General features: G+C 34.5%; 1 long non-coding RNA gene across 1 annotated transcript; it reads left to right on the top strand.

Moving 5' to 3' along the window:
- The first annotated feature begins 23,905 nt into the window (after positions 1–23,905).
- LOC145688314 (uncharacterized) lies at positions 23,906–60,745 on the top strand. Its single transcript, XR_014131870.1, has 3 exons — positions 23,906–24,103; positions 58,647–58,805; positions 59,943–60,745. It is a non-coding gene; the product is annotated as an uncharacterized LOC145688314 (long non-coding RNA).
- The last annotated feature ends 3,594 nt before the right edge of the window (positions 60,746–64,339 follow it).

The following is a 64,339-nucleotide window of genomic DNA, read 5'->3' as shown; positions in this document are numbered from 1 at the left end:
ATCAGGCATATCAAATTGTCTAGAATTAAATTGAGTAGTAACATCAAACTCCAAGAAAGAACATACAACAGTCTTCTGAACACATTGATAAGTATGGAATGAAAACATGATTTTAGGCTCTTTAAGAATATTCAACTTTAACTTGTTTTCATAATTAGATTCGTATTCAACAATAGGCATTCTTATCTCCATACTTTTTATTGTTATTTTTCCAACATGAGGAGCTGCTGCACCTGCTCCTGATCCAGTCCATTTGTACAAGACATCGTTATTGTTGTTAGCTTTTGTAAATGTTATTTTCAATCCGCCTTTCCACATAACCTCTTTATAATCACTTAAAAAGCCTGGAATTAATCTTAATGGAAACAAAACACTAAAGTCCTTTCTTAGACCAAGTTTATCATCTGTTTCAAATCCTGCTTGTTTTAGATATGCAACTTCTGGTTTGGAAATCTTTAATGTTCCAATAGCTTTAGATGTTATTCCAGGTAGTTCAATCTTATCTATAACAACTCCATGCTTTCTAACCTCAATTTGAGAAAAGAAGAATGGTAAGAAGTTATCTTCAAGTTTTATAGTATCATTTGCACCAAATGTTCCTCCAACTGATACACCAACAACTTCAAAAGTCATATGACAATCTGCTTTGTGTGGATGTATGAAGCCATCCCCCACATTGAAATCAAACTCAATATCTTTGTTAGCTTCATTCAAATTATTAAATATTCTTGTGTTAGCTTTAAAACTCTGTAACTCATAACTCTCAACACTATCCATTTATTATAAAGAAAATCTTGAAACAACGCTTTTATGGGATATACCCATAAAAGAATCATATATAATAACAATTAAAAACTTATAATCCCTATCCTAACTTAACCTTAGCATTCATAGCAGTACCAACCCCAAAAGCAGCTAATCGTTCACCAATTGACGCATCACTACCAAATGCTCTTTTCCATGCTTTAGTTTCTAGTTCCTTATCTGTAATATGTCTTGACTCTGTATGTTTATTGTCTCTGTAGTATATATCGTGTTCTTTACAAGCTTCATCTAATGGGTTAATACCTTTATCACCTCTTTCTAATCTTTCTTGTAGCTTAGTTCCCGGAACACAATACGAAAATCCTGGAATGTGTAATTCAAATGGAAGTTTATTAATCAAATCATTTACTAATCCTTTTCCAAGCTTCTCATCATTCCAGAATCGTGGTGGTAATGTATTTAAGATCATAATCAAATAACCTATACCTTTTGGATCATTAGGAATAAATTGTGAAAGCTTATTATTAATCATACTCACTATACCTACTTTCTCATTGTAAAAGTTACGATTACCGGCCTTTTCTTCTCCATCTATAACAATTAGCCTATCTATAAGCTTTCTCACATCATCCATCCATATATATTCTTTAGGTATCTCTGTATATTGTTTAATTTCTTTTCCAGACATTGGTGTTTTCTTTCTTGGTGGTGTTGGAGGTAAAGATGGTTTAATATAATTATCCCAAATAGGCTTGATAATATTAATGTACTTAGAACTTCTACTAGATGCTACTTTTTATCTCGATTATATTTTTGGAAGGCAGCATCTGATTCTATTATTATTTCCTTGTACTGTTCAAAATCGTCATCATCATAATCTTCAATGGTTTTATTAGTATTCATCGTTAACAATTCCCATAGACCTTCTGTTCCTTTATAAGTTTTACCATTAATTATCAAATCATCACCATTCACTTTAACTTCAGAATTTCCTACCTTATTTATTATTTTTCCATCTTCTTCTACAGTTCTTATTCCAAATACACTATCATTTCTTTTACTATAATATTTCGTTGCAATCTTACCAAATGATTGGGCTGTTCTTAAAGGCTCTACTCCTTCCACTTTGTCTCTAATTTGTTTTCTCATTTGTTTTATTTCTCCCGTTATAGGTGTATTACTACTACTTGGAGAACTATCATAAGTTATCTTTTTAGGTGTTTCTAGTAGACTAGGATCTATTGAAGCCGACTTATGTACAACTTGAACAAGTTCAGTTATTAGATTTTTATTTTGTTCTGCTACTTCTTTGATCTCACTTCCCAAGTTTTGAATAGCATCAATTACAGGTTGTTCTTGTGTCTTAAATTTATCATATATACCTGCTCTTTCTTTCTTCCAAGATTTGAAGCCCTTTATCAAGAACTCCTTTAACTTGATATTCTTATTAATTTCTTTCTCATCCATTTATTATATAGAAAACGAACAAACGTCAATAAACGTCAAACGTTAAAACGACAATAAACGTGAAAAAACGTCAATAAACGTCAATAAACGTCAAACGTTAAAACGAACAAACGTGAAAAAACATCAAACGTTTATAAAGTGTTTAATCTTGTTCCTATACTTACCATTGTTTACCTTCCTTGTCATATCAATTACTATAAAACCATAATCTTCTTGCCAACATTTTGAACATATCTCTTTAAATTTATCATAAGACATATCTCCTCCAACAAACTCATTATACACATGTTTAAGATTAGTATCATCTTGTCTGAATATGCATAGGAAGTTAACGTAATCTCTTATAAGCTGTTTAGGTACTTTCGAATATGTTTGTGCAAGATAGAAACAGTCTAAATGTCTATGCCTACCTCTTGTAAAGTAATTTCTAACAGTATCTTGATTCTCTAAAATGTAATCATCAAACACAACGACAGAGTATTTTTCACATTCATCAATAGGTACAATAGAATCATTACCGCTTAAGAACGTTGCTATTTGCTTCTTAAACTTTAGTTCTGCTTTTTCAAACCGATCTTTTAATTGCTCATACTTTGGCTGATTCATGCTTTTAGAATATATATAGAAGTAATTATTGTTTAACCAACCTGGCTGTAATAAAAAATTAAATAGCAAAAACGTCTTACCACATCCAGATGAACCCACTATAAGACATCGAATATCATCAGGTATAAGCTCTCCATTTCTTTTCTTAACTGTTGTTTCTTTTATCATCTCTTTTACATCCCAATTAATAGTTTTCTTACTCATTTATTATAGAGAAAATCGTCTCTTTTATGATCTTATATCTTTAAGTTGTTCTCTGATCTTAAGCAACATATCCTTTATATATTCGTTATCCATTTCACCATTTTATGTTATTATCATCTCTAACTGTTCTTTAAATGAGTTAATACAAGTGACAATGGTTTTATATTTATCTTTTCTTTTGCTTATGTTTAACTTAGAAGACAAACCTGTTATTATAGCACTTCCAGTTGCAAGAGACGTTGTAAATATTGAGTAAATTGTTACAGGTATAAAAATATTAATAAATCCAGTTGTTGCAGAAAGTATAACTGATAACGTGATCAAAGTGTAGTATGCATATCTAACAATTCGTAGTTTTCTCTTTTTCTTCTTTAAACTGTATTCTAACTTTTGAATGACATCTTCTATTAACTTGATTACTTTCTCTCTTGGAATATCTCTAGGTAAATCAAACTCGCTCATTTATTATATAATAAATGGCTAAGGTATTTAAGTTAACGAGTGATACTTCTGTTTTAAAGAAGAAACTCCATTACGAATTAGACAACAGTAGCAACTATTTAAGTATAGGACTAGTTGGGTTTTACACAACATACTTAACTCCAAACATTACAGAAAAAAATAATAAATTAACATTTTGTAGTAACCTTCATTCTAGTCTTACAAAACAACTCATAGTTCAACCTGGTCAATATAATTTAAAAGAATTAGAGGAATACATTAAATCAAATCTTCCATACACTGGTGATGCTTTTAAAAATTTTAAATTTACTGAGGACAGAGAGAAAAATAGAGTTAAAATATTTAGCAAGCATTGTGATATAACCTTAGACACCATTAACACTGTATTAGGTTTTAGTGAGAAGAAGTTAGTTAGAAACACAGAACATGTTGGAGATAAGATACCAAAGTTTCACCCATTCGATACAATTAATGTTCACTGTAATATAGCGGATGGTATGTTTGTTAAAGATACGGAGTACACACATAGAGAAACAGGGATTATAGCATCATTTAAAACAGACGCTGAGTTTAAACATAGTATTATTTATGAGCCTACTTATCCATTATTTTTCCCTATATCCAAAGACAAGGTTGACAATTTTGAGATAAGGATAACAGATGAGAATGATTCCTTAATTGATTTTGGTGGAGCAACAACAACGATACTTTTACAAACTAAGATTTTCTCTTAAATAAATAGGAAGATGTGTTCTATTAAAGGTTGTATGTTTAGTGTTCCTTATAACGAACTAAAGGATTTAAATATCGATCATGTATTAACAAAGAAACAACTTAGTGATAAATCTAAAAAAAATTAAAGAAGGTAAAGGAATGGATTTAACTTTAACTACTGCACAAATGAAAAAGATTAAGAAAGAGCATATGGGTGGTTTTATTTTTACAATTCCAGCCATTTTAGCAGCTTTAGGAGCAGTTGGCTCATTAGCAGGTGGTGCAGCAGCGATTACTAAAACTGTACTGGATGCTAAGAAGAATAAACAAGAACTTGAAGAACAAAAGAGACACAATATGGCTATGGAAGAAAAGCAGGGGACAGGTAAACCAAAGAAGTCAAAAAACTAAAACCATTGACCAACTTCGATATAGAGAGGTTGGTTAAAGAATTAAAGATAAGACTATTTAGAGGTGTATTTATGAGTGATGAACTTCCACAAAAACCCTATGTAAATGAGTGTGGTGTAGTTAACCTCGATAAATCAGAAAACATTGGTACTCATTGGATATGCTATTGGAAAGATAACAACATAAAGTACGTGTTCGATTCTTATGGTGGTGTTCCTCCTAAGCAGCTAGTACAATATCTTGGTACCAAAAACTTATTTTACAATGATGAAAGAATACAAGACTTTAATTCAGTTATATGTGGTCATCTTTGTGTTAAGGTTTTAAATCTTCTAAATCAAGGGTATTCTTCTAGTGATGTTATGTATATGATTAAAAATGATTAATATTATTAAGTTTAAGTACTTTTATGGCTTATATCCAAAAAAGTTTTGTTTTAAGATAAATATGGAAGCTATACACAATAGATTTTTAGATTATTTTGAGAAGCATGAGGATGAACTAGATCCACTAGTTAGTTATAATTTTTATCAGTATTTTGAACAAGTTAGTGAGATAGACTTAAAAGATAAAAACAACGTATATAATGTTACTGGTTTATGGAAAATGTTAATACCTAAATTTTTGTATACGGAAGAAGAGTTGAAAAAGTTACGACCAATAATTACCTTAGAGGAGTTGTTGTCAAATTATAGTTCTAGACCATTAGAATGCAGTAATTGTGCTAGTAAGCCATTAACAAAAGGTATGAGTAGGTACATTTGTGATGATTGTTCTGTAGAGAATGGTTTTGTTTACAGTACTTGTGAAGGAATGAGAGCTGCTTGCGTAAGAAAACCATGGTATGATACTACAAAAAGTTTTAAGTTACAGTTATCTCGTTTGCAAGCTTTACAGGATAGAATTATTTCTGAAGAGGTGTTCAAGGTGTTAAATGATGAATTTAGAGATATATCAAAAGATTTAATATCAACAAAAGATGTTTTAGAAGTACTAAAGAAAAACAAATACACAAAATATTATGATGATGTCTATTTAATACACTATCACCTTACCGATCAAAAACCATTAAACTTACGACATATGGAAGAAACACTTATAAACGACTTCGAAAACTTATACAAAACCTTTAAAGAACTGTACCCGAAAAGAGTATTGTTTATTAACTTAAAATGTGTTTTGTACCATCTGTTGAAAAAGCACGATGTTCATGTTGATATTGATTTTAAACACTCATCTAAACAAATAGAGATGTTAAAGAAATGTTTTGAAAAATTAGGATGGACATTTTCTGTATAATAAATGAGTATGGATATATTTGGTAATGTTAAAGATAGAAAAGATAATGTTGATATTAGTGAAGAAAAATTAAAATTGTTGGAGAATTTAAATGATGTTGTTAGCGTAAGTCAACTTAGGTCAATAGAAACCCAATTAGAGAACGATAGAAAACGATTTGAAGATGTATTAGAAACGTTACAAGACACATACGTCAAGAAAGAAGATTTTCAAAAGCTTAGGATGGATACTACTAAATTGATTATGCAGAAAGAAACTATACCCTTTTTATGTCGATTGAGAATTAAGAATGTTAAGGAGCCAATCTTTAAAATATTCAATCTTTCTAATGGTCACACATTTCTTTATAATGGGAAAATAATGCACATGGAATTAAGTTTGGATAAATACTTTTTAGACATATATTTAGGTGATACTTTGATTGAAAATATACCTTTTGGTTTTAAGAAGAATGATATAATAACGATTAAACCAAATAAAAATTCAGCTATGGAAGAAGGGCAATTTTTGTTTGCTATAATGTACATAGAAAGAGAGCTTTCCTAAGGACGTTTGCTATATAATAAATATGAATATTTTTGGTAATGTTAAAAGTATAATGGACAAACCTAGAAACGTTCTGTAAGGGGGGGGGTAAAACTCCCCCTTGTCCATATTAGTAAACTTGATAATCAAGAGTTATTAACACTATTAGACGTAGAAGGCAATGTATGGTTCAAAGGTAAAGACGTTGCCACAATTTTAGAGTATTCACAACCCAGAAACGCCATCCAAGATCATGTAGACAAAGAAGATAAGAAAAAATTTTCAGAAGTTAGGAGCGACAATTCACCGCCCCGCGTTAATCCACAACCTCATACAATCTTCATTAACGAGTCTGGCCTATATTCACTTGTGCTCTAGTATTAGGTAATGATAATTTTTAATTTTTTTGTTGATTTTCTATACAATAAATAATGATGATGTATTGTGTTAAGTGTAAGAAATTGACAGATACGGAGAAAGATACCATTAGAATTGAACAAACAAAGAGTGGAAGATATCTAAAGAAAGGTATTTGTTCTGTATGTGGTGTTACTAAAACTCAATTCGTTAAAAAGCCAGATTGACTAGAAAAAGATAAAGGTATAAGAGAAAACATTATAGAAGAAATTCACAAACCATCTAGAAAAAACTTTGACATATTAAGTGTAGTTATAAAAGGTATCGTTGATCTTTGGCAAGCTGATCTTGTTGAAATGGATAGTGGAGTATTAAAAGGTGTTTCCAAATTAAATAAAGGCTATAAGTATCTGCTAACGATTATAGATGTGTTCTCGAAATATGCGTTTGCTGTTCCTGTTAAAGATAAGAGTGGTAAGAATGTTACAGAAGCATTCGAATCCATATTAAGAACGAGAAAACCTAGTAACTTACAAACTGATCAAGGTAAAGAGTTTTACAATAAAGAGTTTAAGAAGTTAATGGATGAAAATAAGATTAATCATTATTCAACCTATAGTGGTAAGAAAGCTTCTGTTGTTGAAAGATTCAATAGAATACTTAAACAAAACATGTGGAAAAGGTTCACAACACAAGGAAATTATAAATGGATAGAGATATTACCAACATTGGTTAGTGAGTATAATAATAAAGTGCATAGAACAATTGGTTTAAAGCCTATAGAAGTTAATAAGAAGAATGAGCGAGCAATATTGGAGAAAGTGTATAAGAAAGAATATAGGCGTGTTAAACCCATATACAAATTAGGTGATCATGTTCGTATAAGTAAATCGAAAGGGTTATTTGAGAAAGGATATACACCTAATTGGTCAACAGAAGTATTTGTTATTAGTGAAGTTATTCCATCTAATCCACCTACATATAGAATTAAAGATTTAGAAGAAAAGGATGTACAAGGTAGATTTTACGAACCAGAACTATTAAAGACGAAACATAAAGATGAATACTTGGTAGAAAAGGTGTTGAGAAAGAAAGGTGATAAAGTATGTGTTAAATGGTTAGGATTTGATGATTCACATAATAGCTGGATAGATAAAAGTAATGTTGTAGCGTAAATATATAATGTCTTTTATGGAATAATAACCATAAAAGGCTGGTTTGACAAAATTCGAAGTTCCTGGGATTCTAGGAACTTCAAAAACTCATCTTACACAGTAAAACTAGCTGGTAACGAAATAAAGTTAAAAATAAATTTTTTCTATATAATAAATATGAGTACTATGGATAGTTCTCTTAGTTTAAACGATATTTGCTATGAACAGATTAAAGACAATTATTGGTATGGTATTTTTGGTGATTTCAAGTTGATTATAGATAAGAGTACAGGATACTTCAATGCTACTAAGCTGTGTCAAGATGGCGGGAAAAGATTTGATAATTGGTTAAGGAACAAAGAATCAAAGGAATTGATAAGATACTACGATCAAAAAATAAGCAACTCCTCATATACGAGGAATTGCTCTACATATCTAATTAAAGGAGGAGACCAAGAAACAACATCAATCATCTCAGGAACATATGTCTTCAGGAAAATATTTCTTGCTATTGCTTTTTGGATTACACAGGACTTTTATGATAAGTGTTACGATATTATTGAAGACTATTTCTCTAAAGACTTTAAACGATATAAGGATGATAAAGAACGACTCGAAACAAAGGTACAAGAGATAGAACAACAAATGAATCAATTACGTATAAACAATGAGAAATTAGAAACTGAAAATCAACACCTTAAATCAATCGCAGCTGAACATACAGAAGATCCAGGGAAAGTACACAAACTAGTTATTATTAAAAAGAATCTCTCCCCTATTCAACTACAAAAGATATTAGAAAAGTATGAAACAGGCAAAAGAGAACAAGTAAAGAGCTATGAGAGTTACAGGTATTGGGTTGGAAGAATTCAAGAGTGTAACATAAAGACAAGATTACAATGTTTACAAGAAAAATATCCAGACATGACTATATTGTCTAAAACCAAAGACCCAAACTCTATTAACCTTCTAAATAAAGTAAAAGAAAAGTATGATTGTGTTATTTCGCATGGTTGTCATGTAGACCTAAAGAATGCGGATGGAGAAGAAGATGATGAGTTTGTTATTGATTTGTTTTTAAGTATAAGAGATAATTAACATTAAGTTTCGTATTTAGATATCGTCAAGGTAAGGATAATGAGTTTTGGACATCCCTATCAGAAGAAGATTTGGTTAATATCTAATAATTAAGGCTACAACTTTTATGATATAATAATCATAAAAGTTAATTAGTTAAACATTAAACAAACCATCTGTTATAACATCGAATGCTAAATTCAATATACTACCTAAATCGGGATTATTATATTTTCTTATTATAACTCTCCAATCTACGTAATGTCTAAATAAATATATAAACTCTACAGAGAGGTGTTGATAAATTGAGATGTTTTGCCAATGAACTCTGTCTTTGAACTCTGCAATAAATCCTTCTGTTAAATTTTGAAACAATGAAATTGCTTCCCAATCTACTTTGTCAGCGTAATCTCTTATAAGATTTTCTGATAATTGTTGAGTTTCAGATAAGCACCTCCAAGAAACTTTATCTGCATGTTCTCGTATAAAGGCCTCAGAGAGTTTGTTTCCATAAGATATAGCATCAAAATCAACTTTATCTATAAACTCACTAATAAATTCTTCAGATAGGTTTTGATTATAGGATACTTCTCCCCAATCAACTCTATCTGCAAATTCTCTTATAAAGTTTTCTGATAAGTCTTGGCTTCCTTAAATAATCTCCCAATCAACTTTATCAGCTAATTCTCTTATAAACTCTTCTGATAACTTTTCCATAAACATATTTCGCTCAAATTAACTTTCTTCTGATATTTACGTATGAAGTCTTCTGTAATGTGATCATAGTTATATTCCTCCTCATAATCATCATAACCTATAGATAACCATTGTTCATCAGTCAGTGAATCTAATATCTCATCAGACAAGTCCATAACGTTTGCATAGAGAATGTTTTGTATGAGAAATGAGTTGTTTTCTTTAGTAGCTTTCTTGAACAAATGATCTAACATACCTATGGACACGCTAAAATTTATTTTGTCTTCATCATTATAACCACCAATGGTGTCACGTCAGAAGGGCCCGGACAAAAGGGCGAGGACAAAAAGGCCCGAGTCAAAACGGCCCCGCGTCAAAAGGGCCCCGGTCATAAGGGCCCGAGTCAAAAAGGCCCCACGTCAAATGGGCCCCGCGTCAAAAGGGCCCGGGTCAAAAGGGCCCCGGTCATAAGGGCCCCACGTCAAAAGGGCCCGGGTCAAAAGGGCCCCGCGACAAAAGGGCCCGAGTAAAAAAGGCCCCGCGACAAAAGGGCCCCGGTCATAAGGGCCCGAGTCAAAAGGGCCCCGCGTCAAAAGGGCCCCGCGACAAAAGGGCCCGAGTCAAAAGGGCCCCACGTCAAAAGGGCCCCGGTTATAAGGGCCCCACGTCAAAAGGGCCCGGGTCAAAAGGGCCCCGCGACAAAAGGGCCCGAGTAAAAACGGCCCCGCGACAAAAGGGCCCCGGTCATAAGGGCCCGAGTCAAAAGGGCCCCGCGTCAAAAGGGCCCGGGTCAAAAGGGCCCCGCGACAAAAGGGCCCGAGTCAAAAGGGCCCCGCGTCAAAAGGGCCCCGGTCATAAGGGCTCGAGTCAAAAGGGCCCTGCGTCCAAAGATGCCGGGTGAAAAGGGTCCCCGGCAAAAGGGCGCGAGTCAAAAAGGCCCTGAGCCAAAAGGGGCCCCGAGTCAAAAGGACCCCGCGATCAAAGGGCCTCACATCAAAAAAGCCTGAGATATAGCGTTTTATTAGATTAAAAGTATTCAGTGGACACCACCTGCTTTGTGTTGAAAGAACGTACATGTATATCTGTATACAGTGTTAGTCAAAGTTATTACAACAGCCCAGTTACGATTCATGTGAACAGAGAAAACTGTTGCAGGTAGGTATTGATCAGTGCCGTGTCATGGTGCGGGTGAGCGGGGCAACGACCCTGGCTGCCGAAGTAAGGTGGCGCAAAATTCGGGAGTAAGAAATAAAATGAAAGAAGGAAAGAAAGAGAAAGAGGAAAAAATACTTGGAATATTTTAGGTCAACAACAGATTGTGTTACTCGTGTTAGGAAAATCTATGTACACCCAACAACAAAAGTCTCTCCACCCTAAGTGCTCTAATTCCATAACTTGGGGTCCAGGTAATTTGCAGTTGATAGAACGCCTGGACAGATGCAACCCAATTTACACGTAACTTTTCTCGGCACTGACAACAGTTGGTAGCACTGAATCCAGTCTTTATGCAAGTAAAATTGTGAGTAGATGACGCACGAAACATTTCTCCATTCTGAGATGAACCTCTCTGGTTTAGAGCGTGTTGTCCAATGAACATCATATGTTAATCTCAATATTGTTGTGTATGTAATGTATTATTTCACTATATACTGTATATTCAAAGAAATAAAAACACTGATCACACATAAATCAGAAAATGCTTGAAAGTAGACGAAAATATCAAATCTAGAACAACTGCTGGAAATAAGTTAGTAAATGATTGCCTTCATTGAGAGACCTTCTCCAATTCTCCTCATTCCAATATTTTTTTTCTTTCTGGAGGAGAGAAAATCTTGGTTGTCACACTGAGTATGTATTGAAATTGAAATTGAAACATTTAAAAAAGTTAGAAAATGACCGGGATTTGAACGCGGGTCCGCCGAATATAAGTTCAATGCGTTAAAAACTTACCCACCTCGTCACTTCATCTTCCGCCTAAACTATTAGCTAGTTAAAAGCATTGCATGTAAGACTATACACAAAATACCCGTACTAATACTCGTATAAGAAGGTGTTCCTTATGAATGTCACAATGACTTACTCGAGGTTTCCTTCTTTAACTCAAAAACAAGTGATATAGACCTTCGTCAATGAGGAAAATATCGCGAAGCGTTCTTCAAGATGAGGCTACCTCATTGTTTTTAACTGGTCCCGATTTATATTACTGCAATTCTTCCTCACCGTGATTTCTAATTTCTAAAGAAGAAAAGCCGGCAGACATTATTTTCGCATTCTTTGAATTGCATCAACACGTGTAGAAATAGTGGGTGCTATGTTTATGTAACATAGCTACTAGTTTATTTTCTTATCTTTGTATCAAGTGTGAAAGCAGAGAACTGCCATTTCAGTGACTCGGGTTCGAATCCCAGCGTGACAGTTATTTTTTCTTTATTCGAAGGTATTGTTTATGTAATTGATATTGTAATTCTGTTATTATTATTATTATTTATTATTATTATTATTATTATTATTATTATTATTATTATTATTATTATTATTATTATTATTATTTTGCGTATAACTGTATGAATTTCGATGGCAACTGTCGCCGAATATTAAAAAGTGAATATGATAGAACTATGAAATAAAGTAAAGAGATGCGCGTAATTTTATCATAAAATTATATGGCGCAACGAATTTTATCTTATCGTAAACGGTTATCGTCGAATATACACGGTTAAAGGAGCACCCTGTTGATCAAATTAATAGAAGTTGCTAGACAAATCTTGACCACCGGCAGAAAAAAATACAGAGTAACTGCAAGTCGAGTACGTACTGTTGTACAGGAGTATACTCAAAGACCTTTAGAGAAATACCTTCGTGGCTTGGTTCACAATTTTAATTTGCAATCCACGCAAGCAGTTTGAGACAAATGTCAATCATATTTGGCATTTGGAAAGTTAAGCAAAAATGATAATAAACTTATGTCCAATATAAGTTGGAAGAATTTCAAAACATTAAAGTAGCCAGAATTTTTCAATGTAAGTTCACATACTTTATATATCTGCGACTTGGGACTAAAAGGGCTAATGTCAACACGAAGTAGTTTGGAGTATATATACTATTCATATTAACATTTGCTTTTCTTGCAAAAGAAAATATCCATTTATAGGCGTTAAAATTTGACGAACATCTCATTTTTTTGCCAACAAGTGACACTGGCCCTTTTAGACCCAATTTAATCGACAAGATATGAAGATTTTTTTTCTAAGGATTCATGTTAAGTAAGTACTTTTCAAATATAATAAATGTAATATGTTTATCTCAAAAATACTTTTTGTTAGTAATGTCTTTTTTCACTCTTTTTATCTTACTGTAAGGCTTTATGCAAGATTGGTACTTCTAAAATATAATGATCATAGTGTAATGTTAATCAAAGTCAAGTTGTTCAAAAAATATACTGTAATGTAAAATAATTATATACGTATTAAATCTGATCAGATGCAACAGAAAATACAAACAAATGCTATTTGTTTGTAATGTTTGTCATTTGTCTTTCAGCTGTTTTTAAATCCTTATTATAAGGCTTCGTGTTAGGTTAGCACCGTTAATATATAATAAGAATAATGTAATGTTCACCGAAGTCAAGTTGTTAATATTATATATATCTATATATATAATTTGATGAGATTTAGTGGAGAAAATATATATAATAGTTTTTTGTTTATAATATACTTCTTGTTTCATTATTTTTTATTTGATTCCATGTCAGTAAGGCCTAGACAAAGAACGACGTGTACAGAGTACGTCCTCAATGCAATATCGTATATCAGTGGCTCCCAATGATGTTTACCTGGCACCCTCAATGCAAGCCCTTAATACTTCACACATTTCTTACCGCTTGTTGGCTACACGTACTTTTTCTGATCTTTTACCTGATTTTAGATACACCATTGAATTTTCAATTCGATAATAATAATAATAATAATAATAATAATAATAATAATAATAATAATAATAATAATAATAATAATAATCTCAATATATTTATATTTCCTCTAGCAAGACTTCTGAATACCTTTGTAGTCCAATATTATTATTTACCAGCTGTATTCCTAATTAAACCACAGTTCGTATTCAAAAAATATTTTGCATTCCTACTTCTAATTTAACATATCTCTTATATCATTCGTAATATTTCTAATTAAGAATGTAGTTTATTTCTGTCAGTAGCTTCTGCACTTCTGTTCTTCGAAATAACATCCCATCAATGTGGGTTTTCATCGCTCCAATAGTGATAATTTTTTCGGTTCACCAGACCATATAAGGTAAATATCACTTCATCAAAGAATACCGGAGGGAGGGGCACGGTGGTTCAGTGGTAGAACGCTTAGCTCTGGTGTGTAGGACTACTGGTTCGATTCCCGACCAAGTAAGGTTGTGGTGGACAATATTGTATAGGTGAGTTTTCCCGGGGTACCCTCGTTTCCTTTTGATTTCACCCGTTCTTTCATCATCATTCACTTGCTTTAATCATAGTCATCCTAAAGGGCATAATGTGGGACGTTAAACTGACAGTCTGAAAGTTACCAGAGAATACCATGTCATTTACGACAATATTGCTGTCATCGATATTTCATATCATTACTTCGCAAAACTCAATGCGGTGATCAAAGTCGTCTTCCGTTATTTCATGCACTAAACGCATTCTCCTAGGGTTTCAATTTATACCGCCTTATGCAGAGTCGTTTTGACGTATGATTAGCGTCATACTAAAGGTTTGACTACTGCAATTAACATATGTTAATCGAACTCTTTAGTATGGTACTAATCATACTTCAGAATGACTTTACATAAAGAGCATAGTGTACAAAAATTCATTGCGCTGAACTCTGGGAAACACCTAGCTTGTTAGCAACTCTGGTTATCAATGAATGCGGAATTTCCACAAAAGATTGTAAATGAAAAGAAACTGCCAAATTGCTACATTGTTTCGGCCTTCCTGATCGCATGCGGTACCTTTCTGCAAAACATTTAATGGTCTCTTAGGCAGTTGACTTCGAAATTGGGTTATGGTCGGAAAATGTAGCATTAAATAACTGTTGTACCTCTGTATATGATCTCTTCCTATCCTATAACCGGTGTCACGTCAGAAGGGCCCGAACAAAAGGGCGAGGACAGAAAGGCCTTAGTCAAAAGGGCTCCAGTCATAAGGGCCTGAGTCAAAAGGACCCTGGTCAAAAGGGCCCCCTAACAAAAAGGCCTTATGTCAAGAAATCTGAGATATAGCCTGCAAAACTTCAGAAGTATAAAAATACTTATTAGATGAAAAATATTACGTGGACATACCTGTTTATTTGTGTTGAAAGAACATACATGTGGAAAAAATATAGGGTTAGTAAAAATGTTACGACAGACCAGTAATAACGATACGCGTGGACGGAGGTAAAGTAAATATTGCAGATGGTGGATTCTGCGATATTTGATATCACTCAATATCTTTTGAATGGAAAGAGGTGGGTTTGACACATCAATTTAGGCTAGAATGTTCCCACGGATGAGAAGAAGAACTCATTTTTTAAAATCTATCTTCATTCGTTTGCGAGATAGGGTGCTACGTTTGACATTTGTATCTAGTAGACCAAAGTATCTCGACAGGCAAAGAGACACGTAGACGTAGAAAAGTAAAAGGTTGCAGGTTGATGCGAAAACTACACTGAGTGAGGGCGTGGACATAATGACAGCCATCCTAGATTCGCCATATTGGATATCACATAATATTTTTAAATGGAAATTAGTATGTTTAGCACATCAATTTAGGATTGAATTTTCCTACAAACGAGAATATGATTCATTCTTTACCAATCCTCATTCTTTTATGAGGAAAGTGTGCTATGTTTGACATTAGTGTGTAGTAGACAAAAGTATCAGGACAATAAAATAATAATGTGGCGGAGGAAAAGCAAATGTTGCAAGTGTGTGTTGTTGCAAAAACTACATTGAATGGGGATGTGGACACTGTTGATCACATAAATATTCAGATATTATTAAAAAACTACTAAAAAATGTCCTCTAAAATTATTTTATTCCTCCAAGTTAATACAGTTAGTATTTAATAGCAAATACACAATGATTTATAACTTTCTTTAAGCATTTCTGCATCGTTGTTACAATTTTCTTGGTGTAGTGTGGGGTAATATTGTTCCAATCTGTATGTAATGCTTTTCTCAAACCTTCTTTCACCGTAACTCGTATATATTGACCTTACGTTGCAATTCGCTCCAAAGATTCTCAATGGGATTAAAGCCGGTACTGTGTGGTGATGTTTAGCGAACTTTTGGGCAGTTTTAAAGCAATCTTTTCTTTACAACATATACTTTGTTTGGGATCAATATCTTGATAAAATTAGAAGTCCTTCTAAGAACGTTAAGATATATATTTCTTCTGTATTTTAAAGCAGGCTGGAAGTTCTTGACATTTATTTCTGTATTTACTTGTCGAAACACTATTATTCTACCATCATATTCATGCAGGTTTAACTTAAATTCGCCGATAAAAACATTCCCACCAGTTTTTGAGTTTATTTTCAAAAGCTCTAGAAAATTTAAGTATCTTATATTTCTTAATTTGGGTATACATGGTTTCTTTCTAGCAATTCTACCATTATATCCTTCCCGTATTAACTCTGCATGGTACAACACACTGACCAGAAGAAACATCGTTATCACCCACTACTATTTGAACGACGTTGTTGAGCTCTACCAAATATTCGAAACTGCACATTAAAAGCATTCTATTGCTTTATAGTCGTAAAGTAACAATTAATCACAAATATACTTACTATTAAAATATGTTATACATACGTGGTAACTTCTCAATATTTTACAAACGTAAGCAAACGAACAGAAACGTTAAGAACACAATGAAGTACTATTTATTAGTTACCTGTCTAAATACTTTCTTCTACTAGAAACAAATGTCAAACTTAGCACACACTATCGCGTAAATGAATAGAGATCTGTCAAAAGTCGACTCAGTAAGGAATGCGCAAGAGACGAGTCGAGACAGAATTTTCCTGAGAATATCCGAGTCGAGACAGCTCTTCCAATAGAAAAATGCACATTTTTCGAGTCAAGACATCACATTTACAGTACATTTTTGAGACGAGACAGCCTCAAATCTTGTCTCGTGCGCATCCCTAATTCAGATTATCCTTTGTAGCCAGATTCTAGCCTAAATTTATGTGACACAAGTACCTTTGTCTATTTGAAAATATTTTATGGTATATAATATGCGGAATTCAAGTTGGGTGCCATGATCATTTAACGCAGTTTTAACACCAATACCAACCTGTAACATTTACTTTTCCTTTGTCCATTTGTCTCTTTGTTACTGCCCTGTCATGATACTTTTTTTTCTATTAGATACATATGTCACCCTGTCTCATAAACAAATGGTAATGTGTCAAAAATGAGTTCACCTTCACATTTGTGGAAATATAAAGCCTAAACTGAAGTGTAAGATCATAGCCTTTTCCATTAAAAAATTGACGATCCGCAATATAGTGTAATTCAAAATGGCTTCCACGGTGACCACACTCCAAGCCAATGCAGTTTTTGCAATAACACCAATTGCAACATTTGATTTTCCCCCGTCCACGCGTGTCGTTATTATTGTTCTGTCCCAATACTTTTGACTAACCCTGTATGGAGATCCACATGTATGTTCTTACACCAAAATTAAAGAAACGTTTTCAAGATAATATTATTCATATAATACGTATTTTTCTACTTTGATTCAGTGGCAGAAATTGAATTTTAGAACTAAGGGAACAGTCATTAATAGATAGTCTGATTGGGCTAGGTCTCGAGAATACAAACTTAGAGATATGATATGATATGATTTTCACTTTAGCATCCCTTTCAGCAGCGAGGCTGTATGAGATGTGGACCTACTGATTAACGTGGAATTCGAACCACATGAGATCCCGCCGGGAATCGAACCCGGGTCTTCCACGTCTACAAACTCAGAGAGACGCGGTTGAAAGCAAACTTTCATCGAGAAACGACTTAAGCGATAGGGATTGTTGCAGAACAAACAGCAACCAAACAAAATTAAGATCACCATTCAAGTTTCCTTTTTGTCTCTAATAACCACTGATATTCTCCCTTCTATTAGACAATCACTTCTACTTACTAAGGTGGCACTATCCACTCGTGCATCTTTGATTTCCACTTCTGTTTTGATTTCAGGCTTTCTGGCCGTGGAACTATTTCTACCCGGGCTCTTTCCACTCAAGCCCTTTTTGGCGGGACCCTTTTGACATGAGGCTCTTTTGACTCGGGCCCTTTTCTCGCGGGACCGTTTTGAGGGAGAGGCCCTTTAGACTCAGGCCCTTTTGTTGCGGTGCCCTTTTGACCCGGGCCCTTTTGTCGCAGGGCCCTTTTGACCCGGGCAGTTTTGACGCAAGGCCCTTTTGACGCGGCGCCCTTTTGACCCGGGCCCTTTTGACGCGGGGCCCTTTTGACCCGGGCCCTTTTGACCCGGGCCCTTTTGACGCGGGGCCCTTTTGACCCGGGCCCTTTTGACGCGGGGCCGTTTTGACGCGGGGCCCTTTTGACCGGGGCCCTTTTGACCCGGGCCCTTTTGACCGGGGCCCTTTTGACCCGGGCCCTTTTGACCGGGGCCCTTTTGACGCGGGGCCCTTTTGACCGGGGCCCTTTTGACGCAGGGCCTTTTTGACCGGGGCCCTTTTGACCCGGGCCCTTTTGACGCGGGGCCGTTTTGACTCGGGCCTTTCTGTCCTCGCCCTTTTGTCCGGGCCCTTCTGACATGGAATCACCACCAATATCTAAATGTTTACATACACAATCAAATATAGGTTTGTAAGATAATATTTCCTTAGCACTAGTCATGTTCGTTTTTATTCTTAGATTTTTTAAATTTATCTCATTTTTGTTGGTTTTCTATATAACAAATATGGAGAAAGAATTTGATTTATTACATAATAGACTTAAACTAATTCATCATGATCTTAAACTCTTAGCGGCACTACTAGAGAAGCAAATACTGTTAAAAGAAAAAGAATTATTAATAATGCAACAAAAAACATCTGATTTGAGTAGTGATGATGAATATAAATATGGTAGTGATGATGATGATGATGATGATGATGAGTAAGTTTACAAAAATGATTTAATTTTAATATGTGTATATGTGACTTTGATGGGTTATTCCCATGAAAGTCGTGTTCTAATACAACGCGTAATATGTAGACAATGGCAGGAGTGTACAATGTTAAGTGTTGTATTAGGATATATGGGAGTAAAAATAGTATGAAAATGAACTGAAATAATCCAGCGAAGATAAAAATTGAGCATAGTAAGATTTTCTATATAATAAATAAGATGAGTAATTATAGCAGATTTACTCTATTAGAGTTAAGGCGACAATGTAAAGAGAGGGGAATCAGAAGATATTCCCGATTAAGAAAAGCAGAACTGATAGACCTTCTTAAACAATATGATGATGAACAAAGCAGAAGACAGATTAGAAATATATTCCAATTTAAACAAGAAGTATTTGAAGAACCAAAAATCAAAGTTGAATTAATACCAATCGATGTAAAACGCCAGAACATTGCATTAAAATCAAGATTAGAAACATGGAGATTTACAACAGATTATAAGTCACAAGATCCACTTGAGCAATATATTACTACAACATCTAAAGCCATATTAAACAGATTACAAATTAGCTTAAGTAAACATAGTTCATTGAAAGCTAATCTTTATATAAGTTGTACATATAAGAAAGGTAAAGAAACTGAAAACTTCTATTTTAACACTGAAAACCAAGAAATATATCAATCAAGTAATTTAAAAGAAGAAATAACTAAAATGAAACAAAGATTAAGAACAAAAATGGATGAGTTCCAAGCTAGAGGTTCTGGCTGGGCTCTTATAAACATTACTTTTTACAACTAGCAATCGTCAAATATACGCCATATAGAGGATCAACATACATAGAATTACCTAAACAAATTCAAAACAAAAAGGCAGTAATTAATGTAAAGAATGAAGATGAAAAATGTTTCTTATATTCAATCGCTTCTGCATTACATCCTGTTAAAAAAGATCCACAACGACCACCGAAGTATAAGCATATTGTTATAGACTTAGAAAAAAATTAAAAGGCATCAATTATCCTGTAAAACTAAGTGACATGTCAAAAGCTGAAAAATTGCTTAATATTTCTATAAATGTTTATGCATATGATAAAGACTATTCAATCTATATACTACATCACACACAAAACAAGCAAGAAAATCATGTCAATTTATTATATATAAAAGAACAAAATGAAGACCAAGTTAAAACACACTATTGTTGGATTAAGGATTTAAGCAGACTAGTATGTACACAGTTAACTAAAAAGAGAGCTCGAAAATATTTATGTGATAGATGTTTGTTATACTTTTACTCACAAGGCGCATTAAACATGAGCAAGATTGTTCGTTAAATGAACCAGTAAAAATAATAATGCCTGAAGAAGGTAAATGTGTTGAATTTAAAAACTACCAATACATAATGAAAATGCCATTTGTGATTTATGCTGATTTTGAATGTTTGTTACATAAAGTTATGGGTTGTAAAGAATGTTATCCGGATAACGAGCCATATACGAAAAAATATCAGCAACATAAGCCATCTGGATTTTGTTATTATGTAGTAAAGAGCGATGGAAGTAAAACTAATCCTGTTTTGTATAGAGGTAAGAACGCTGCTAATAAATTTATAAGACTGTTAGCAAAAGAAGCTAAACATATATCGAACATATACAAACAAAATAACGAATTACCATTAACAAAAAGTCAGAGAAAAGAGTTCAATGAATCTAAATGTTGTTATTACTGTAAGCAGGGGTATACTAAAGAAAATCATAAAGTTAAGCATCACGATCATATAACAGGAAAATTTGTAGGGCCTCTATGTAATAACTGCAATTTAAAAGTCAAAGTACCAAAGTTTGTACCAGTGATCATACATAACTTGACAGGATATGACTCACACTTGTTTATAAAAGAACTTGGATGTAATAAAGAAGAAATAGATCTAATACCCAATAACGAGGAAAGATACATATCATTCAGTAAAAAGGTTGGAACTATTAAATTGAAATTTATAGATTCATTTAGATTTATGGCTTCTAGTTTAGACAAATTGTCATCGAACTTGAAACCTGAGCAAATGATACATACCCAACACTTTTATCCTAATCAAGAACAGTTTCAACTTGTAATAAGAAAAGGTGTTTACCCATATGATTATGTTAACAATTGGGATAGGTTTAGAGAAAGAAAATTACCGTTAAAGGAAGCATTCTTCAACAAGCTTATGAACACACATATAAGTGATGAAGATTATGAACATGCAAAGAAAGTATGGAAAACATTTGACATTAAGAATCTCGGACAATACCATGATTTATATTTGAAAACAGATGTATTATTGTTAGCAGATGTGTTTGAGAACTTTAGGGAGACATGTCTTAAAGCTTATGATCTTGATCCAGCTTGGTATATGACAGCACCAGGGATGCAATATTAAAGATGACAAATATAAAATTAGAATTGTTGTGGGATTATGATATGGTATTAATGGTAGAGAAAGGTATAAGAGGTGGGATTAGTCAATGCTCAAAAAGATATGTTAAAGCAAATAATAAGTATATGGAAGATTATGATAAGAATAAAGAAGATTCTTACTTAATGTATCTAGATGCTAATAACTTGTATGGGTGGGCAATGAGTCAATATCTACCGTATAAGGGATTTAGATGGTTAAGTGAAGATGAGATTGAAGAAATAGATTTCACAAATATACCTGATGATTCTGATACTGGTTATATATTAGAAGTTGATCTTGAATATCCTAAAGAACTACATGACTATCACAAAGACTACCCATTAGCTCCTCAAAATATATGTCCGCCTGGTTCAAAACAATCGAAGCTATTAACAACCCTATATGACAAAGAAAAATATGTAATTCACTATCGAAACCTAAAACAATGTCTTTCACTTGGATTAAAACTTAAGAAGATACATCGAGTAATAGAGTTCAAACAATCAGATTGGTTAAAGAAATATATTGATTTAAACACACAAATGAGAACGAAAGCAACAAATGATTTTGAAAAAGACTTCTATAAGCTCATGAATAATTCAGTATTCGGGAAAACTATGGAAAATATTAGAAAGAGAATTAATATTAAACTTGTAAGTGATGAGAAAAAATACGAGAAGCTTGTAGCAAAACCAAATTATAAGAGTACTACAGTTTTTACGGAAAATTTAGTAGCAGTTCACATGAACAAGGTTAAAGTGCAATTTAACAAACCGATTTATGTTGGTATGTCAATTCTAGATTTATCAAAATATTTAATGTGCGATTTCCATTATAATGTGATGAAACCAAAATATCAAGACAAAATAGAGGTATGTTATACAGATACCGATAGTTATATATACCATATCCAAACAGAAGATGTGTACGAGGACATGAAGAATTACATTGATTACTTCGACACGAGTGATTACCCTAAAGATAACAAATATAAGATACCACAAATCAATAAGAAAATACTTGGTAAGATGAAGGATGAGATTAAAGGCACAATCATAGAAGAGTTTGTGGGTTTAAGAAGTAAGATGTACAGTATAAAAGCACCTCAAATAGATTTAACAGATAAAGACTTTAAAGGTAAGTTCGATAAAGAAAAGTGTTGTAAGAAAGCTAAAGCTGTTAAGAAGAGTGTCGTGTATAAAGAACTTACATTTAACGAATATAAGGACTGTTTGATTAGCCAAAGAGAATATTATAAGAAGATGAATTTGATTAGAAGTTATAAGCACGATTTGTACAGTATAGAAGTAAATAAGTTAGCTTTAAGTTGTGTGGATGATAAGAGATGTGTTTTAAAGGATGGGATCAATACCCTACCATGGGGTCATTATAAGTTAGAAGAGTTGTAGATGTAAGTTAGTTTTTAGATGTAATTATATATAGTGTAGTTTTAGATGTAAGTTTTTATGATTTTAAATGTCATAAAAGCCTATTCAATCTCACTTTAACATTGTAGTTATGGGAATACTTTGCGCCGTGTAACTTTGTATAATTAGTTGGTTCCTTCTGCGCTGGTTAAAAATATTGGGAGGGGGAAATGCGCCAGAAGTAACCATGTCCTACTACTGAAGAGATTAGTGGAAGACTGAGAAGCGTAGAAGCTTCTCAGCTGCGGCAAACGACCTGCCAAAAATGGCAGAATATGTATGATGATGATGAATGGAAACCATTAATTTCAGCATAGTCACTTCGTGGCTCTAGGTTACATATGTAATTTCAAATCACTTAGCTATTATTACTATTATGATTAACAATGTTCCTAGTGAAACAAAAAAAAATGCAACGGGTTAAAATCCAAAATGTGAAAGTTTTAAAAGGAGAGTTTTTAAAGTTTTATGCCCTGTAGGCTATAAGAAAGAGACGAGTAAGGAAAGTGAATTATTATGAAAGAAGTGGAGGAAAGAGAATGTGGGAGTAAACGGGACAACCTCGAGAAAATCCACAGACACGATGTTGTTCACTACAAACTCACTTGACCTGAGATCGAACAAGGGATTCTTCACACCGAAGATGAACACTGTATCACTGCATTACATAGGGCATCAATAATTATATGTATATTATCTGCCAGACTAGAATATTTCTTTAATTGCGAACAATAATCATGTTTGTTTTAGAAATAAAAATATCAAAGTAATTTTTAAAAGCACATTATTAGAAAGTATTCCTTTGACAGTGAGATTCACTGACAGACCATACGTTCAGTTTGAACGTCTTTACTGAACGCCTTCTGAGATACATATGGACAGCATATAAATGCAGTTCATGGCAAATTGAGAGAATGATCAGAGGGATGGGATGTACATGGATGTATATGCGCGGAAAACTTTTACGCATTTACAGTTCAACAAGCAAAAACAAAACAAATTGCAAAATATGGATGGTTGCAGAAAGAAAAGGAGAAAAAATCCCAAGTGATAGTTGTTTTCTATCTTATCATCGTGGATTATAAATTGTTTTATAGTTCGTGATGGAGCTAATAAACGAAAACCGGAAAGAGCCTCCAGAGGTCACGAGGCAAATCGAATAATTAACTATATAGTCGCGTTTTTAACAGTATCCGTTTCAATTTTGTTGAGCAAAGCGCGCAGAAAAGTGGTGGTGCTTACACGTGTTGTGAGCAACTGGTGTTCCACGCTTCAGAGACACAATTTAACAGCTGCAAAATGAATCGGACTTTCGTAATATTATTCTTCGTTGGTAAGTATTTTATAGTTTAATGAGCAAGAAACGACAGATTTTTGCTAATTCGTCATAAAAATAATATTGCAGTTATTAACTCCTGGGCGTGCACAGAATGAACACGACACTTGCAGCGTCGAATGAATTTAAGTCTCTTTTCCGCTTTTTCAACTTTAATCAATAGTAGTTAAGATCAAAGAACTAAAAAAAAAAAAAAACTACTTGCTAACTTTGCATATACTAGGAAAGAGGCATGCTTTCAAAATCACTCATTTCGGAAAGTACATTAAATAAATTCTTCAATATATTTAGACCCTATTTATTTTGAGGAAAACATACTAGATGCAGTGGCGAGATTTGGGGATGGGAGAAATACACTCTGTAAAGAAAAAATAGCGACACTTGCTCGGATATGGTTTTCACAACATACATTAACCAATATGAGTTTTTACATGAATTGCTGATAATATTACAATGTATATTCTTAATGAGCAGTTCATTCTTAATACTTGCGCCGCAGTTTCAGGTTTTTTTATGTGCATATAATGAATTTATATGCATATATTAGTAGCTATATGTGTTTTCAGCAAAAACGGCTGTGGGAAGAATTATACATAAAAGTATGAAAGATCAACAATAATAGCACAAACCAAAAAATGTAATTTCTTAAGAATAAGGTATATTGTGTACGAACATTGAGAGGTACAATACATCAAACTAGATTTCGTATGTGGACCATGGGTTTTAGGACTTGCAGGGGAATCGTCGAGGCCTTTTGGTGACAAGGCTATTGCAAAATGCAACCTTGATTTCATGAAATCACGTCCGGATTATCTGTTCCGTGAGTTCCATTCTATCCGAGATAGTTGTCTATTGAGTCTTCTGCTCATATCGACCCAAACTTCACAATTGGATTCATGTCAGGTGAGTTTGGAGGCCACATGAGTCTTTGAATAGTCATATTCTTGCACCACGTATTAACGATTTTCGTTCATTGACATGAAACATTTACGTCCTGGAAAATGAAATAGTCCATATCTTCTTCAGGAAAGTTATCTTTAGCTGTTTGAAGAATTTTACGTACCAGAATTTGAAGACATTTTTATACATCAAATGACTCTTCACATATATCCATTGTTCTGACGTCTTTGACAGTGAAGCAAGCCCATACCATCACTCAGTAACTGAATATTTGCATCTCTTAAACAAAATCCGTATCAAGTTTCTCGCTCATTCGTATCCACAACTTCACACCACTATCGTTTCCAACTATTATAAACCTTTTTCAACGGAGAAAACAACATGCTTCCAGTTGTCATAAGTCCAAGTAGCATATCGCCTCACAAACGTACGTGTTGAAGTCTTCAGTGTTTTTGTTAGTTTCGACTTTCCAGGCGTTTTTTCTTCGTAATATCCTCCTCATACAGTTAAGACAATACAGTCGTACGACTGACTGTAGTTCCAAGATCAAAACGATTTTTGGAGAAGTCATTCCTTAATTCTGCAGTGCCATTGATTTTATTTGGCGATCAGCTCTGGGTGATGCTTTCTTTTTTCTATTACACTGCTGACGAAGGGATGATTTCTTATACTATTTTTGCTTGTGAATTACTCTTTCTGCCGTCGAATGGTAAATTCTGAGTATTCCAGCCATCTCCCTTAGAGATGTAACTTAGCTGAGCAAAGCAAGAAGTATGTCTTGTTCACGTGACGACAAGTCACATTTCTTACCAATCATACTTGTTTACAGTTCACATGTAGCAACAATTTCATACAAAAACAACACTGCACAACAACAATATTGCCACTTGACACTGTTCAAACAATTACAAAGCATAGAACAATCACAAAACGCTAATTACCTGGGCTTACACATCACAAATGCAATACAAAATTCTCACCCCAATAATTTACGAGACGCTCTCGGGTGCCATCTGGAGAGAATATTACTGATACATAAATAATTAGTAAGCGTCATTGTACACCATAGGTGTCACAGATAATGGAAATGAATTATCACACTCATAATTTCCTTCTATTCCTCTTCTAGCCGGCTGCAACTATGGTTTTCTGTGTAAGTTACCTTGAGAATTGAGGTGTCGCTATTTTTTCTTTACAGAGTGTATTTGCTCTCCCTCCTGAGATCAGCGCGTAATTATAGATTTTTTTCTGGGGGAAAAAAACATTAACACAATATTTGGGCCCCTTAGAACAAGTTGTTTTTCTAATTCTTGGGCCCTCTCTTTCCATCTTTCTCTTACTTTTTATGGACCTCCGGAGCCTGTGAGCCCTTCTGCACAGCAAGATCTGCGGGACCGTAAATTATGCCCCTGGGCCTGTTCCATACATGGAAAAATAATTAAAAGGGACAATATTGTCAAATCTGAAAGCCATACGAATAAATATTATTTCTAGGGCCCCTAATAATAGACATTTATACTGAAATGGGCCCACGAGTCATTTTTGTCATATTTACTTTGTGCACTGTTTTGTTTGTGTAATGTAGTGAACGTGTTTGATATTTCGTTTATAATTTCATGTTCGTATCGTATATGGAGTAAGAAAATTTTGTCTTAAAGTGGACCTCCCTCGAACGACGGGGAGTTGGGTCAGTTGCCCCCCTTCCCCCACAAGTTACATATAAGGACTCTATAAGAGTTACTGAATAGCTAGTTGGAAACTTCCTTCATAAATCCACAATGAGAACATCCATGGATTTGGTATCGCCTTAAGCTTTGAAGACTGCTTATGATAGTCTGATTCTGAAAAGAGGCTCCAAGCACACAAAAATCAAGTTTGCTCAAAAATAAAAATATTTGTTGCTGAGCATAATATTTTATGCAAAAAAAAAAAAAAAAACAGTCTCAACGTTATAGCAATTACAAAAAAAAAAAATAGGTTTTGCATATTAACATACTATGTCTGGAAGAGGACTAGCACTAAACTGGCAAAAATGCTTCCTTGTGCACAAAAATACTAGTTTCACCCCATATCATGAAAATCATTACACTATCTTGTAACAAAGCAATCTAGATGCACTAAAACTTTGAAAATACTAATCTTTATACATAAAAAAAAGTCTTGAGTGGTTGATAAACGCTCAGGCCAAACAGCTTAAGCTAGAAAATGGATAGGAAATGAAATGAAATGAAATCTTTGAATTTTACGCCCCACGTTTTGTTGGTTATTCTAAAGGAGATGGCGATTATGAGAAATGAATGAAATTGTGGAAGGAAACGGGAGAATCCCGAGGAAACCTTCGAGCATGGTGTTTGTCGAGGGACAGAATTTGTGACGTAAGGTCGAACTAAGGAAGGATCTTTGGAAGTTCAATGGGGAAGAGGGGAAACAGAAAGAGGGATGGCAATTATAATCTTCAAATGTCCATTATCTCGGAATCTCTGAATATTAGAAACGTGAAATATGGTATAAGAACTTCTCATTTAAAACGATTAGACGCGCCTTTCAGCGTTTTTGATAGTTGCCCTAGAAGGGAAGAAAAAAGACGGTTGGAAAAAATGAGTGTGGGCTGCAATTGTTAAAATAAGCTGACCATATCTCGAAATTCTTAAGGGTTAGAGCAATGGTCACTGAACTTATGAAGCTTCTGAGCTATCATGCTGTTTTTAAATTCTACTATGACCTATCAACCAAAAGAACTATCAGCTTTATTTTTTTTTTTTAATCTTACATTTGTTTATTGCCTATAAACTTACATAATCAAGGTTAGCCAACCAGAACGTTAACGCGATCTACTGAAAATGTCTTCTAGAGTTACTAGTAGCTCGCGATCGACGGTTTGGCGATTACTGGGTTAGAGACATGAAACTTGATATTTAGAATTTTCATTTGATGAGTTGCAGCGTTTTATGATATTTTCCCTACAAGGGATAAAAAAAAAAGGCGAGAAGAAAAAATAATGTTTACAGTTGTTAAAATAAGGTAATCATATCTCGAAATCCATTACGATTAGAGGCATGAAAATTTGTGTTTAGGCTCTTATTTCAAAATAAAGACGTGTTTCACCGTTTTTCTATGTTTTGCTTAGAAGGGAAGAAAACGGGTGGGGTTTGAAATTGTTATAACAACATGACCATATCTCCAAATCCCTTAAGATTAGATTTACATTAGGGATATGGGAATTGCAAGACCATAGGCCGAGCAAATATTAGAGTTTGGGGCGAAGTCCCCAGCTAGCTGAAGACTAGTTTCATTATATATTCCCGAAACGAATTTCAAAGAAAATTTACTACTGAGATTTTTAGCACACTATTCATTTCCAAGTGCAGTGATGTAATAAATAAAGTATCCATGATGAAATTTCACTTTTCTTTAATATCTAACTTGAATTCCTTATAATGATGAATGCTATAAAATATTTCCTCCTTTTCTCCTCCCTCGAGGCTATATGATTAGCGTACGCGCCCTTGGCGTGGGTGTCGAGAGTTCGATTCCCGGTGAGAGCTTATATAGATCCCACGTTAAGCTATAGGTACACGGTTCATATTAGTCTGGAGCTGAATAGAACGCTAAACTCAATATTAACTACTCATCCTAGGACCCCTTCGTAGTTATACGATTAACACAAGCGTTTACGTCACGAAAGATCCAGGTTCGATTCACGTTTGAGCTCATGCAGTTTGGTCTTTAAATTAAGATTCTTTCCTATATATATAGATTGATTGGTGTTTTATGCTTTTTTTTCCGGCACTGATTCTTTATGAAATGGAACTAGTGTTGCCGATGAGAAGAGAAATAATGTCGCAAATGATGTAAAAGTTTCATCTCGTCTCGGTTTTAGAAAAGCTTTTCTTGTCTCGTTTCGTAAGTTTACGTACAAAATGTATGCCAAGATTTTTCTTAATTTTATCTAGAAGTTATCAGAATCCCTCTGTGTCATGGAAGATCCACGAAGGATGTGATATAACAACATTTAAACAATATATATTATTCTAATCTATTTTCAAATGTCTTGCGTATCTTTAAATTTTGATAAATGCTCTTTGTTATGTTCGTATTATCATTTTATCAATTTTAGTTTTTATGCTGTGAATCATGTAGCACTGGATTGGTGTTTGAGATCTCTATGACTTGAGTGAACTACTGTTGCCCTCACAAAGACTCGTCAAATTTCTCTCACAATGAATAGAAAAAATACTGTACGTACATAACTTATTTTTTCTAATAGTCAAGGAGAGTTCTCTGTACACGCCACTGCTTGGCTGCTCAACTTTCCACGAACACTTTAGCTTGAGAAATCACATTAAGCATGTCAGTGTTTCGATGTAAGGCAAATTGTTGCAGTGCCTTTTGGTTTTTGACAGCATCTTGATACACAGAGGAAAAAATGTATGTGGTGTACGTAAAAGCGTAGGTTACATGGGTAAATCCTATAGTTTTTGGACTTTACATACAGCAGACGTATAACTGAAAACAATATTTTACATATTTTCTGTACAAGTGTTCCGAATAAACGTACGGTACTTTCCGTACGAACGAAAGAACTGTATATAGACGGTCAAGGTTTCACATACAAATAGACGTATGTAACATACGTATATATATATATATATATATATATATATATATACAGACTGTTCCATAATTCGTGTAATTTTCTACAGCACTGGGAGAAGATGGAGTTTTCACACTATTAATATGAAATTTGACACTCTTATTGAGAAATATCTGAATTTTTCGAATTTCTAAAGGAAATAGGAGAAAATTGCTGTTTAGCCCCCTTTTGGGGGTGTAAACATAAAAGTTCATTTTCCTTATGGGAAATTCAATGTTAAATTTTGGAAGCAGTTTTCTCCAATAATTATTCGTAAAGATTTTGGGGCAAATGAGTTGTATTTGTAACGAAATGTCAAAACACTCATTCACAAAGCTAGTAAAGCCGTCTCAAACATTATTTTGGGAACGCCCCCCCCCTTTTGGGGGGCAAGGGGCGTAAAAAGGTGGTGGGTGATGTGTTACCAAAATCCCAAAATTTATTTTCGGAGTGCCATTAAACGTCAGATTAATCACGAATGTCACAGAATTAATGCTCCAATGCTCCTTACATGTAAGAGTGACTGATAATGGGGCTAGAACCCCCTTTCAAAAATAAGAAAATCACCATAAATATCCTTAGTAGGGATATACGAGATAAAGGTATTTTTTGTCAATTAATGTGAAATTTGGCGTCGTTGTAGCAAAAAAGTATGCTTTTTTCATATCTGGAATGTTATTTTGGTATCCACCTTAGGAGGCACAGGGGGCGAAGCATCAGATGATGGATTTTTATAAAAATTCAAAATTTTGTTCCGGAAATGCCAGTGAGCGTCAGATTATTCACGAATGTCACAGAATTAATATTCCAATGCTCCTTGCATGTACCAGTGACTTATGTGGGGCTATAGCCACCTTTCAAAAATTAAAAAATCATCATAAATATCCTTAGTATTGACATACGAGAAGAATGATTTTTTCTCAATTAATGTGAAATCGTCGAGTTAGCAAAAAGCTATCCGTTTACCAAAGCTGGAGTATTATTTTGGTAATGTACCGCCTTAGGGGGTACAGGGGGTGAAGCATAAGTTATTGGATCTTTTTAAAGTTTCAAATGTTATCCAGTGTGTGTCGGATTGATCACAAATAATGCAAAATTAATATTCCAATGCTCCTTGCATTTGCCAGTGACTGGTATTGAGCTACAGCCTCCTTTCAACAACTACATTAAAAATTTATGATAAATATCCTTAGCAAGGACATACGGAAGAAGCTATAATTTGTCAATTAATGTGAAATTAGGCGTTGTGTTAGTAAAAATCTGGAATATTATTTTGGCAATAGGAGCCGCAGGGCACGGAGGGTAATTTGGTACCTTTGGGGGTCATAGGGGGAGGACTGATAAAAATTTCAAATTTTATTTTGGGAGTGCTCATGAGTGCCAAATTAGTTGGAAGATGCACAGAATTAATACTCCATACTGCTTTTATGTACCAGTGACTAATATGTTACTACAGCTATCTTTGAAAAGCATCATAAATTCAATATGATTATTCTTACGCAAAGACCTACTGTCAGAAGCTATTTTTTTTACAATGTGAAATTTGGCATTGTTTTTTAAAAAAAAACATTTGTGATAGTAAGATAATACCCATATGTGGATTTCTTTTAGGAGCGTAGACTCAGAATTTCTTTTGTCTAATGGAGTGTGATATGGGTAAATTCGCATTTTTAGTTAGAAAATACAATAACACTCTTTCGCTTGTACCTATGATGGTGCATGCGCCTGGAATTTTATTACGACCATTCCTCCTTATTGGGCAACATAAAACAAAGAATTGTCCAGAGCGTAATCATCCAGATATGTTGGAGAAGGTGTTCACAGTGGCTCTAGTAAATCGCATTAATTCATTCATGTCTTGCTCGTTCACGAGGGCATGCTGAATAAAGTAAGTTCATTTTATCTGTCTTACACTTAGATTAATGAAATCTTTAAGCAATTTAGTTAATGACAACTAAGCCAAAAGAAAAGTGTTGTTTTTAGAAAGGGATAATATGTTTTCTTGGGTTTATGGTATAGCCTGACTAAACCTGATCCTTATTCCTCGCGAGACATTTGTTTTTATACAACCATGTGTCCATAGTGTACGATTTCCTGATGTGCTTACATGTGCAGTATACGAGTAGGCTACTGCGTGGAAAGTGGGATCATGCAGTTATTGCGGAAGAAATAGGGAAAAGATACGCTTTTTTATGAATAAAGAAAACAATATTTTAATTTTTAAAATATTACTTCTCATTAAAATCTTTTCGTTTTTAGTACTTGCGGCATTTTCCATTGTCATTTTGTGTTCTATTTCGGGCTGTTTTGCTTAAGTGTACAAAAAATATGCTGGTGACTTTATGTGTGATTTTATGCTATAAGAAGAGACCAATTTGGTTTTTAAAAACGCAAAATTCTTTGATTATATTCCAGTGATGCGAAGCTATATCCTCAATCTGTTACACTGACAGACGATATTCATTTACAATAGATTCGAAATTTTTAAAAAATCAAAATATTCTTCTACAATAATAACAAATTGCACATTAATTGTAAAGTATATTTACCTCCTTCCTGTACGTCCCTGCTAAGGATATTTACCGTAAATTATGTGATTTTTGGAAGAGTGGCTGTAGCCCAATATCAGTCATTGGCACATGCAAGGAGCATCGGAATATTCATTTTGTATTATTTGTGATCAATCTGACACACATTGGAATTTCCAAAATAAAATTTGAAATTTTTATAAAGCTCCAATAACTTATGCTTCACCTCCTGTGCCCCCCTAAGGCGGTACATTACCAAAACAAATATTCCAGATTTGATAAATGCATAACTTTTTGCTAACTCGACACCGAGTTTCACATTAATTGAGAAAAAATCACTCTTCTCGTCACTGGTACATGCAAGGAGCATTGGAATATTAATTCTGTGACATTCGTGAATAATCTGACGCCCACTTGCATTTCAGGAACAAAATTTTGAATTTTTATAAAAATCCATCATCTGATGCTTCGCCCCCTGTGCCTCCTAAGGCGGTGGATACCAAAATAACATTCCAGATATGAAAAACGCATACTCTTTTGCTACAACGACGCCAAATTTCACATTAATTGACAAAAAATACCTTTATCTCGTCCCTACTAAGGATATTTATGGTGATTTTTTTTTTTTATTTCTGAAAGGGGGCTATAGCTCCACATAAGTCACTAGGCATGAAACGAGCATTAAAATATTAATTCCGTGACATTTGTGAATAATCTGATGCTCACTGGCATTTCCGGAACAAAATTTTGAATTTTTACAAAGATCCCTAAGGCGGTGCGTTACCAAAATAGTATTCCAGATTTCAAAAACGCATACTCTTTTGCTAGGTATATATATATATATATATATATATATATATATATATATATATATATATATATATATATATATATATATATATATATATATATATATATATATATATATATATATATATAATACAGGAAAACTGTTAGATGTCATATATTCTGCAACGGCATGATATAATAACTTAGCGGGAAAAGTATGTAGCATATGGATACCGTATGTTTCGTATTGATTTCCGTAGTAAACATAAAGATTTCGTATATTTGTACAATATACCACCGTCCGGATAACGGATTTTTCTCAGTATAAATCTTCGGATAAAGGCATGTCGAAGACACCTCGCTGTCAAAAAAGTCGCGGTCACTACCTCGATGTCTAGGTCGCGATGGATGTAGACCACACATAGCGAGGAGGTCGCGTCCTCGATATAAGTTCTTAGTTTGAGGAGAAACATTGCTGTGACGCATGTGAAATTATTACGTCAGTGTTTAAAAATCACTTCGAAAACACATTTTGAAATTGGAACGATCAGAGTTTATAAATAGTAATAGACGCGAGACGAGACATGAGAAATGCCAAAGCCTTGTCTCGTGTTTCGCAAAACTATTTCAGTCTCATGCCTTATCTATTCCTATCAATAAATCAAAGACTTTTACCTTATTTTATTTTTCCATGAAGAATTGCCCTCTTTCAGCACCAGGGGGAGAAAATCATTTCCCAGTAAAATCATAAATAGGCATGTCTTCAGGTTTCGGGGTGGAGGCTGTATTAACTTCACCAAGTGAAATTTTGCCATTGCAAGTCCATTATTCGACATTGCTTCCCTATGGTTACGTGCTTGTCATTGCAACTACTTATTTATCTTATATTAGTAAGAAATTTAGAAGAAATTCTTTTTTATTAGATTCGGAATTGGAGGTGGGGGTGGAATTGAAGTTTTTAAGCATAGATTTGATTAACACTAGCTTCTTTTTTCTTTAGAAATTCCGGAATTTAAGGGTTTCAGCCCGAAAGGCCCCCTCCCGCAACCGCCACTACCCTATATAATAATAAGTTATAGAAATATTTCTCAAATAAATATGAATAGCTTACATCACACTCTCATTAGAGTGGCTATTTCCTTCCATTCTCTTTTTAAATTGTGCTGATTATGATGTTTGTCCCTTTTATTCCATATTGGTAGAACATTTCTCACTACTTCTATTAATATGTATTTCATAACCGTGCAGCAAAACTTCTAGAGCACAGACATACACAATCCTCTGCAGACAAAATTCTTAACAAATGAAGATTTTATTCCGTGCAGCTCTTCGGGGAGAAGTAATGAGAACACGAGTCGCAGCGATGCTTCCACTGAGCATCGATGTAAAAACGAACTCGGGTGTTTATCATCGCAACTACTAATTCGCAACTACTAATACGGTCGATCCCTAGATCACGATGTAGTGTATATCTCCGGCATGAGCTTACCCATTTGAATTCATATGTTTGTGACATCATCGAGGCAGCGACAACGATTTAAACCTCGACCGCGAGGTATCTTCGGTATGTCTTTATTCATAGACTACTATTCTTCCAACTCAACGCCACAGTTCTCTTCTTCCTCTGTTTCCTCTTCTCCTTTCCAACTTTCTGTGTAACTGTCTTTTAAAGCACATATATCAGTTGTGTCTGTTTTGGTTTGCACATCACTGTCTATTTTGCTCACAACGCAACGTAGTGTATATTGTATTTACATCTAACATCCTCTAACATCTAACCATCTAATCTCTAGGATGTCTAAAAATTTTCTAAATCCTACTCGGAAACCTTAAATTTTCCGATAAAAGGCATATTTTGATTTCCGTTGTCCGCGTAACACAGTTTCCGAGTAATGAAGGCAATTTAACACGATTTTTGCCAGTAAATTCATGGGACCGTGAAATATTTTCGTTTAAGACAAGTTTCTGTTTAATAAAGGATCCGTTAAGACTGTAATTAAAATGGAATAAAAAGCAAAATTCTTGTTATCTACAAGTGAATATAGTGCGTTGGAACAATGAAGAAATTCCCAGATCCTGAAGTATGCAGTCTGAGATACGATACATTTGTCAGTGATTCAAGAGTTGCTGCTGTTCTCTCTAATGCAATTGTGATGTATGTATTAATTTCGTATATACCTTGGTAATTTCAATGGAGGTGCATATATTGTAGAGTGCATGGATTAACTGCCAATAGAATGAAAAAGTAAAGAATTAATGTTTATTGATTCACTAACTTTAATTTTTAGTCAAGAAAGATATTTTATGTAGGATATTCCAACTTTATTATCTTTTGCCGACCCTAACCACATTGCTCTCTCGGTCAACTCCTACAGAACTTGCCCAAAAACGCGTCGTGCTCTCCGTCTCGAACGGAATAAAACGCATGGTATTAAATACTTGCTTGAAAATAGTGTAATTTTAATTATAAAGCAACCGTAAAAAGTCTCATGTTGTGAAACAAAAGTTTTCTTTGGGGCCTAAGTGGCTAACATGAGTATTTTTTGCGCGCGTAGTTCTCAAGTTCGATTTGTAGGAAATACTTCCCTCGGACATACTTCTGAGGAGTGGTTCAAATCTCAGTTAAAACAGTAGATCCCATCTCATACGACCTCGGTACTAAAAAGGGAGGATTAATTAGGATCACACAATTGAACCTGTAAGATTGTACTGTTGGTACGACTGTCCGTTACACAATACGATATTCTTGAAGGCAAGTGAATTATTTAGTTTTATTAATTAATTTATTTATTTATTAATTAAATTTGCAGCAGATGCTAGAGCCATTCTCTCGACCGAGCTTTCTAATGGAATCCTCACGCTTACTTGTCACTATCCATATCTCGTTTCAAATATATGTTCCTAGCTTATATGCAACTTGCATTGTTGTAAAGACATGCTGGTTGCCCATGATAAAACGATATATAGAAACTACTTCAAATCCCATATATGGAATAGTAGGATCGTCCTTATTATTCATCCTCAGAAGCTTACGTAATTATTTAAGGGTTCCAAAGACATAATTTCGTTAACCACTCAAGGGATTGTGACGTGTTGACGTTTTCAGGAGCTAGCCTTCAGGTGAGAGAAATTCTTCCCGGGGCTACGAAGTCCCCCGGAGAGCATATCCTCGATTTTGCTCAATAATAAAATAAAACAAAAATAATAATAAACGAGAAAATTATATTAAGTGTTTGTAAATACCGCTTAGTACAATATGAACAATGAAGTGTATACTTAAGCATTACTTCAAAATGGCAGAGCTTATTTTAATTTCCTTTCATCCTAGTTTTAAGACGAATATGTTTTTCACCTAAATATAAGTGTATGTAAATGAAAACGGATACATGCATATGCATAAGAATCACACTAGATCCGACCCAGGCGACCCAAATTAAATACCCAAGTTAAGCTTTAGGCCTCTTCAGTATCAAAGTTAGAAGGTTGGATTAAATATTAAATATATTTTGAATCACTTCGCTAAGTGTGCTCTAGATTTAAAAATATCAAACATAGGACCACTGACAATTGTGCTATACAGACAGGATATTCTATAGGAACGTCTCCCATTTCCGCCATTTCAACTTATTCTTTTCAGGATTACATATATTTGCTTTGGGTGTGGTTGAAGATTCAATTTCCGGTAGGAAAATTATATTATTGAAGTTGTAGACGTAGAGCCAGCTCTTAAATAACGTAGTATTCACTGTGGTTCAGCAGACAATTAATACTTTCTAGTGCTATTTTGTTAGCAGAAAATTAACACTACCGGATATTGTTATTATATGAGAAATTAATGCATACCTTAAGATGTTAGAAAAACACTAATTTTAATATCTAAAATATATTATAAAATGAAACACATACCTTGTTAGATTCAAGTAACACTATGCAGATACAGCACAATCCGACTTAGTAAGTGAATGATTAATCAAATGAATTGAAATAAAATTTCTAATTTTAGTCCCATGGTTATCTTCCTTATGCTAGAGTGAATGGTTAATGAAGTGAATGATTGTGAAAAGATTGGCGAAATGAGAATGCAAGAAGAAACGAGAGCATCTCGAAAAAGTCCACAGAAAGAATGTTCTTCACCTAAAACTCACATGCTCTAGGATAGAACCAGAAGTGATTGCTCTACCACTGAACCATTATGCAGCTTCAATGTATTATATTTCAATATTGTTATAGTACGGAAGGTATAACATAATGAAGAAACTCCATGGCTCTGGATAAGTAGAGTAACAAATAAAACACAGTTCTGATCAGAGCAGAATGAAATATATTAAAAACTATACTTACAATGTGTTACAGTTTCAATGGATAATATGGATAGGAAAGAAGAGGAAGACAAGAAGTGGTATGGAATTCAGAGCATAGGCGAAAAAACCGAAGTGCTGAAGAAGTTATTAAGAAAAGGTGGTGTGAAGACTTATAGAAAAGGAGGAGAAACTTTGTTGAAATGCATAAGGAAGAAAAGGAAAAGGAAGGAAAATCATATAGAGGAGCAGGAAGAAGGAGTGATATATGAAGTGAAGTGTAGCGAGTGTGACATGAAATACATAGGGGAGACGGGAAAAAGGCTTATGGTCAGATTAAAACAACATAAGGATAATGTTAGACTGAAAAGAGACAATAACGCTATATACAAACATGTGAAGGAAACGGGACATAGAATAGACTGGGAGGGGGCTAGGGGTTTAGAGAGAGAGAAAAGGAAGATTATTGGAAAGTGGAAAGAGGCTAGAAGAATAAAGAGAGAACAAGAGGAGAACTTAATGAATTGGACAAGCGGTATGAATATACACGAGCAATGGGAGAAATTGTTGGATGTGATAGAAAAGGAACAAGAAAAGTGCATATAGGCTAATATTTATTTATTTATTTAAATTTTTATATATATATAGCTATTTATTTTTCTTATTTAATATTTTCTATTTGTTATTTACTTTTCTTTGTATGTCATCTGATTAAAGAACTGTTAGAAAAAGTGAAAGGGTTCATTATATTTTTCTGTTGGCGCGGAATTGCCTTTATCCTCATTGATTCCCTCCGACCAATGAGAGAGAAGAAAAGGGCGTGGCCTTTCACTTTCTCGTGTATATAAGATCTGCTGTCACCTGTGTTTTCTTCACCAGTCTTTTCTCAGTGTTTGGGTCTGATGAAGAGGACGTTAGGTCCTTGAAACTGTAACACATTGTAAGTATAGTTTTTAATATATTTCAGTCTGCTCTGGTCAGAACTGTGTTTTATTTGTTAAGGTATAACATCGTTGGCTTCCCGCGAAAAGTTGTAGTGATGTTTATGGGGAGTGGCCAGCTTGGTTACTCGTGGCTCGCTGAGAGCAGTAGACGGTTGGTGGTGATTGGCTACTCTTTTACCACACCCCCAGTGACGAGCAGGTGCAAGCGCGGGAAGTCAATGACGTTATATCTTCTGGACTATAATACATATATACAATCACACACTATCACACACACACGCACACACACACACACACACACACATATATATATATATATATATATATATATATATATATATATATATATATATATATATATATATATAGTATATAATATTTAAATGGTATCTATTGACTCATTAGGTCTTCACGTTCTGCAGTTTGCGATCTGAACCAGGCTTAGACTGACCAAGGCAGGAGGGCAGGGATCTCTAAATATAATAATAATAATAAATATTGAATAACATGGAAAATAAGATAAAACATTTACTCGTAGTTTGTTCCGTTCCCAGAGTTCAGTAGACTCAGGCATTGAATGTAATCTTGGGGTCCCATTATTGGAATGAAACTAACAATATTATAAAGTCCTGTTTGGGGCCTAGCAAGAAAATATATATCAACAATATGAAGAATGGGGCTCCAGCATCATATTGTCTAAAAGTGTATTGGGGCTCCATAAATGCCGTAATGAGATTGACTATTGTTTTTTAACCCACTGTTAGGCTTTTGACAGGTTATTGCAATACCATAAAGAAACAGTACAGATTCCCATCATTACAACTTGTGACAGCTTTATAAAGAAAAAAATGCCACCCCAACATGCTACATGGGAACGGAAGAAGGGCCCTCCAAGTGAGGCTCCTGCCGGAGCCCTATATTCCCTAGACCGAGACTGATCAGCAGGGCCCGGATTTTGTTGACAAGTTAACTTTTTTCTGTTACGGATAAGCTCATGCAAATTCTAATAAAAATGTTATCCATCAACTCTAGGTTCTAAAAATATATTTTTTTAGGGTCAACTTTTGGTCACTTTTTGCCGTTTTGAAGTTTCAGGTCATTTTTTTAATATTTTAAGGTAACTTTTAGGTCATTTATGGTCTTTTAAGGTAAATGAACACTGTTTACGGATGTGAAAAAGACGAAGATAAATAATCTCTTTTCATGCTTCCAGACTATTGGGGTGAAAAAACTGCAATCTTAACAGGCTAATGAAAACTAAGCTGTAGCTGGTTGACGAAAGGTGGAAGTTGGTAGGTGGCCAAACAGATAGTTTTGGGTTGTTGACCACAAAAGATGTGATCATATGAATAACTAAAAATGGATTAGAAGGCGTACAAGGATTTTAAACAAGCTTTTATCTATTATTCTCATGTAATCTACACTTGCGAACTTTATTGTTTAAAAGTGCTTTCTAGTTTCAATTCGGGAGTGAATTGACTCTTTCAGTACGTACAATGCAGTACAATGGACTGATCAACGGACATGAATGATCAATGGACTGCAACTAACTGAAACAAAACTTTTTGAATATGAGTGACAAACGTTAATTAAAATCCAATGGATATTTAAAAAATGTCAATGTTTTACGAAATAAACATTTAAGAAAACGCAAGTTTTAAGGTCAATTTTTGTGAATTTTAGGAATTTTAGGGGCATTTTACAGGGATTTTAGTGTCTTTTTATAGGTCACTTTCTAGAAAATTTTAGGTCAACAAGATCCGGGCCCTGCTGATCAGAAATGGAGGATTTATGTATAAGCAATGTGCACAGATGGATATATTGCTATATTTTGTAACTAATCTAATTCCTTTCATAAATTCTGTTTTTGATTTGGAAAGTGGACATGGTTTCTGGAGGAGGTATATATGGTATAGATTCTACAGTAAAGTATAGGATGAAGTATATGCAGTACAGATCACTATTAGAAGCACGTGTGTCACTGTCAGAGGTTCGTATGTTATTGTTAGGAATAATTGTCATTATTAGGAGTACGTGCGTCATTGTTAGAGATAATTCTGTCATTGTTAGAAGAATTTGTGTCATTTTTAGTAATTGTGTCACTGTTAATAGTATATTTGTCATTGTTAAAATTAAGTGTGTTACAGTTGTGAATATTTATTGCCACTGTTAGGAGTGTGAGTGTCACAATTAGGATTAAATGTGTAACAGGTAAGAGTATATATTGTCACTGTTAGGGGTACTTGTACTACTATTAAGAGTAAGTATCCTGTTCCCCATGTGCAAAACGTAGTCGGCCTGCCGTCGAAAATTTGGCGGGATGATGGCTGCTTAACGAGGCGGTACCGTTACGAAATTACACGAATGCCGCAATTTTACCGCCTTGGCAGTAATAATTCGGCATCCACCATTCCTGCTTGTCTGAACCGCCAGTGCCGACTTGAAACCATCAATACCGCCATTAACCCACCACTTAGGTTCTCTTCTGCCGCCTTTAATTCTCTACTCTCAATTTCGCCAACAACGTATTGCATTGGTACTTATACCCTGAAAGTTCTATACCAATATATGGTTAAAACACAAAATAACTACCGCTTTAGCGTATTTGTATCTTAATTTAACACCAGAGACATGGCCTTCCGAGCATATCAGAAGTAACTAATAATTGTCAGTGAGAATTTTAAATTGGATTTTATTGTTAGCAACGAGCAAAGCTTTACGCAGTTTATTTCACATTTTTGCCAAGTAACGAATAATGTAACATGTTCTGCTGTAATCGGTCACGAAAATAGTTCTATAAGTCTATGAACCGTCTAACAACAGTAATATTAGTAGTATTGCTGAAACCTGTTGTTCTTATGTCCTAGCACATAGAAAAACAGATTAGAACAACAGGTGGCAGAACAGCTCTCAGCGAACGTTACCGAGTTCTCACCATCATTCAGCGATCATTTGTTGAAAAGTCTCTATAACACCGCCTGGCGGAAAATGACAACCGCCACCTAACTTTACGACGACGGCAGTCACTTCGCTTTCATTTCGGTGGCTACCCGCTTGGAACCGAAAGCGGACCGATGCCGGCAGTCATTTTTCCTTCACCTCGGCGGCTATCCGCCAAAACGCGAAAGTTGACCGATGATAGTTGGCGGCAGTTTGCACACGGGGTTAGGAGTAAGTGTGTCACTGTTAGGATTATGTGTGTGTCACTGTTAAGATTAAGAGTGTCACAATTAAGAGTATTTATGTCACTGTTAGGAATATGTATCATAGTTTACAGTATATGTGTTACTGATAGGAGCATGTGGGGTATGACTGTTAGCAGTAGAGTGTCACTGTCACGAGTATGTGCGTAATTGTAGGAGTATATCTGTGACCATTAGGAGAAGGCAAACAGCAATAGATACAATCTACTTTCTAACAGTGCTTGATCCTTACAAGCCTCAAAAGTGGTTTCTGCATCTTTGTTTGTTCGTCCGAGTGTGTTCCGTACGAATATCAGCACTAAACTTTACACTTAAGGTTTTCATAAGATTCTCCAGGAGAGAGGGAGTGGTTGTAAGGTTCTACCTTTAAGATTAAGAGTAGTTTACTGAAGGGTGAAAATTAAAAAGAAAAAGCGGCATTTTCGCAAATTCGATTATAAAGATTTTGTTAATATTTCGATGAAAAATCTAGAAGGGATATTTTACTCTTGAAGGTAAAATTTTGTCGGACAATTTCCTCAGAAACGACTGAGGCAATTTTATTCATACTTCATAAATAAATGCACCAATGTCCCATTAAGAACTCTACAATATGATTTCATTCATTTTCTATTAAGGAATTCACAAGGGGTAATTTACTCTTGGGGGAGGTTTTCCCGAACTATTTGCTTAAAAAATACTAAGACAATTTTGTTTATATTTCATAAATAAACATTTCACTAACAAATTTGAAATATGGCATAAATAACTTGTTATCAGAAGGTCCACAAAGGTAGTTTCCTCTTGGGGGTGCTTTGTTCGATAGTTTCCGAAAATGTCTATTATAATTTTGTTGATATTTCGCAAATAAACATTTACGTAATAACTACATATTATCATTCAATCTGAGATGGGAGAACGAGAAAATTTAAGTGCCGTGACCCATATCTTTTATTTTTGTCCTCCATCTATCAACAAAATGAGAACGATTGTGGTAACTAAACCATGTATGTTCCAAATAATGAAATTAGTAGATATTAGGTGCTAAACATGCTGCTACAAAAATATCTGTGTAGGTCCTGATATCTAAATACGGTCATGACCCTTGTCTTATTTTCAAATAGTTAAATTGAAACAATACAGTTTTTAAGTTGCAATCAAATAACCAGATTTTAGAATAGTTAAATTGAAAAAAAAATATATAATTTTTCAGTTGCAATTAAATCGTCCTAATAGTTTTAAATCGGAAAATTACTTGCATAGTTTAACACTCGATAGCGCAGGAAACGACATATATTAACAAGACTGCTTATTATAGGATTAGTGTGACTCACAGACGGAGGTGTTTGTTGTTTATTATTAAGATGAACGCGAAAGGGGATTGGATGTTAGATGTTATAAAAAATTGACATGATGAAAAGGTCATTGCGATAACATATTGCTCTGATGAAATTAAAATACTTTGTGCAGAGGTCACTATCATATAGTATTTAGATAACACTCAATAATGGAACAAAAATGCAGAAACTACACACATCTTACATAACAAAGAATGATATATGCAAACAGTATGTTTGTTTGTAGAGGTTCCTTTTGTGCGCCGAGGCTATATGAGTCATGGTCCTACAGTTTAAGGTGGCATCCGAGCCATCATAATGGGTTCTAATTTTAATGCACCCCGACCAGCCAACTAACTACAGACCACATATTCCCAAGGCACACACGCTAGCAAGTAGACCAGCAGGTAGGGCTGGCAAGTAATATTTCAAGATAGTAATAAAGAGGTAGTATAAAAGTGATTACAATCTTATTATTTTACTTATTGTTACGCAGGATGTAAGATGAAAAAATAGTGTTGTAAGAGGTATCAGAAAATGAGATTTTCCATAAAACGTTTTGTTCTGCAGTCAGCATGAATGCTAAAGCCCTGACTTTTAGTGAAAAAAAAAAAAAAATATGAGAACGAATTTATCTCGAAGCTGATAATAAATTTTGCTGCTACCAGCTTGTTACAACCTGTATTATGACAGTGTAATAAAATTACTACGATAAAACATTTTTGTATCTTTTTCTTAGATACTACTACATATTCTGTACTGTACTTTAGTACTTCTATTTGAAGCTTTAGTACTTTAGAGTAATACTATCGTTATGAACTAGATCCATTTTAATAACTTCATGTTTCACAAAGCACGTAATCAAAAAATTTAATATTGTTATATATGCAAAGTGCAGTATAGTAAGATAACACAAGTATAAATATACATTAAAAGTTCAAATAAAAACTAATGATGCTGTGCATAGTGGAAGTTAGTAAATTTCCCTCTTCCTTCTGAGTAATTTCAACCTCAATCCTCTCACTAATCTTCAATGAAACACACTATATTATATATATGGTATTTAAAAAAAATCTCTTTTTTTTTTTGCGTATGTTTGTGTGGATGGGGGATGTATGACCCATTATTGACACCTTATTATTGACCCATGTCAACTCCAAGTAGTTCAAATGATTGTAAATTTTGAATCACAATATTACCCCATATTTGACGAAAGTCGATTCTTTTGATGAAAGTTATCATAGAACATTTTTCTTAATCCTGGTTTGGTTGGAGGGGGGCCGGATTAAGTGTATACTCATATTTGACTGACTTTGACTCCAAGCAGTGAAGATAATGTGAAAGTCTCAATACACATGCGTCACATGTGAAAATTGAGTATATATATATATATATATATATATATATATATATATATATATATATATATATATATATATATATATATATTACGAAAGTTATGGTATTTTTGTAAAACAAGAAAACTGAAGGTGGGAGGGAGAAAATAAGGTCACTCATATTTTCGATTGATTTTAATGCCAAATAGTGGAAATTATGTGAGGTTTAAAGATATGACCGCAATATTACATGAAAATATAATACTTTTACGAACAATATCGTGGAGCATATTTTTGTTTTTAAGACGGGAGGGTACTCCATCTCACATTAGGCAGATAATTTCAGTGCTCTTTCTTGGCTGATTTTTAACCCAAACAGTGTGCATTAAGAGTAAAAGAGTTTAAAATATTGGCAAAGAGTTATATATATACATATACATATACATATACATATATATATATATATATATATATATATATATATATATATATATATATATATATATATATATATATATATATATATATATATATATATATATATATATATAATATTCCATTAAATTGAATGCATTTTTTTCTCAAAAGCTATCGTGTAACTCTTAAAATAAACAAGAAATAAAAAAATATAAAAATTAAGAATAAAAAAACTATTCTTTACCGATTTTAAACTAGTGCAGAACCAGGGAGACTGAAACTCCTCAAAGAAAATGTATGATATGTTACATTAAAATCGAACTTTTTTTTTTTTTTTTTCAAAACAAAAATTATTCTGGAAGATAACTGTGTTTTACATTCGGAGGGTGGACATAATCTACGGTACCTTTTCATTCTCAGCAAATTTTTAACCTCAAGCTGTGAGGTTGATCGGAATGATCTAAGTCAATTACACTATGGTTTCTTGTAATACAATATTTTAATGTGGTTTATATATATAAATTGTCTTGCATGTACCCACAACATGAAGATAAATATTACCTCATTTTACTATCTTATCCTCAATAGCTTTCAACCCCTTGAAAGAAGAAATACACAAAATTTGGATGAGTTTTAGGAGAGTAACCGTGGAACAGAAGAGCAGACACGTAAATACCGATCGAGTCCAATGGAATAAGATTCGCTGCGCTAGCTCCAACTAATTTACAGTACGTCGTCCCTTTTCAGCACCAAGACTATATGAGACGAGATCTATTGCTTAAATAGGGTTCTGAATTACTATTAAGGTTTGTATTGGAGGACAACACCTCCAACAGTAATCGAACCCGTAGCTACCTACACTTACATCACGTGCGTTAGCCGTTTTAGTTGCCTACAACGAGACACTCACTCTCTTCGTTGGTCTATCTAGTTACTAGTGCGCGCTACTTTGGTGCACAGGGTCACGAATTCGATTCCCGTTGGGGAAGCCTTGAAATTTGAGAACATTACGGTAGATCAGTTTAACCGTTATATGGTAGGGTCACGTCTCATATAAGTTCGGTGTTAGAAAGGGACACTAAACTTCAACAAACCAACTACATAACGAAGGGGCACTCTATTTTACAAGTTAGATAAATTATATGCAATCCCTTCTCTTCTGCTGCTCTAAGTATGACTTAACAAAGTATATAAACTATAAAAAAATGTAGCTTTCAGAAAAAAATATCAACGAAAATTCATGTCCCTGATTGAGAGTGGTTTGTTGTAACAAACTCAACTTCTTTTCGAACTACACAATACCCCTAGCTTTCTTCACGTGAATCATAATATTTCCCATATTAACAACATTCACGGATTCTCGTTTTCTATGTGCAATGTGTATGATGAAGACAGACCGATTCTCCCTATGTAGCAATGTTGCCAATTTTGGGGAAAAGGAGCTAAATGGAGTTGGGAGTGCAGCGTAACCACTCTTCCACAATCTTGTATTGTCGTCTGTTACCCTTGCCCTCTAGCGGAGAACATTACCAACCTTCATCTTCTTTAGTTCGCAGAGTTTCCGTTGCGATGCATGAATAATACAGCGTTACCGATAGGAACGAGATTAGCCGTTGATGCGTGAATAAAAGCGAGGTGGGTGTTTGTTACATTTGTCCTTTGCGATCTTTTAATTATTCTGAATTTTTTTCTAGATATAGAACATATAACGTAAGTACTGTAGTGTTAATTATTTCAGAACTAATATGGATCCAAAATATGAACAAAAGTACCGGAAACAATTTGACACGATCCCTAAATTAAAGGATTTGTTACATCCTATTGACAAAGACTTGAGTATAACATATTGTTTATTTTATATCTGTAACTTTAAAAACAGTGCTTATAGACAACGGATTTCACAAATAACTTTTTACCGATTTTTCACCCAAAATTATAGTCATTGCACCTCTCGTTTAGCGAATCTTTATGCCAATCCTTTGACAACACTGTTATGTGGCTTTCCAGACTGATGAAGGATTCTCTCTTTTCCTATGAAGGCTGTTTTATCTTTCACTTATTTATATTACTGCACCTATATGAAAGATCCACAATAAAATACACTTCTTCGAAGGATAGTCTTGTATAGGTAGGTTGGTCATTTTTTATTTCATTGTCTTTGGGTCTTTCAGTTGGATATTCCATCATTTTGTTTATTTTGAGGTTTGTGTTTTGCCTCTTATTTTCCCCCCAATATTTGATTGTTGTTATTTATCATTGCTCTGGTTCTGTTTTTATATTCTGTATTGGTTGGATCCTCAACATTTTGCAGTCACAAAGGGAAATAGTCAGGATAATAGCCAGGCATATCTAGAGTTTTTATAGTCCCGGACTGACATAATCTGTCCCCAAGCAGGCACGTAGCCAGGATTTCGTGAAGATGGGGGGGGGGGTTCGAGGCATGAGATACTGTGGTCATCAAACCAGAGGCTCGATCATTCTAAACTATTTTATTGAAACATATATTGGTTCGTTTAGCCTGGATTTCGTAATGAAGGGGGGGGGGGGGTAACATGAAATACTGAAGGCCCAGGAGCTCGATCAATCTAATTATTTCACTGGCAACATATATTGGTTTGTTAGAAGAATAAAATGAGTATATGTTAGTAAGTATTTTAATAAACTATGAAGAAATCTCGAGTAAAATAATAAAAAGACGTATTTAAAAATATTTTACAATATTTACGTCCTTCCTCTCTTGATCCAAATATAAGAATTTTCCTTTTATTATGACCTCAACTATTACAGGGTGTTTCAAAACAATACCAACAACGTTTGGGAGGTGATTCCTGATAACAAGATGAGACAAAAAGTATAGACCAACCTGGGTGCCCAAAGGCTTCCTTTCGGAGTTATAGGTCAAATAATGCAAAACATGAAAAACTGAACTTTAAAGGCCCATAGCTCCAAAATATGGGACCTATATGCCCTATGCAAATTTCCATGTTTCAGAATCCTGTGGTACCTCCACAACAATTTTTATAGACGTAGTTGGTGACTACTTCAAATTATATGCCCGTAACCATACCCCTTCTATAAAAATGGTTGTGAAAGTACCTCAGGATTCTGAAACATGCATTTTTGGATAGGGCACATAATAGTTCCTAAGTGAAGTCTGACCCGACTACAATAGGTCCTATAATTGTGAGGCTATGGATCTTTAAAGTTAATTCTTTCATGTTTTTGCAGCCTATAAGTCCAAAAGGAAGCATTTGTGCACCCAGATAGGTCTATACTTTTTGTCTTATCCTAGTGTCAGGAATCACCTCCCAAACATTGTCGGTATTGTTTTGAAACACCCTGTATAAAAAGTACATATTCACTATTATAAAAAGTACATACTCAATAATGTCTTGTAAAATATTTTTCAATATTTGCATTCCTTTCTCTGTTGAATCAAGTGTTAACAGAACTTTCTTTCCTCATAAATTTTTGTTTTTATTATTCTGTCAACTACTGTCTGTTCCAAATCACAGGTTAAAAAAGGAGTAGAAAATTGTTTTTGAAATAACATATTTGATACTGCAGAGAAGCGATAAAATATTATGATAAAAAAAAATGTCCACGCTGTTATACAACGGCACTATGCTTTCAGAAGCTTGAAATCTCCCAGACTAGTAGCAGAAATTCTGAGAATTCCGTAAGTTTTCTAGAAATTTCAAATTCCCTGACTCTGCCAGGATATCTCGCTCACCTCACCACCATATATTGCAAGTAATACAAATCTCCTATTAGGAAAAAGTAACCAAAAGCTTCCTGTAGTTTTTTTGTTTTTATTTTTAACGCTGATCCTTGTTTTTCTCATTTTATTTTGTTTCATCCTTTCTTATTTTTTTTCATTCCTGGTCTCGAAGGGGGGGGTCCGGACTCCCCACCCCCTTGGCTACGTGCCTGCCCAAAGGAATTGTTCAATACTTAATATGTCTCGGTTTTTCTCCAGAACATAAGCTAATATCAATTGTGCGATATTAAAAAAAATACTGCTTTTATTGATTGTCGATTCTCAACTAATAGTATTCAGCTAATAATCTATTCCTTGTCACATACTTTTGACGAGTGTTGATTAAGTATTTAATTAATTCTCATATTCCACCAGAGTGTATCATTAATTATGGGTCAAATTTCAAGGGACGATGAAGAAGGACAAAAGAAGTGATTTAAGATAAGAAATTGTGTTCCGGAAATGGGTCAGTTCTGAGCTATAGCCCGCCAAAAATGTACCAAAATAGAACAAAAATGAATAGAACTAGATAACAAATTGTCGGAGAAAGGTCGGGTCAAAGGAAATAGTGCATTATTTGACAAGGAGATTCGATTCAGGTACAAATCGATGAGGAACAGTGGTGGCGCAAGAGAAGAATCACAGAAATGTACTGTATTACTATCGGAGCGTTGGGAAAAGGGCCAGTGAGAATTGACAGTAATTCAAGAGGCCATAACAAAGCAGGAGGCGATTTGCCGGTGTCACGAAATCGGTATCACTTGTGGCAGTGGACAGGGGTGTGGCAGAATGTGGGATCTCAAAGTCCGGATATCACCGAAGGTTGAGAGCGATCCTAGGAAGCAGAATCCTTGGAGCAAGAAATATGTATGGCATAAACGACAATGGAGTGACATAGGACGTCGGGTGCAGCAATTATACAGTGTGTGTATGGTAATGGAGAACGACAAATACTAAAGATAGACAAGACTGAAAATTATACTGGTAGAAAGAGCAAATGTACTTACATTCACAACAGATGCTCGAAACCTCGTCCCCTGGTTTCGATGCACACATGGCATCGCCGTAATAAGTTTTGTCTCATCCTCTCGAAGATGCCTAGTTTCGTGCTAATGATATCACATTCAGCGAGGATTCGAGCAAGGATGGTTTCTTCGTTCTGTACAGGTGTATCGTAAACGAGAGATTTTGCATAACCACACAAGAAGAAATCAATTGGGTTCAGGTTAGGGGATCGTGCCAGCCAAGAAATAGGACTTCTTCTTCCGATCCACCTTTACGGGAAGGAATGGTCAAGGCACCGACGAGCAGCTACTCCAAAGTGTGCTGGGGCCCCGTCATGCTGAACCCACATACGGTACAGTTAAGCGAGACGGTAAGAGATATAGTCATATAAGCTTGTCACCGACTATGTCTACACAGATATTACCCCAAATCTCTGTTGATGTCCATACACAATGGTACCATGGGGATTTTTGTCGGCCCGCACATAGATATTCCGGCTATTGAATACACCCTCTCTCGTAAACAGGTTTCATCTGTGAAGAGTATCGCGGTATCGCAAACAGCGCTGGACTACCCATTCACTAAACACCACACGGGGTGCAAAGTCTGTAGGATGCAGGTCTTGAACTTTCTGTGGATGATAGGGTGTAATTGTTGTTGTAGGAGTGCTCTCCAAACAGTACTGTGATCAACCTCCACTTCATGTGCTAATGCTATAGTGCTTTTCGAAGGTTATTCTGCCACACGATCAAGAACCTTTTATTCAAGGTCTGGAGTCCTGGATGTTCGTCTCCTTCCGCGGTCGTGAGGTAATGAGCGCAAGTGTCCCGTTTCCCGTAAATGCCGAAATAGCCTCGGAAACATGAGGTACTTTGGATGTCGCCAGTCTGGATACCTGTTGTGATATAACCTTGCAGCTGCACGACCGTTTCCATTAGCTAGCCCATAGACAAACACCATATCTGCAAGTTCTTCAAACGTGGGTGTCGAATAACGCTTTTAACAAGACGAAACGTGTTTTGTTATGGATTATTAACAGGGCTTTCAAGAAAAGATTTATGCAAGATTGCTTGTGGAGCATTGTACTTGTCACAGCGTCGAGAAAGAGAAATAAAACGCACCTTGAAGCTATTGAAAGTCATGTTTGCTGATATTTACAATAATTGGTGGAATAATGAACTAAGAGAAACCCGGAGACACCAGTACAATGATGTCGTCGAACACGAAACTTTACATGATTTGGGATCGACTCCACTACTCCTGGATTCAGATCTGAGTGCTTTACCACGAAATCACGATGCATCAAGGATGATATTACCTAGGTAAAAGGGAATATTTACATATCAACGATGTTCGAACTGTGGGGTACAGGGCTCTCTTGTGCCAAAAGGTCGCCAAGTCTAGTAGACTCTTGATAATGATGATGATAATAACTCACCTCCATTTGTACTATCGGTAGTTAGTGCAACCTACTTTGAAACTACTGTAGCCATGTCTTTTCTAAACGAATACCACTGTGTACATCCTGTATTTATGTTGTTCGCTCGCGATATTTCAAACGGTTCTACGTACAAGAATTACAACACAGCTTCCATGTCGGATATTTGACTCCGGTACGAAGAGTATGTCCATTTCCTGTGAATATACTCTTACGCCTCCGTTATTCCTCATCGATTTCTACCTTAATCGAACCTACAGATCCAATAATGCACTATTTCCTTTCTCCGACAATTCGTTCTCTCGTTCTCCTTCGTTTGTGTTAGTCAATCGCAGTTTTATAAAATAAGATGATTGGTACTTCTATTAGAACATACATGAAATAAAGAGCTTGTTCTGAAGTTATTAATCACCTTCACCCTAAAACTGTAGTGACCAAAAGTATGATTCTTTTAATTACCCATATGCTCTTATTATTGAGAATTGGTTTTAAAATGTGCTAATTTTTATGCATCAACAAACAAACTTAATGGTCAGTTATGGTGTATTATACGGATTGTTTTTCTAGAGTACACACTTTCTCCTGCAAAAAAATAAAGTAAAATAAAATAAAATAAAATAAATAAATAAATAAATAAATAAAATAAAAAATAAAAAAATGTAATTTAGAGATAAATAACAGCAGCTTCTTGTATCTAAATTTTTGTTGTTTAAAAAAATTGTTTTATATTTGTTTAACATTTTTTTTTCTGTGTATCTACCTACAATCAAGTAAGAAACATCGTATTTCCGCTGCAGGGATTCTACCTTTATATTAGTTAACGTTTGCATTGCTTATATAGTCCTTCCTATATCATATATACAAATACGATTCATAAAAGAATATTAAATAATGGCCACTATTGATAAATAAAAATGAATAATGAAAATGAATTTTTAAAGGAAGTTTGGTTCACCAAAACTTCTTTATATATTTATTCTCTTTGTTCATGTATGTGTGCGTCCGCTCAAGAGATAAAAAAAAAAAAAAAAAAAAAAAAAAAAAAAAAAAAAAAACAAGAACCATGCGATCAATTAAATTCGCAAACTCGTTCCACAAAATATACTACATTGCTGTATACTGATGGGACCACTTTTAAAGTACTCTTCTTGGGAAGCTATACACTGATGCCAGCTTTTATTCCACTCTTTTATTTTCGGAACTCTATTTCTGAAATGAGCTTCAGACCTGCAATCGTATTAGTCTAAATGCTATCAGTGTCATCAAAGTGTCTTCCGTTGCACACCGTTTTGACCCTTGGGTAACACGTTAAGCGCCATGTACGCCCCATGCAACCGACACGTGATTCGCCCAACAGACCGCATCGGTCCCGTGGGACCGACATGTCTACTGTGTTGGGTTGCTTTCTTAAGAGGCCGTAAGTCCGATCTTGTTGAGACTTCCCCATAGAAGGGACCGACGCGACCCCTTCGAAACGTTTTGTGCTAACGGTCCAGTATTGCATTTTATTTATTGTTTTCATCTTCAAAATTATATGTTGACCTATTTAAAAAAGACGCAAAATTCTCCGCAGCGCTCAACGTGTTAAAAAGAAAAAGTCATTGAGGGCAAGATCAGATGAATATGGAGTGTTTTTGATTGGTGGTCGTAGGACACGTCGTCGATTTGTTTCAGGGTAATAAGCAAAGATCCAGGTTTCATCATCTATGATTGTTACGGCCCAAAACTTCATCTCACCTCTCCAATAGGTCTGTTCATATTTCCACCCTCCCTTGCTTTTCTTCATCAGTGAGACCTTTTGATATCATTTAGATACACATTTTGCGCATTGCAAGGTCTTCGGGAGAGGAAGTGATTAAAAAATTTTCTTATAATATTAATAACTTTCCTAGATTAGATTTAAATATATGGATTTAACAATCTTTTAAACATCTTTGTTAACATGAATGAAGTTTAGTTCATCGATAATACAAGAATTTAGTCTCTTTTATATTATTACTTAGATAGTTTCAAGCCCACAGGGATTATTACATATATCATTGAAATATATGGGTGGACAACCTATAGCCTTTCTGAAAGAATATTGAGTACGAACGAATTGAAGTCGATTTGAATTTAGCATTCAGTTCAGCAGTAAGGCTATATGAGACGAGGACCCACAGCTTAACATGGAATCCGAATCACATGAGTTCTCACCGGAAATCGAACTCAAGTATCCCACTCCAAAGTCTTGTAGGCTATCCACACAGCAACAAGGGAGCTCTGTGCGCGAATTGAAACAGTGAAATCTAAAGCGGAAAAACTACCCGAAGTAACGAAAGCTTTACAAAGTACCATGATGGGATAGCGGAGGTAATGGGCAAATTATGTTTCTCCAAGTTTGAACCACTGATTCTCTTGAATGTTTGAAGTGAAAATTTATACCATATAGATATAAGAAGTTAAATACTGCATTGGAAACATTTGATATTGAAACACTCCCAGAATAAACCGAAGAAGGACAATATAAGTATTGGGTTTTTGATGTAATCGTACACAAAATAGTGTCTCAAATGGATTCTCAGCTTGCAGAAATGACTAATATTTGAGCAATTTTGAAACCATTCTCAGGATAAATACTTTGGATGACAGTGATGCAATCAAAAAATTAATCACAACCTATTGAGTTTATGTGGGTGATAATCTTAAAAGAAAGTCGGTATGTGTGCAGCTACCTTCTTGGATCTGACTAAGTCACAGAAAATAAACGGCTATCACTTCTTCTTTTCAATGAGATTTAACAATTGAAGTCGCAATACTTGTATTTCCTGAAATTTGCATTGTTCTCAGGATTTTCGTTACACTGCTAGTTACTGTTATTTCAGGTTAGTAAATTATCGTTAAATCAGAAATTATTTGAGATAAAAGAGCACAACTTTAAAGTCACCTTATTCGTGATGACATGGACAAATATGTTTAAAAATAGTTCCACTGGATTCAAAATTCTCAAATTGTATGAAAAGAGCAACTAGAAATGTAACCAAATCTGGACACCGTTACCATTGGCATAAGTAATTCTTCAAAGAGCCCAAGTTTAAGATTATTTTTCTCGAAACTCCATGTATGGATATGTTTAGAAATATTTTCATTCGATTCAACGTTTTTCAGTTACATATTTATCCAAGCGTTGGCACTATTTTACCAGTGGCATTAACGTTAGTTCTTTGGGTGAAGAGAAACTACACCATCTATCACTGTTGTCAATGGAGCATGTAGGCCTACTTGTATCTAAAAATGAACTTCCTTCAGGTGATTAATAACATCATCATCTGTAAGAATAGAAGATTGAGTGTTCCATCTGCTTTTGTACAAAGGTGTTCAGCCTATAGTACCTATGGACAGCCCTTAATATCATGAGGGTATCTTGTAACTATTCCGCCAATGACTTTCCTTCATGATAATTTTTCCGCCAATGAGAGCCAAAACTTGTTTATTTCAGCAACTAAGATATTTGTAATGCAGCTCGTGTAAAGCCTGTTCACCCTCTGCAGTAATCAGATATAAAAGATCCAAAACTTGTGTCATGCACGATATATATTTTTGTTGGATGTTTGCAGGGAGTCCAAAACTAGTAAGAGTAGAAAACCTCTTTTACTACACGAAGGATACCAATATCATTTATAAAGACAGATTTTTAATAGCAGCATTTTATTCGGATTTATATTTTTCTTAATGGATGGTGTGCAGTTTGTACAGAATTCAGAGATCAAGGTTCTAATAGAAGCCGCCGCCTAGGAATATGAACCAAATGCGATGTGATGTTACAATCATTACTTTATTTCATGCTTCTGGTTGCACAAATTCTACTTTTTGTGTGTTATTTCTAAAGAAAGGTTGGTGTGAGATATTAGAAACGAGTTAGAATTAGCAGAAGTGTTATACGAGATCAGCTTTGAGCTTCATAATTTAACATATGTACTTTTGTTACAACTGACATTTTGTTACTTTGCCTGTTCTTGTGACTGCCCGAACTGTATATATATTTCTTAAGTACAGTATATAGGGTCCACGGTGGCTCAGTGGTAGAGCGTTTACCCCTGAAGTCTCTGGTTCAATCTCAGCTTGCGCCAAGTGAGCTTTCTGCTGGACAAACACTGTGTCCGTGGATTTTCTCGGGGTTCTCCATGTTTTCTCCCACTTTACTCATTCCATCATTTTTCTTCATTTTCATTGTCACCCTCTTCTTTGGTCTACACTGCATAACCGTGAAATATAAAACCGAAATATTTTATTCCATTTCTCTTAAGTATATAAAACCCAGTCTTTTAGTCGTAGAAAAAACGGAAAAATAGAACATTATATAACAAAAAGTAACACTACACGTGTAGATACGAGTAATACTACGAGATAGAGTAATATTAAAAACTGTGTTAAAGAAAAAATGCAATTATATCAATTCATGAAGCTATTGTGATATTATGCCTGCCAACCCTTAACTTTTACATAAGATGTGTGTGAATCTTCATGATAATGGAATCTGATAAAACACAATGAAAATACTGTGACAGCATAGTCACCAAAATCGATTTCCGGCAAATAACACCGTGGCAAATAACACGCCCTCTTTTGCTTGGCAGTTGCTCTCAAGGTCGAAAAAGCAGATGCTCACTTTTCAGGTCCCTAATTCAGTGGCACTTCGGTGTATAGAACAAACAACATATGAGTCTATATAGATCGCATTGAGGAAACAACAAATTAGCATGGTTGAGGGCAATTTTTAAAGCACAGTTTTCGAGAAAATACAAAAGAAAAAACAATTTCCGGGGCGCTTAAATAGAATCGTTTGTTCCCAATAATAATTTGCAATTTTTATTTCGCTTTAAAAAAAGATATTTGTTTACTATGTACTAGAAGTGGGCCCAAAAGCTTTTTTTTTCTAGAAAAACCGAAACTGGTTTTTAAAATATCAAAAACCTGTTTTTCAAAACCGGTTGGATTTTCTATCAAAAACCGGTTTAACTTTTTTTTAAAGCCAAATTTTCTATCAAAATCCAGTTGAATTTTCTATCAAAACCGGTTCGGTTTTCTATCATGTTTTTTCGGTGGAAAATCGAAGCGATTCTCAATAAAAAGGCAAAACTGGTTTCGGTGAAAAACTGGAATACTTGTTTTTATATTTTCTCTATTTCTAGAAAGCAGTTTCCGTTATATTTTTATAAAAATCGGTTTTACCCATCCCAACTATGTGTGTAGAGCATAATACAATGCTAACTAGCAGGTTGTATCTATTTTTTTTTTGTCTTTTCCTAATGATAACATAGACACTCCTTTACAGCCATATTACAACCCCACTTGAAATGATATATTGAAAGAACTGATTTTTGATGCTAGATAGTTAAAATGTGTGCTTATTGAATTCAACCGGAGAGCCATTGTACTGGAAACGTTCCGAGTATTACGTATATATATATATGCAGGGATGTAATAGGGCGTATATGGGAATATACGGTGTACCGGTATACTCTTCTAATATTTTTATGCTCCAGTGTGTACTTACCTTAAGTTTACGAAAGAACGAGTGCGTACTGAGATGGATGGATATACTCTATATTATTTTCTGAAAACTTTCGAGCGTATATCTGCCAAAGTGTCTATTCGTATGTGTGTGTGCGGTAGTATCGAAACATAACCTAAGTATTATTAGTAGGTTGGTAAGAATAAAATGTCCAACCCAGAGGCGTCATTTCCAGAAGATAAAACGAAAACAAAAGAAAATCTGATCAAAATAGTAACAATCTGCAAGTAAACATTTTTGCCTTCATTCAGGTAGCAATTGACTACCGTGGCGAAATGCGATCTGAAATGCGAAGAAATCCTCAACCGCCAGATAATAATCAAAGAAGGTCATCTTTCTAAAGACGTGTTCTGGATACTGAGAGAAGTGGTAGTCACTTGGAGAAATTGGGGTAATATGGTGGGTGACGAAGTGTTTCACTGCAATTCATGGAGAGTCTGCATTGCCATTTGCGGGACAAGTTAGGGTACCATGTCTGTTGATCATTGCTGAATGTTTACGAGCAAGTTTGCAAGGATTTAATGGAATTCAGCACTGTAACGATCTCCAGTGATGGTTTCGTCTCGATGGAGAAAGTCGTTATGAATCACTCTTATCACAAACCATAGTGCAAGAAAAATATTTTAGGATTGTGGAAACCACCTTACATGTCGATCGCGATCCAACCATTATTCTGACCGCTTACGATTGACATAGTGAATTCAGTTTTCATTTGAAGTGACAATCTGATGCAGGAATTTTCCCGGTATTCCTTACATACAGAGAACTAGACATCTCCAGATGGCGATTCTTGTTGTTTATTGTCAGGTCATTTGGCAGAAATAAGTTCAACTTTTCACCTCGTCGATTGCACGGAGCCATCGAAAGACGGTATAATGATATACACCTTACTCGTCTTCAATGACACGAATACTTTCCGACCACGGTGTTCGTGAGAAGTTCATCCGAATTTGATTATGGTTGGTGCCCACGGGGTTCATTTTGCAATGTCGTGTTACTGGAACTAAATTTAACAAACCAACGGCTAATCGCTATTCCTGGCTCAAATGCACTTTTTTATTTTATTTTATTTTATTTTTATTTTATTTTATTTTATTTTTGCGTTTTGGTGTGCAATTTCAATCGTAAATAAAAATCACCCTCAATTGTTTGTTCTCTAGGTGCATTTTCATACTATCTCTTTAACAGTTCATTGCCTCCCGATTGTCTGGTTACTCTTGTCTGTTTTCCAGCCATGTTCAGATCTTTTGACGTTTGTTGCCTGACCTTAATTTGCTGATGTATGTTTTCCCTAGACATTTCATTCGTACCAACCTAGTACTTTCCCGTGAAATCTTTTAAGGTCGTTAGTTATGACATGACAGATTTTTCCTGTACATACGTTCTCTTCCAAGCTATGAAGAGTTCTATTAGCATTGAATACCGGATTATGATAGTAATTTGCAAAGTAAAGTCACCTTGTCATTTGTGGAAGGATAAGTTTTGGCTATTTAGAAAGGTGATATTGATAAATCGGATCAAATAATAATAATAATAATAAAACTTGACTTCAAACAGTTTTGCGCTTCCTCTCACTGTCCAAGATTTTTCTGTCTTTATTTTTTAAAACGTTTATATTTCTGGAAACTTTGTTATAGAAAATGCTGCTTCTTCTGGAATATAATTGTAGTTCTTGATGGAAAATTTTCCAGTACGTACATACTGTACTTTCTGGATAGTGATAGCAAAATATTTTGCATTCGACAGCGAAAGTGCAAATACTTCTAACTCATTAAAACCAAACTTTTCAGGAGAGCAATAAAACCGTACTGCTTTTACCACAAGAAATGTGATACAAGATTTTAAAGGTAGTTTTTTTTTTTACGTTTTTTATTGGGTTTTCGTTTACGAGTTTTTGCACACACTTAGATTTAAATGTGGGAAATTGAATGCAACCAAAATCTAAAATTCCATAAACATGGAGATACGACGTTTTACACTTTCGCCGTCATGCTGGTCTGGGCTGGATTATTAACGCGTTTTAAGTAAGTTTGAACATTTTTTCTAACTCATCACGAGAATACAAAAAAAAAGTCATTCACAAATCACAACAAGAATATTATTCACTACTATGTGTTAGCAGAGCGAAAGTTAGAAGAACACATTACATGCGCTTCGAGCCTGGAGCCAATGAAGCAGATTAATTATTAGTATCTTTAACTCGAAAGCGTTTGGATGTTTTTAGAACATACGGTTACCTATGTTTTTCAAACAATGATATTTAGTTTCGAACGAAACTTTAAAAATTTTGAATTATTAAACATGATTTTTAGTTTTAATATGTATTTCAACAAAAACAAACACTCTTTTCCGGAATTTCAGTGATTTGAATTATTCAATATTCAATTAAGCAAAATCTACTGTACTTTTGTTTTTCAGGACTAATGGTATTTGAACACTTTCTTGCAATAAAGAAGTGTCCAACATGTGGTTGTGCATTTGAGTTTGTTCCTGTTTGTGCCAAGAACGAATACAATAGATATCGATGGTTTGGCAGCAGATGTGTCTTGGATTGCGTCAACAAATGCAAACGAAAAAGTGGGTATTTATATATAGGCTACACATATATTTGTAGAAATATTTCAGAACTACTTTTTATGAAAATTTTTATTTTTACTGCGTATTCCTTTGTTTTTCTAATGAGATGCTTAGTGGAAACAAGATAACATATTTAAGATTTTTTCTTGAGATCTGAACTCTAAGTAAAACACACAATATTGCAGTGGACCGAGTAATCTTGAAGATACACACACACATGTAAGAAATATAAGTATACCTTCGGAGATTTATTTTTAAGATTATATTTGTAAGAAATATAATCCTTCCACTCCAATATTAAGCTTAATCCTTCCACTTTGTGCGAAGTTAACTTCAGGATATTTTATCGAACTAAAACGTTTTGAAAGAAAACTATTCAAAATTTGCTTTTTGACATTATCGTTTTTCGATTTCCAAAACATTTAGTAAATCATATTTTTTCTTCTAAAAGATTAAGTGAATAAATACATTGAGAAAAGTAAATATTCGAATCAATTAATGCAACTGAATATATCAACATTATTCTTAGTAAGTTTCTAGTGTTCAAAACTGATACTGGGTACTTTTGCGGGTGGATTTTGAACGTAACCCGAGGAAATTCTTTCCTAGAAGTTGATGAAAAATATTTATTTAATTTTTCTTATTTCACATAGTCGAGGTTAAGTTTATTTATATTCTCATTACAGAGTTTTTCTTCATGTAAAATATATACACTTTTTTGAAAATTTCTTTCGAACAGGAAACAAAGTTCTGTTCAGTTTTATGTCTAGAGTTTCACAATATTTAACAGGTTCGAAATCTGTTAAAGGCTTGTTTACACATTTGTAAAATATTTTGTACTTTGAAAACATTCATTTCTCTGTATTTCAATTGAACAGTTTGATTATTAATATTTTAAAGATAATTTACACGAACAAATAAATAAATAAAACTAAGTGCTGCCAGAACACAAAATGTCTATACTAATGCTTAATACAAATTAACGAACTTCTTCAGTTGTATAAAAAAAATAGTGATGAAAAAAATTGCTGTTGTTAATAAATTGAGTAAATATACGAGCATTTATTGTATTTGCAAAATTCAAATAAATACGTAAGGAATATAATTATATGAATTCTTTTGTTTGCTGTTTTGCAGGCTATGTGTTCCAGTACATGGGTCGATGCAAGAACAAACGAGATGTAGATCCTCGGTTTATGCCTCGTGATGAAATAAATCTTAATTTCACCTCCTGATGTACTGCAGTATTGCCTTTGACGAATCATGGTGGTATAGTGAAATCTGTCGAACTGATCATACGTCCAAATTTTACGCTTTTTTAAGAGTCAATACAACGTTATCTCAGTAATAATATAGTGAACTATAGTTATACTAAACTAAATATATATTTCATCATCTCGCACCATGTTAAAGCTTTCACATAAATATCTCATAATCATGCTTGTTAATTATTTTTAACGTGATTAGTGTTTTTTATTCACTAAATGAGTTACAGCATTATCATTGTATATCACACAATAAGAGTCAAAACAGACACTGAGCATGGAAAAAAATAGATAATCACTCCCTCCATAGTATTATTTGCTAAACGTAGACAAAACAGTAGGTTTTCAGAGTTTGTGGTTATAATTACTTAATTTTATATTCCTAAATAAAGGAGAATATAACGTGATATTTTTATACAATATTTAAAATAATGTTCGTAATTCAGCTTTTACAGAATAATGATCTATTTGCAGTGACGTAATGATCACAATTAGACAGATTTTGCTGTTAACATTAACAAAACATCCAATTATCATCTATGGATGTCCGATGCATTTAGCTTCTGTAATATCTACATTATTCCTGATAAGATCAACCATCCAACTGAACTTAACATCTGTGTTTTTTCTTAAAAGGAATAAAGTTGATTAAAATTGTGTCCTTTAGCAGCTGAACTGTTCGTTTTCATTTTTAAAGATTTCCTTACGTATAATACTAATATATTTCATCCTTTCTTTTGGAGATATTTGGTAGCTGTTGATTTTCACCTTAAATTACATAAAATTCTAACAGGGCAAAAAATGCACTCTTTACTTCTTCCAACCTGTACTTTGAACAAGGCTGGGGGAATTTGTAAAGGGAAATGTGTATACAATTATCCTTAACTTATTGATATATTTTTAAACGTACAACGCTTCTGAAACTTGAAACAAAATTCAATGACGTTACATTGAGAATTTTCTTTGGTTTTGCATACGTTGTAGGAATTAACCATAGGCATTGATGCTGATCTATATGCTTGGTGTATCATACTAAGCAAATGTTCAAATCAATAAGGACTAAATCTGCATCAAGATACAGTGTTTTAAGTTGTGTTTTAATTAGGTACTTGGGTGTAAGGTTCATTTTTAGCACGAAAACAATGTGGGACGTAGATCTCCAATGAGATCTGATGTATCTGAGTTACTACTCTGATCTCCTGTGAAGAAAAGAAGAACGCTCACCAATATCCACTTGGAAGTTCTTTGCTACAGTTGAATAACGGGCTTACGAACAGTGTTCCATTTCTTGGCTACATGATATAGAACTTAACTCGGAAAAGTGTTAGTTCTAACAACCCTGTACTGTTCTTTCTTAACATAAAATATCATTGAAACAAACCCAAGATTATTCTTAGAGGTGGAACTAAACAAAAATAACTCAAAACGCAGAATAGAGTGAAGAATTTATTTTGAATTTACAGCAAATGAACTAATATTCAAAACGACGCTCAATATAACTATAACTCGAATAAATAACATTGAAAATAATCCAAACAGGAACGAAAAACTATTTATTTTAATTTCCAGAGCAAATTCTTCTATTTCTTCCAGAAAATAGCAGCAAATTAAAATACCTAAAAGAAAGAAAACTATCATTTATTAAACAAGTAGTTCAAACTATGTATTCAAATATATTTTACAATGTAAATATTTATTTATAGTTTGTTATTTAAAAGTATTTTGCAATACTCTTATGTACTTGAAACTTTTTTTTTTATTCCTAACTCATCAATCTCGAGTGAAGTGTTTCCTATTAACTTTTTCATACCTTCTGAATCATTTAATGCAACATCTCGTAAAACATGACTTACAAAATTATATCAGTGTTGTGAATAGTGTACAGGTTTGTCTTATATCTATCAGTCAAGTCTCGCTAATAATGCCAGTGACACTTAAGACAGCTGCATAGGACGGGACGGGGCAGCCAAGCCGAAGCAGGAGAGACGGACCTGAGTGCATTGACCAAATGTTTCAATCACAAGGCTTTTTGGGAGGCCTTATTAGCACGTGTTTCCGTTAAGTATGCGGCACGAGGCTTTGCTTTTTTCTTTGTTCACAGTCTCTTGCCTCTACTGCTACTCGACCTGGCTGTCCTTTTCCCGGTCAATATGCACCTTGTAATATGAGAACGGCAGAAGATGGGTAAAATGAATCAAGCTCTTTTTGTCATTTATTAATAAAAAACATAGTAACAGGCACATACAGGAGATTTCGAAAGATCATTTACAAAGCTTGGAACATGTAATCGGAATCGCTTCTAAGATACAGGCTGCCAAAAGCGTACACAAATTTTCTTTGTAGTCGTGTATTTCTAAAATTGAGTGTGATTAAAACATGCTCCGCCCATACACATCTTTCGTAGGAATATGAAATGAAGCCGTAAGATATTTCCCTAAGGAAGTGACAGATTCCCAAATATTCCATTAGGAAAAATGTATATGATTGATGTCTATAGAAGGATTTCCCAGCAAGTGAAAAAAGATCGTTGACAGAACAGCAATACCTCAAACGGAATCAATATGCCGACAGATTTCTTCTCGGTGAATGACTGCAATAATTACAGTACTGAACGAATCTAGTGAACAAAATGGAACTAAATTAAACCTTAACTTTAATGTCTGACATGTACGCCCTGTGTTAAATAAATATTTATAATGAAAGTGAATGATTATGGAAGAATTGGTGGAAGGAGAATGGACGAAATGGAGGAAACTAGAGTACCCCAAAACCCCACGGATACGGAATGTTAATTACAAACTCATTTGGCCTTAGATTGAACCAGGAACCCCTTTCACCAGAGATGAGTACTCTACCAGTAAGTTACGTAACCCCGTAGCTTACAAAATATTGTTGACAATGCGTGGAAGATGATTATACATGAAAGTAAACTAAAAAGGTAATGTAGTAAAGTGAGAAACGAGTATATGAAGGAAGTAGACACCCCCGACAGTGTGGTAACATGAGCGTTTGAGATGAGTAGTGGTTAGACGACAATAATATAGAACTACGACTTTAGGCTGCTCGGAAAGGAACGTAATATAGACTATACAAAGATGTAAAGATCAAACATGTAGAATGAGTTCTTTCACCGACACCCGTAGCCATAAAACCGGATGCATCTCTGAATGAAATTGTAATGTCACTTACCTGTACGAGAGAGGCAAAATGGGAATCACCTTAGGAAGAATGTTCAAATTGGCTACAATTGGCCTCCTTACATAGGTGACGTAGGCGAAACTGATGGTGTTTGGTATGTTCAAACACGCCAGGCATTCTGGCATAACAACGACAGCTGGAACGAGAACCTCGGTTGCTGCGATAGAAGTTTCGTCCATGAGACATTTGAGCTCATTCCACAGAAACAAATTCAAGGGAGTGAACCCAGATGAGCGAGGTAACCGACTATAGCGTTGCTCTCGAGTTCTCGTGACATGATACAAGACGAGATAGAGCTTTTCTAATAAAAACAGGCTTTTTTCTGAGACGAAACACTTTCACGACAGATTTTCAAAATACCATAGGGGCAATCTTAGCTAAGGCACAGATTTTCCCAAGCATAAAGCGTTCTGAAAATATTTAATTGAATAAGGACGTTACATTCACATCAAAATGTGCATTTCGCCGTTGTATTGGTAACACAGTCACCTATTGTTAGTGGTATATATATATTACATATTTCTTCAATCCATCAGTTTGAAATGTAAGATAATTGCTGCCACAAAAGGCCAATGGCCAACCAATAAAGGCCAAACAGGTATTTAAGTATTATTTACTGAAAACTTGTGTTAATGATGTTGCATAAAAGTAGCGTATGGATTTTCAACATCCCGTACATGATTGTTGTGAATGATGAATGTTACTACCTTGGCAAATATTGTCTCGTTGGACCAAAAAACAGGGTTGAAAACTCTGCTATAGAGATACTTATTGGAGAAATCATTGGCAGAATGCTTGAGAGTTGGGACTCTCTTGGTATGATAAATTTTGCACCATACTCAACTTGAATAGCCTTATCTTTCATTACATTGCATGTTTTAACTCACGCTCTATTGCGCGTATGTAGGTTTATTCCAGCAAGTACGTCCTCCTCAAGCTGCCCAGTGCACACAGTAATTCGAAAATCATTTACCATCCAGAGGCTTCTTTTCCCGGCAATCACCTCGTGTCTCCTCACAAATGATGTACTTAAATGCCACTACTGCTGATGTACACTCATGTCCAAAATTA

Source organism: Thermobia domestica, chromosome 1, assembly GCF_964235325.1.
Source record: "Thermobia domestica chromosome 1, izTheDome1.hap1.1, whole genome shotgun sequence".
Taxonomy (NCBI): domain Eukaryota; kingdom Metazoa; phylum Arthropoda; class Insecta; order Zygentoma; family Lepismatidae; genus Thermobia; species Thermobia domestica.
The sequence above is the reverse complement of the archived record's forward strand: the minus strand, read 5'-3'. Positions and strand labels throughout refer to the sequence as shown.